This window comes from Pistacia vera, unplaced genomic scaffold, assembly GCF_008641045.1.
Source record: "Pistacia vera cultivar Batoury unplaced genomic scaffold, PisVer_v2 Contig683, whole genome shotgun sequence".
In the NCBI taxonomy this organism is placed as follows: Eukaryota; Viridiplantae; Streptophyta; class Magnoliopsida; order Sapindales; family Anacardiaceae; genus Pistacia; species Pistacia vera.
Window position 1 is genome coordinate 150,412 of NW_022196538.1, and position 72,089 is coordinate 222,500.

The following is a 72,089-nucleotide window of genomic DNA, read 5'->3' on the forward strand; positions in this document are numbered from 1 at the left end:
GATTGGCCCCTAGCAAGGCATCATGACCACCCGATAGATTCGGATTCAACGAAGCCGCTACCTGTCAATGATATGGTTACCATACAATTCAATCCTTTCATCATCCGTTATCTCAACGAGATCGAGGCATAGAAATAGTGTCAACCTCAGTTACTCTCAATATGTATGTATTCAGTTACTGGACCAATGACCGGAATAATAATCTGGATAGAGCAACAACTCAATTCCACTGTAGCCACAGTTTTGGTCTCATTGCCATTTACTTAATTGCGCAATGAGATAACTTCCCCATACCCGGGAGTGATGAATCCTCTGTTGATCCACCATAGTCTTGATACACTCCTTGATGTAGCCAATCACTACCATATTAATAGCTCTGAATAGAACTGCTTTGGGCTAGTGTCAAACTACACCAATCGGTGCACAAGGCACTCCGGTGATCTCAAGTCTAAGGATCACATGCACCACCATTCGTTAGAGGATTTGTTCCATAAACACTGGGGTTACCATCCATATGGAATCCTCTGGTGGGTCAGTCCAGTGAACTTGCCTACAGCAAGCACCCATGTGTTGCACCAGGTTGTCACGGAAAACCTTGACAAGTGAGATCAGTCACTGCCTTTCGACAGGGTCGTTCAACACTATGATAGCCTTACCGTATTATCTGTGCCCTTACTTTAGAATAATACTAGGGCTACGGATGTTTCTAAAATGGCCACCATTTGTGCTCATAAGGTTCTCACTATCAAGATTTGAAGCACTTGACACCCTCGTCAAAGTTCTACCTTTCTAAAAACATATATCAATACATACAATGATGATTTCCGCGATATAGAATAAAATACCTTTTTTATTGATCAATGAACGTTATTACAAAGAGTCAATTCTACAATAATTGATTGGCTCTAGGGTACCCATTTTAACAGTATCAACACACACAATTATGATTTGCATGATATAGAAGAAAATTTCCTTTTATTGATTAATAAACATTATCACAAAGAGTCAGTTTTATAATAATTGATTGGCTCTAAGGCACCTACTCTAACAAAAGCCATGAATTGAAGAGGGTTTTTTTGTTGGTGTTGTTAAGGTTTCTTTTAGGTAAGGACAATGAAAAATGTAGTTGCAAATGCGTTTATGAGACGAATGTTTTGATAAATTTCACAAATAACCCTAAAGTTTCGTGGTGGACGCTATAGGTGAGTGGACAACAACGAAGATGGAAGGGCGTGGTTGTGATGCGAGATGTTGCAGATGAGTGGACGGCGACATAGATGGAAGAGTGCGACTGTGATGCGGGACATTGCAGATGAGTGGATGGCGGCAAAGATGGAAGAGTGCGGCTGTCGTGTGGCTGAGATTGGAGAATAGGGTGGCTAGGGTTTTAAAAATTGAAATTGAATTGGGATGACTTTTACGGTTTGTATTTAGGCCAAAAGGATTTTGGGAGAGAGATTTGATTTAGATAACCCAAAATTTGAAATTTAGAGTTAGAAATTTTTTCTTTTTTTAATTTTTTGAGAAGTGATGTGGCATTTAGGTGATCAGTTGTCGCATCATGTAGAGAAAAGAAAAAAAATTAAAAAAAAATTAACAATTTCAATATCAATTTGATGGTTCAATATCTTAGCCAAGTTTAATAACATATCCTTCTATAACTAAAAGTTTTCATTTTTTATTAATAAGAAAAACAGTGAATTTTAAAAAATCTGCCTTTGATTGGAATGCTTTTAAAATGTAATATTTTAATAGAATTGAAAAATTAGTATAAAATAAGATGTCGACTCTTTATAGGATACTCGTTTGAACAAGAGCTCTCAAACACATTGTAAACTAAATTCGTGCTAACAAATAACCAACTCGCAATGTTTATCATAATTTTTTNCCGGCTGGGGAGGGGTTTTACAGTGCACCGTAAGTTTCTTTGTTTTGACAGAATTAAAAGGCAACAATGGAATGAAACGAGTTGCTGATCGAATTGTCACGCGTATTCGCACTTCACTATTGCAAAAGGGGGTAACTTTTCTTGTTCTCTATTTCCTTTTGTTTACATTTGTACATTGGGGACAATGTTGATTTTAAGGTTGGGGGTAGGAATTCGCACCTTTGTGCAAATTATAGACATATGGATTTAGGGAGCAGATTTTTTTTCTTTTATAGTTTTTGTTTTGTTTTATTGTGTGAGTTTTTTCTTCTCTTGGATTAATTTATATGTCTATGATAGGAATATGATTGCAATAACATGTAACAAGTAGAGGACAGTTATTTTTGCCTTTAATTACGGATTATTGTGAATATTAATGACATTTAGTTTGAGACCCTAGCGGTTTGTGGATTGAAAGTGGTTAAGTTTACTTACTTAGAGACGTTTTATGTGTGAATATGTCATGGACATTTTTACGATCTCAACAAACTCTAGAACTTATTTGACAACCACTCAAGGCGAAATCCTAGAGTTTACATCACTTAGGAATTGATTTAGGCTGTTTTTGGACCGATTGAGCCTTTCAAGCTGACCCTTTTTATCATTATCACTAGTTAACCCTTTGAGCCTTTTTAAACACAATTCAGCCTTATTTTTCTTTCTTTGAACTTAATTTTTACCTTACCCTAATTATGAGCCTAAAACACAATCCTTCCCGTTTTATCTTTAAAAGACTTAATTGTAATTCAAGCTTATTACGAGTGTTAGTGAGGAAGTGTAGTTTTGCCACAACCCAGGTTTATGCGAAGAAATTGGTTAGGGGTTGTGGAATCTTTGTAAAATCAGTGGGACTATGTGTGTATTTTCTACTTTCTTTGTTTAAAAAAAAAGGAAAAAAAAGGGGGAAAAAAACTGAAAAACAAATAAAAAGAGAAAGAAAAGAAAAGTGGGCATTGAAAAGCATTGTGAAGATTTGAAATTATGCAAAAGGGTTTATATTACTGTTGAAAAGAAAGAGCTAAAGGTTGGGAAGCTACTGAGTGAAAAAGGGAAGTGTTTTTGTTCGACAGTAATGAGAATGAATGAAGATTAAGCCTCTCAATTTGATTTTTGTTGAATTCCCTTTCCGTTCTTTTGTGAACCCATACCCTGGCCTAAAGTTACAACCTTTACCAAGACCTATTGATCCAAGGTAGTGTGAATTTCTACATTAGTGGAGAGTGGTTTGAAAAGTGAGCTTATGGAGTTTGATTCCATGATTCACCTATAAGTCATAACCCGAATATTGAGATCAAAATTTTGTTCATGAATGTTGTGCATAAAACCATCTAGGTTTGTAGACTAATGGTTTGTGGTTGTATGGATGTTCTAGGGTTGATAACGAAAATGGAATTGATGTTTATTATCTGTGAGTTTAGGTGATTTTTAATTATTCTATTTGTTTTATGTGTATGCTATTTTTGAGACACCTTTATGAATTGATCCAAGAATTTTTGTTAGTTTTTGTTCTTGTTTGTATTTTTGGAGTTTTGTAATAACTCCTTTTTACTCATATACTCATAAAATATACACAATGAAAATACAAGTAAGATAACATAAATAGTTGGGCCCAAAATTTTCTTTTATTAAATATATACATTCTTTATACAAAGTGAAGTATCTAAGACAAAAGTCATCAAAATGTGGTGGACAGTTTAGCTATTTCTCCTCGCTTGCCGACGTCCATCTGACTGTGTCCTCATCTAGATCCTGCAAAACATAGAAAATAACAGGGTGAGCACAAAAAGGCTCAGTAAGTAAATCCTCTACTCATCTATCCCCGTAACTCTTTCTCTTAATTCTTTCCTTACACTCTTCTCTTCTCATTCATTTTCTCTTTCTCATAGTTCTTTTCTATTAATGGTCTGATATGTGTCACGGCCTCATCTTACCGGAGGCACGGCTGGGTACTCATCCCACTCTTCGTGACTCTATTCATTCTCTCTCTTGGTTCTTTCTCATGTTTTCTCATTCTTTCTCACGTGAATGTCACGACCTCATCTTACTGGAGGCACGGCCGGGTGGAGTTCACAAAGCACCAACCCGCTCTTCGTGATTTCTACTCATTCTCTACCGATCGGATTTGGTTATGTACGGATTTGAAACCCTTGGTCACGTGAGTGTATATTCTCTCTCTCGAGTGTCACGGCCTCATCTTACCGGAGGCACGACTGGGAGATCACAAAGCACCCACTACTCGTGACGATTCTACTCATCACTCACGGGTTTCCCATCGCACAACCTACTCTATTCTCTTGTTTAGCACTACTCTCTCTTTTATTCTCTAGTGCTAAATCTCTCTTTCTCTTCACTCTTAGAGTTTTTCTCATTCTCTTTACTATCAGAGTGTTCTCATTCTTTTTACTCTTAAAGTAACTTATTCTCAAAATTCTCTACTCTTTCTCAAGCTACTTTTCAATGCACAATTAATGCATATGGATGGTTCATACTCATTAATGCACTCATGAAATGCCAATATGTAATGTTGCAAGAATTAAGGTTGACTACTCATGCTTATACTTCTCTTAGGCATTTCATCAAACAACTCATATGCATACACAAACTCTACTTTATCTATAACTCTACTCCTCTTTTTCACCATCCAAAAATGGGAGGAAACTCCCTCACATAGCTATAATTCCTATCATAAAAGAACACTCCCAAAGAAATTACTCAATCTCCTCCAACTTCATCTCGAACTACATCATCATGCAATCTCAACACTTCTCATAATTCAATTATATTCAATAACAACATAGATAAATACTCATAACATCTCAGTCTCTCAACAAGCATAATATATACATGCATAAAGAAATCTCTACTCAAAAGATTTCTTGAATCCCAACTTGGTTGGATTTACTTACCTTGTGAATGAATGACTCCACTAGCACTTCTCTTTCCTTTGGTAGATGGTCCTTTCTCTACAACTTTAAACAACATACTATAAGGCTTCAACACATCTATGGATAAATTTCACCTCTAAAGCAAGAGTCCTTACCTTAGGATGCTGTAGATTAATTCTCTACCAAGATCCAACTAAAAGCCCTAAAGAAAAATTCTTTGAAGATTAAAGGAAAAGTTGAGAGGAAATGGTGAAAGGGTATGGCGGTGGAAGAAGAATGAATGAACGGTTTACTAAGCTTAACCCCTTTTTAGCTCAAAATATCTACATGCATTCCCATTTTGCCCTTGCCCTTTCTTGGAAATTCTATCCTTATCCTTTGATTCATTACAATCACACCCCTACACTGACATATTTTCCATGAAATTTCCTTACATTTCACTCCCCACTTTTTTCTGCTAATTAGGGGTAGAATGGTCATTTTTCCCTTAGGGAAAAATATCTAGAAACTTCAACAAAAATCTCAGCCGGCTCTTCGCCGTGGCGAAGCAAGTTTCTTCACCCCGGCGAAGAAATCCAGGGCATACATCGCTGCGGCGAAGACTCTTCTTCGCCCCGGCGAAGACCATAACCTCAAAATTCGCCAAGTCTCAACCAATTTTAGGGCAAACACTTAACCAAACCAACACATCACTTCAACCAAGGGCCAACCAAACAATATTAACACTATAACAACTCAAATAAGGGCAAAAACAAAGAACATTCAAGCAATACACCATAAATTATCTACGTACCTCAAATGGGGCGTTACAAGTTTAGGTTAAGTTTAGTATGGATGTTTGTGGGTATCATCGCTGGAAACCCTCACGAGACTACAACTCGTCCAACTAGGGCCACCTACGGGTTTAAAGGCTTGTTGCATACGCTAAATGCAATCGTGTCAATCTACGAAAGTGGTTTAGGATAGTTTAGATATAGGTTTTAATTGGTTGTTTTATTTTCAAGCTTAGAGACTTATTTTATTGCTTAGTTTGCTAGGGACTAGCAAGAAGCTAGTTGGGGGTTGTGATAAGAGCTTGAAAATACACATTTAGTTAGTGGTTTTTGGGGGATTAATTGTGGGAAATTAGGCTTAATTTGGTAAAGTTGCTTAATAATTTCATAATTGCCTTTTACGGGATCACAGGCATTTTTGAGTGTTTTTCAGGTCACTAGTGCTTAAATATTATGCTCGGATGAAGAATCATGTTGGAAACGGAATAAGTGACGAGTGGAAACAAACGGATCAAGAATCGGAGTTGAATTGAAGAAGTTATGGAAGTTGAAGTAAAGAGAAGATTCTAGATTACGTTCCAGCTTGCGCATGCCTCGGTGTTTTGAGACTATCTTGAGCTGTAGAACTCGGATTAAGACAATTATTAGACCGTTGGAAAGATAATTCAAAGGGCTACATTTAATATGTTTACAACTTTTCCAAATTCCATAGTTATAGGGTTAAAAAATCAACATATTTTAAGAATAGTGGAATGATGCGAGAAAAGGGCAGCAGCTACTGTGCCGCGGCACACTTTTTCCAGTAGCTACTGTGCTGCAGCACAGTGCTGTGGCACAGTCACGGAAGTCACTAGTTTGTTGTCCATTTTTAGCCAGGAGAATAGGGTTAAGGGTTCCAAATCAAATAGAATTAAGGAAAAACAAACCCTAACCCTTGTGGGATATAAATAGAAGTCTTTTAGTATTATTTAGGGGATCTTTTGGTGAGAAGAAGGGGAGAAAAATCTAGAGAGAAGAGAAGTAACAGAAATTTTGGAGCTTTGATTCACAATATAGAGAAGTTTTCCTTATTCTTTTCTTGTAAACTCATGATGAATGTTTCAATAAATATGATTGTTTCTTTCATGTTTATTATTAACTAATTCTCTTTTCTAGGGCTAAGATGTAGCCCAATTTATGAATATGTATTGACTTAAATTGTTGTTAATTCCTATTGAGCTTTTAATTCTAAGTTTTATTATTGTGCATAATGCTTTCAATTCTTAAGGATCTGAGAATTGAATGATATCATGGGTTGTGTTGAGATCGAGAGATGAAACCTGATTTGTCTAAGGTAATAAAACCATAGATTGAGCGAACACTAGAGATAGGTTACCGCGATCTGTGAGGGTCTGGTAAATTCTATAGAACTTAATGGTCTCTTAACTCCTAAATCTAGCTTAAAGATATTTTGGGTTGTTGCTTAAGGGTTAATTTGCTAATTATTCGAGAGAAAGTTAGTGGAATTTTAGGGAATTTGGCTTTTAGAATATGCTTAATTAGGTTAGCAATAATTGTCAATGCATAGGATTAAATTGGTGTGAAATATGTGCCCTAGGTTTAGTTATATTGATCTTGACTTCAAATTGTTAACAAATTCTACATTTGTTTAGTTTCTAGTTTATTACTTTTTCATTAAAGTCATTCTTAAAATTCTGTTTTATTAAATAGCAATAGAATAGACTAGTTTGGTACTTGGTAGGTAGTTCCCTTGGGATTCGACACTCATTTACTCGAGCTTTATTACTTGCACGATTTCGTATACTTGCGAAAAGCCTGTCATGCGACGACCTCCTCGGAAGCCTCAAGGACTATGCCCCCGAGAACTGTTGAACCCGCCAGAGAATTGAACATGTGATTAATGGTATGACTGCTCGAAGAAGACATGACGATAGCTCTCCACCAGGAACTTGAAACAAAATCGAACATGTGTTAGAGCTCGAAAATTTAGCGACCTATCTACACTTTGCTTTCAGTTCAAGCACCTAGGGTAGCATCAAACAACAGACACACACAACCTACCAGGATTCTGGCGGTCACTGCTACAAACCGTCCTTAAACCCAAGACCACCAGAGACACACTTAAAAACCCTAGCAAAACCCTAAAAATCCCAATGTGGCCACGACAATGGCCACCCTCCACCATAAAAAGTTGTAAAAACAAGTAAAGGAAGGAAAAGAAATCTTACTGATGAGAATGCAAAATGTCATATTTACCCCCCTTAATGTCTAGTCTTTTATACTTATTTGCTGCCTAAATATACTCATTATTATTCTATTTTGATTTAGGTTGCAAATGGAGGCGTTAATTGCAAAACGGAATTAATTAAGTGAATTCGGATAGTTTCAACATCATTTCGTAATCTGGGCATAACTCTCTCATCCAAGCTCCGATTGAGATGATTCAAAATGATGTGGAACGCTAAGAAAGAGATATACAACTTTCATGTTTTGAGTTTGGAGAGATACTTGCTGAATCAAGGTTTTAATCGAGCTTGAAATTGACGCATCTGCACTAGACGTTCTGGAACATTCTGCCTTGTCATGCAATTCAAATAGGCAGATTTTTATTGGAAGATTTGAAGACCTATTGCATGAAAATTACAGCTGGACACACCATTTTCCTATTTTGTTTTAAGACTTTATTTTATTTTCAATTACTCAGATTAGGATGATAAAGGTTATTTTGGGATTTTAGAATATTTTTAGGAGATTTAGATTTAGTAGAATTCAAATTCGAATTGGATATTTGGAGAGAGAGATCAGATTAGGGAGTACAACACATATCACACACGCCTCTCTCTTCTCTCTCTGGTGGATTTTCGTTTTTCCTTGGAATTTTCGTGATGGCCATGAGTGGCTAATTTTTATAACTTGGTCGAAGGAAATGGAGGCCTCGGAATCAATAAACTGTGAGATCTAATCTATTTTTTTTGTGTTCAATTTTTGTGCTTGAGTATTGGATGTTCTTCTATGCCTAATTTTATGATTGTTGCATTTAATTACTAGGAGGCCTACTAGTTTATTAATTGTTGCAATCTACTGCTAAGTTAGATATCAAATCCGTAATTGTTTGATTCCTCTAACTTGTGAAGCAATTAGGGTTAATAATTTGCTGCGTCAGGAATTAGTAATCTTAAGAAGAACACTCGACTAAATTAAATACAACCGCTTGAGTTTGTGTTGTTTAGCTTCATCGATTTCTCTAATTCTTAAGGTTGCCACTAGATTAAATCTTTAGCGCTTGTCTAGGGTTGTTTAGTGGTAAGATTAATTAAGATCGCTTGTTTCCTAATTAATTACAATTAAGGAGAGATAGGAAAATAGTTCCAACGGTGAATATTCAAAGTAAAAATTTATTTACTTTTGCATCAATGATTAGTTGTAAGATTCCGACGGTGGATGTTGACGGAGACCAAGTTTCGTTATTTTGATTAATTTAAATTTGAATTGTTTTTCCTGACATTATTTCTGTTTTACTCAAAACCCCCCAGCCTTATTCACGTAACATTAAACTCGGCTAGACACTCTTCGTGGGAACGATCCATACTCACACTACTACGTGTATTTTTTAGGGATTTAATTCTGGGTGCCTACGACAGCACACCACTTACCGAACTAAAAGATGAGATGAACTCACCGGAAAAGCACCGAGAAGATGAAGGAGCAGCGACAGAATAAGCAAAAAAGCTTGGGAACTTTTGCAAAGTGTGAAGGCTTTCTGATGAGTTCGCCTGCTTTTATAGTGGTTTGCATGGGAGACGAAAAGGCGGGGTTCAATCGTACCCGTCAGTCTATAGTGAATCTCGGCCCTCCATTCGTCGAGCAATCTTGGCTCTTGGACGTGGCCACGTGTCAATCATCCACGATGGGCGATCAACTGTCAAACTGCCACAATTATAACCCTAGCCGCACGTCCGCCTCTACTTCACGTGTGGATAGTTATAGTCGCCCACATGTGACAAAAAGTAATTGCCAAAGGCTGCTGCATTTAATGCGACATGACCGCGTGGAATTTACACAAATACCCTTTTGTTTCAAATTCCAAGTTTGTCAAGAATATCACGGGCAAAGAAAAGCCAAGTGTTGAGAAGGTCGACCGAAAATAAGTCCGACTCATGAAGCTCGACCAAATCTATATTCAGCGCACAACCGATGAAATCCGAGCTTGATGTCAAATCGAGCAATAGTCTTTGAAGCTCGAAACGAGCACCGAACACTAGAGGGCAGATGTTATGTGTGATTTTTCCGTCAAGCTCTGAGAATTGTGAGGTTGTAGCTCGATCCAGAATCTGCTCAATTCAAGTGATTGTCCAACTCAACATAAGCTCGTCGAATTGTAGCTCGTCCTAGCACAAGCTAGTCGTGACCAATCCTTACAGTTGTTCACCAATTCACAAATAACTTCAGATCACGGGTATCTCAAAAAGGATCAGATCGATAGCAATCTTTGCGCAATCACAATGTTCAATTGCGAGAATATTGGAGTTGCATTTCAAACTTAATTGTAATCCTTGTATTTTCGCTCTTTCCTTTGTATAAAAACTGTATATAAACCCCCTCCAACGATGAGAAAGGGGTTAGCACATTATTCTAGGATTGTTATTATAAGCTCGCATAGCAAAGACAAGAATAGTGGACGTAGGCTTAAGAGTATAACTCGCCGAACCACTTTAAAAACTTTCTTGTCATTTACTTTACTACATTTTCTGTTTACATATTGCTGGTTACCCGTAATCACGTACACATCAATTATGATCTCGTCAAGGTCGATCGAATCACTCTAATTGGTGTATTTTTGCATCAATAACAGAGAATAAGGAAAACTTAATTTCCATAATAGAAATTCTCTTCATTAACTTCAAGTTGATCCCCTGATTTACAAAACTCTTGACTATTACAATAGCAATTCAAAGATTCTTAGAATACGTGACCCTTTGACTAGAAACTAATAAAACTCATAAGAATCATAGAGAAACTCAAAAAGACATTGAAAATAACTGGAATGCTTCAAAAGCCAAAGAGCCTTCTTTTGTCAGGAATATGGACAAGTTATAAAGAATGGCTTGTAACTTTCTCTAAAGAACTCCAACGTCAACTTCGTAAAATGCATTAGAAAGCTGACTAGGAGAACTTTCCAATGATGTATAGCTTGCACATTAATTCGTTCTACATCGATACCAGTTTCATTCTAAATTTGCCCTTGATTCTGATTAAACAAGATCTAAAGCTCATTCGAAATAACATTTGTATCCATGCATTGGTACACTCATGTATCACATATTCATATCATATTCATTTATTGAAAATGTTTATCTATTTTGTAATGTTTAAGATGTGAGATTGGACCGTAAATTTTATATTTAATTTATTAACATTTGTGAGGCATTTACTATTCTTTTAATTTAGTGATTTGTAAACTTAGCAGCATTAGACTATCTTTAATTTCGTCTCAAACTCTTCATATCATTTGAATTCAAATAATTCAATCATTAAAAATAGTATTTAATGTTTTAAGTTACAGTATTTTATCACTTAATTAATTTATTTTATAAGTTTTTTTTTTAAATGCATTTATTAATAACTTTCAAGAAAAAATTGGATGAAAATGATTTGAAATTTTGAATGTACTTAAGAAATTAAAATATTAAGATTCTTTCAATTTGTTTTTTTTACACAAAAGCATCTCTACACAATTGACATTTAATTATATTTAAATATTTTTTGCAAATTAATTTTTTTTAAAAGAAAAGTAGTTTGTTATTTTGTTATATAAATTTTGCTTCCCGTAAAAAGTCCATCTGGGCTTATTGATGTAAAGTATTGAAGTATTATTTGTTATCTTGAAATGTGTTTAATTACAAAATTAATACAAAAATAGTTTTGATTAACAATGTAAAAATAACTTTATTAGAAAGATGATGTTGCGTTTAAGGAAGACTGTAATACCAAAAAGAGACAAGTGGAATCTGTTGAAGAAAACAAAATAAAATAACAAAAAGAGCCTTGGAATTAGTAAAATATAATTAAAGTAAAATTTAAACAAAAAAAAAAAAAAAAGTCAAAATGCAAATGTAAACGGCAACCCTGGGCCTTTTGCCTAGTGGCGTTAGGTGAGAGACATGCAACTCTTGTGCCACTAGGCAAAAGAATCTTCTTTTATCTTCTGCCACCGACTTTCTCCAAATGCAGCCGGCCCGCCTCATTTCTATACCAAAGTCTTGTATTTTTTTTATTAATTTTATGGAAAATTATTAATCAACCCTTTTTTAAAACTGCAATTAACAAATACCCATGTATATATGACTATATAATAAAAGACCTTCATCAAGATTTTTAGACAAAAATAACTTCACATCCATTTCAACATTACAGAGATGCTGTAGAACAACTTGTGCGGCATGAGTGACTCTACTCGTTTTTTCTTTTATAATAAAACTCACTCACATGGCCGAGTTTATTCAAATGCGTTTGAGTTTGTTCATCTTTCTTTTCAGCACATATTTGATTTTTTGTTTTCCCCAGATTTTGGCTTTTTTACGGCATCTATTTTGATATTGCAATAGTTACCTATCTTCAATCGACAACGTAGTATCCATGAGAAGCATTTAAACCTAAAAAAACACAAATGAAACCCAATTTTCAAGTGATAAATCTTCTTCGAGCAATAAAGACGTTGGCGTTTCCCCAAATGGTTATATCATCTTTAGATGACTCAGATAACAAAATAAAAACCCTAAATTAATTGTATAAATCAAAATCAGTTTTCCAAGTTTGGTGCTAAGGCAAAATAGCATTTTTGTGAATAGATGAAGCAGATTAGTATAGAAGAGTGAAAAAAATGTGTTAAGGGTCTTATCCAAATGGAATTTTTTTTTTTTTTTTTTTGACCCCCCTAAAAAGAGGTTAATTAAGTCATTATTCCTATTTTTATCGTCAACTACTAGCGGTGAAGTATGTTAAACTTATAATAAAATAATGACTTTAATTAAGAGTGAGCGGGGTCGAGTACCCTGTATTTTTTGAAGGAATCGAAACTGGTCGGTTCCTAAGATTTGGAACTGGAACCGACCAGTTTTGGTTCTTAGAAACCTATAATCGGAACCTGAAACATAGGTTTCGGTTCCGGTTTCGAGTACCCAAGTTAATTTCAATACCCCTTACTTTTAAAAAATAACAAATACTCCAAAAATTACAAATACACCCCTAATAGTTTACAAAAATTACAATTCAGTCTCAGTTCTTGCCTAGGCACTCGAACCTTGTTCCGATTGTGATTCTCGATTCCACATTCTAGGAATCAGAACCGGGCCCAGGAATTTTCTGTTCCAATTTTCAGAACTGAAATCGATGGGTGAGAATCCGCCGGTTCCAATTCTACCCTTTACCCATGCTCACCCTAATTTTAATTATATTATTACGCACACATGCACGTGTGTGTGCACACACACACACACATTTAAGTAATCTTGTCAAGACATTCATTATATCATGATCCGACTTAATTATCGTTGGATTCTCGTTGATAGAATATCATTTCAATCCAATGAATGAATCCAATGACATAATATGATAAAATATCTTATTTTATACAACAACTAATTATAATGAGAAGGTCAAAATGGTCATTTAAAATTGCTTACTTAATGGCATAATATACATACATACATACTGCCATCATTACATAGACAAAAACTGTTTGCCTCAAAATCTAGCTTGAGAGTAATTTTGATATTCTAATTTTAAACATGGATATGACGTTTTCAAATTTTGATTCACATCAATGTAAGGGTATAATTGTCATTTACCCTTAGCACCCTTTTTAGAAAATAAAACCAGGTGGTTCGTTAAAATAGGGCCAAGGATACATTTCGGATATGTGCATCCATTACATCGCAAAACGCATAAGGGTTTTCTGTAATTATTGATTTGGAATATTTCTATTTGAATCCTATTGTAATTATATCTACGTCATTTTATTAATTTTTAAAAATAAAATATACATTGTAAAAAAAGAAACTTTATAAGGGCAGTCCAAGTTTTAGAAGTTATTATCTTCTACTAAAATTTATTTTTTTTTCTTTTCCCCTTTTCCATCCTCTCCCTCACCATTTCATATTTTTCACTCAACACCTTAGAGTCTTAGACCCCAAAAAACAAATTGATGGCATATAAACAACTGGTGGTGGCCAAGTTGCGGGCCAACATTGCTGCATTACAACATTGCTGAAATGGTGTACGACCAGTTGGATTTGACCGGTCGTGTGCTAATCTGACCTTTTCCGGTCAAATACATGGTGAATCTGGTAAAAAAAAAAAGGACCAAATCTATGGCCATAATCTGGCCGTCAACGACAACAAAGATATAACCGTTGTCAATGGCCAATAGATCTGCGCACGATCGGCCAAATCTGACCGATCATGTGTCGTTCTAGCATCGATGGATGACGATGGCAGTGGTGATGATTGGCAGCTGACGGTTGTTGTTGGCGAGCGATTGTTGCTTGAGTGGGTGGAGACGTTTTTGTTAATTTGTAAACTTTTATTAAGAATGATAATTGTTAAATGTTTTGAGTTGAATAAAATAAGTTTGAATTTTAAATTAAATAGTCAGTATTAAAATAAATATATTTTTTACTTTTTAGTATAAGACAGTTGAATATAATAGAATTTGAAAAATTAAACAAAAATAACCGATGCCCTCATGGGCCTCATCTCCATTCCACTGTAAGCTTTATGTAACAGTATATTAGTATGATCATGCGCATGCTTCCACTCTCTCTCTCTTTCACATTTAAACTGCTTGAAAAAGACAACACACATTCCCATACTTATCTTACTTTTACTGCAAACTTTATTTTATATTTGAGTTAATAGCAATAATCCCCTTAAGGTTTCATTAAATAAAATATATCCTTAAAATTTTTAAATAAAAAAAATCCTCTTTATTGTTGTAGATGAAAAAAATCTACGATTACGGAAATAGGGTCTGATCCCGTGATTGATACCACTGACAATCTGCTAGACCTGCACATATGAAAAGACAAGCGTGAAGCTTACGGAAAACACCAGAGTGATATTTATTGTAGGCACTCCGACGCTCAAGTCAGTAAGGTTGAAAGAAATTATTTAATAAGAATTAAGGGAAAGAAGAGTTACCGAGAGTCTTATCGGAGGCCGAGATTACGAAGAAGGTGTAGAATTCTCAGGAGCAAGAATTTAGGAGTAAGGAGGTGATTTTGAGTAGTAGAGATTGAATGAATTATGAGAGGGTAGACCTCTGTTTATATAGTGAACCCAAGGGGTTGGGAATCCTAGTAGAACACTAAGTCATACTTTGGGAGATAATCACTATCAAGAAAGAAATATGATTTCTTGCCTTTATCAGATTAAGTTTACTAATTTGAGTAAGATTTGGTATCTTAATAGAAGAGGAAATAGAATGGGATTCTGATTTCTTATTTATGGACTGTTGCAGGCTAATGGGTTGGAACCCAGTTTAGCGTAACTTGTAGGATAGCCCAACTCATAGACTGAGCAGTTCACAAGGTGACTTTAAGTGTAGGTCCAATTGGAATTGAGCTAAGGTCTTGGGCCGTGACATGTTTATTTTGTTATTGGGTCTCGTCAAGACCAAGATGATTTTTTGCCCATACAGTTAGCTCCATACTCTCTAAGTTAAAGGGTATTTAGCTTAAAGAGTAGATTTAATCGAATGAGTGCAGATTAAGCGGATCAGTGCTAGCAGCTCATTAGGTCAGATGGGCCATTGTTTGAAGAAAGTTCCCTCGACCAACCTGTGTTGGGAGAAGTTTGCTCGACCAACCTGTGTTAGGAGGAGTTATCAACTTGTAATAGAAAACCTAGGTGTTAGGTTATATGGTTGAGTCAGCATGACCGACTTGTAGTTAAACTCCCAAGGTATTGGGCCTTGTGATCGAGTTGGCGTGACCGACTTGTGGTTAAAATTCAAGGCATTCGGCCTTATGTGTCAAGTCGGCGTGCCCGACTTGTAGTTGAAATTCAAGGCATTAGGCCTTGTGGCTAAGTCGGCGTGACCGACTTTGTAATTGGCAATTCAAGGGCATTGTGCCTAAGTCGACATGATTGACTTTGTAGTTGAATGTTCGAGGGCAGTGTGCCCAAGTCGGTGTGACCGACTTTGTGGTTGAAAGTTTGAGGGTAGTGTGCCCAAGTCGGTGTAACCAACTTTGTAGTTGAAAGTTCGAGGGCAGTGTGCCCAAGTCGATGTGACCAATTTTGTATGTAATTCAGGCCTCGCATTCGAGTCGATGTAAACCAATTATAGTTGAAAAAACTATAAATGCTAAGTACCGAGGCCTTGTCGGTGTGACTGATTGTTGATGTAATTTAGGCCTCCCATCCGAGTCGATGTAAACCAATTGTAGTTGAAAAAACTATAGATGCTAAGTATCAAGGCCTTGTTGGTGTGATTGACTATTGATGTAATTCGGGCCTTACGTCCAAGTCAATGTAAACCAATTGTAGTTGAAAAACTATAGATGCTAAGTACCGAGGCCCTGTCAATGTAATCAACTGTCGATGTAATTCAGACCTCGCATCCAAGTTGATGTAAACTAATTGTAGTTGAAAAAGCTATAGATACTAAGTACTGAGGCCCTGTCGGTGTAACCGACTGTCAATGATATTTGGGCTTTGCGTCCAAGTCGATGTAAACCAATTGTAGTTGAAAAAATTATAGATGCTAAGTACCGAGGCCCTATCGGTGTGACCACCAGTCGATGCAATTTGGGCCTCACATCCGAGTCGATGTAAACCAATTGTGGGTGAACATAGTAGACGACTTGAACCAAATTCATATGGTATTTCGCATGGTGTGTAGTTATCACAATAAATTGAATAAGAGAAGTAATGGTGTGCATGTGCAAGACCAAATGAAAGATGAAACTCAAATGGAAAATGTCATGCATGTATCAAGTAACAAGCCGTATGGAGAAGTGATGCAAGACCAATGAAAGAATAATCTTACCTGGAGAAGTGACATGCATGGCATGCATGTTTTGAGCAACAAGCCGAATGGAGAGTCACCAAGCCAAATGTAATAAAAATGCATGCGGTGCATGTATTGAGTAGAGAACCGAATGGCGAAACAAAGGGCTGAATTGGATTTGTAACTTCAATGGATGAGCCAATGGAGGCGCATGATCTGAATGGAAAAACAAGGCCGACTGGAGATGTATAGGCCGACTTCTTCAAGTCGCTGCCATATCAAGTATTAAAGTTTGGCAAGTGTGTCGCCGTGCTTTCCTCTAAAGCAATTTAACTAGTATTCGTTTGAGGAAGACGAAGTCTAACAGTAACTGGTAATTTGGCGGCTTAATCGAGTAGATCCGTAAGGGAAACTGGAGGCTCTGTCAGAAATAGATAGCAGCAATATCTGTGACGACAACTGGATGGCTGCACAAAGTTTCTTTTCTTGTAGTTGTCCAAGAAAACCGTGCTGATTCATTACCCAAAATATTTGAAAATCTAATACATTGCTTGTTGTGCATGTGTTCCTTAGGTACGAGTCAGACTATTTGCATTGTTTGAGGCCAATTTGCTGCATGTGTCCCAGAAGCTGATGAACTCCTATAATATTCCATTTTGGTGATAAAGGCAGGCTGCCCTTGTCTCTCTCCAAATAGAATTCCCTCGCACATTTTGACATACTTGTGTCGAGATGATTGCAAATCACTTGACGTTTGTCGCGACAATCATAATGGTTGCTAAACTGCGTTGACACGCTTCTTAAAGATGAAAATTGAACCACAAACATCATATAAAATCCAGCCTTCGTCTCTTCATCTTTTTTTTTTTCTTTTTTGAAAAAAACATAGCATTAGGATGTCTAGAGTGGTTCAAACTTCTATCCCCAAAGCCTTCTCAAAATGCCAAGTGCTAAAAAGAGTGCTTTAGAGGGAGCATTTTTGGACGAATGAATCTAAGCAAGGTATGGGAAAAGTGGTTGTTTTGCTATTCGAATTCTTTTTCAGTTGGTCAAATGGTACAATGGCTGCTACTGATGGGAGCACTTAGTTGCATAATTGATGTTGAGCGACGGTGTTGCATGGGACAATGGGAGCAAAGTTAATTGACCCTATGATTCTGAGGTATGATCGGTTGAAGGATATGGGGTTAGCTTGAATATTCTCCATGCATGGGGTAGTTTGTAGTCGCAAGATTGGTGTCGACTGGATGAGTGGTGTTGAACGCACCAAATTGATGCCTAATGACGGTGGCCTATGATATTGACATCAACATAGTAAAGAAATAGTCAGCAAGGCATAGTAAACAAAAAACGCTTGACAAGACAAGAATGAGGAATTGATTGTGAGACATTCCCCTTTTCGGTCCTTTTTCTCTCTCATGTAAAGCATTGAACAGGGAAGCTTGAACCAAATTAGTTGGCCACCACGTTTCCCCCGGATATTTCCTACAACCGAGCTGAGTGAGGGATTTGGGGAGAATGGAACCCAGCGCACTCTTGGTTGCTTCTTTAGGACAAGTAGGAAGGTAGTTCTATCTGTTGCAAACAGGAGTTTGAAGAGACTAGGTTGGGTGAAGCTCTTGATTTGCTGGAGTTGAATGGCTTTTAGACCCTTATAACTGGTTTTGGTAGCCTCCCTAATGCGGACTTTGATTCGACTTGTTGAAAGGGGCCAAGCAGAGTGGACACAAGGAGGTTGGCAAGATGGCTCCACTAGGCACCTTCATTCGGTCAAGACGACCAAGTGGTACCAAGAGTATTGAGTGGCAGTGGGGAGTGGAAAGAAGAAAGTTCAGTGGGAAGAGAGAAAGAGAGAGAAGGCGAAGGGAGTTGCGAGGAAGGAAGAAGTAGTAGGGAGAAAAAAGAGTTTGAAGAGGAGAAAACTAAGAGGGGGAGATTGATTGCTAGATTAAGAAGCTCAAGTGGCCAAGAGATGTTTGACCGTGCTGAGTCGAATGGTTTAGTTTGTTTTCATGGGATGCCTTAATGGGCGAAGAGTGGGGTTTTTGTTAAAGAACGACACGTTCCAGGTGTTGAAGTTGGCCGGTGAAGTGAGTTGAATTTGAGTCAGTATGAGTTGACTGGGGTTGGCTCTAGGGCCTGAGTTATCTGGTTTATCTTTCTTTTGGGCGCTAAGAGATTGGGATGACTCGATAATCCTTCTAGATGGGTTTGAGGAAAGAGTGAAGGGAAGAGGATTGGTGTGGACGAGTTAGGCCCCTCAACTTAGAATATTAGCTCATGAATCAATGGGAGTGCTCTTAACTCACTGTGGATTTAGCTCAATTACAGAGTCATTTTATTATGGACACCACTAGTTTTGCTACCTTTCTCCATTGACTAGGGGTTGATTGTTAAGGTTTTTGCTGAGAAGAAGGTAGGGATAGAGATAGCAGGAAATGAGGAAGATGGAGAATACACAAGGAAGTCGGTGGCGGAGGCGTTGAGGTTGGTGGTAGTTGAAGAAGAAGGAAGAATTTTAGAGAGAAAGCGAAAGAATTGAGGGTTTTATTTGTAGATGAAGAACTCCACGATCAATACATTAAAAAAAAATTGTTAAGACTTCGGTGGCTATTTAATCTCTGTCTCTTAGGATTAGGTTCGACAAAGGAGGTGGTGCAATTGGATTAGTTATCGGAGGAAGACTGTTCCATGAAGGCGTAGATTGCTGAGAACACTGCGAACGTGATTTTACTCTAGAAGCGTTGGATGAGTTATGAGAAGCATTGAGATGTGGAAATTGGTTTTAGAACACGAAATACCTTTCCCCAAAAAAAAAAAAAAAAAAAAAAAAAAAAAAAAAAAATTAACATATGCCAAAAAAGTGAGCAATATTCCAACTAATGCATGAAACAAATTATGAACACGAGAATGTGTTTTGATGCTTTAAGTATTATATTACATGCTGAATAGATATAATATGACATTTTATAGATAAAGAAATAAAGAAAAGCAAAGAAAAACTCTCTTATCGTGCTGAATTAGCGATATAAGTTGGATGGGGTTATGTGCCTCCTTTCATGTTGCAAGTCATTGTTGGCAGATGATTGTTAGAGCCCTATGTTAGACGCCAACTGTAGACAAAAAATCTACGGTTACGGAAATAGGGTTTGATCCCATGTTGAGGCCACTGATAATTTGCTGGACCTGCACACATGAAAGACAAGCGTGATCCTTAGGAAAACACTAGGGTGGTGTTTGCGGTAGGCACTCCGACGCTCAAGTCAACAAGACTGAAAGAGATTTTTAATAAGAATTAAGGAAAGAAAAGTTATTGGGAGTCTTGTCGGAGGCCAAGATTATGGAGAAGGTGTAGAATTCTCGGAGGGCAAGAGCTTGGAGTAAAGAGGTGATTTTGAGTACTAGGGATTGAATGAATTATAGAGGATAGACTTCTGTTATATAGTGAACCCAAGGGGTTGGAATCCTAGTAGGACATACTTTAGAAGATAATCGCTATCAAGAAAGAAATAAGATTTCTTGTCTTTATCAGATTAAGTTTACTAATTTGAGTAGATTTAGTATCTTAGTAAAAATGAATAGATGATAGATTTGATTTCCTATTTATGATTGTTGCAGGCTAATGTTCGGAACCCAGTTCAGCTTAACTTGTAGGATAGCCCAACTCATAGAATGAGCAGTTCACAAGGTGACTTTAAGCGTAAGTCCAATCAAAATTGGGCTAAGGCCTTGGACCGTGATATGTTTATTTTGTTATTGGGTCTCGTCAGACCCAAGATAATTTTTTGCCTATACAATCATTAAGTTTTAAGTGTTAAATAAAATAATTAAATAATTATTCACTATTAATGTAAATATGATATTCGATAGTAACGTACATTTCTATTGAGGTACATTAGATAGCGGTGTTAAAAATTTTTCCTATTTAATTTTTTTGTCCACTAAAGTCGATTTGAAATTCACAAAAACTAGCCAAAACACTTAAATCTTGACAAACGTTAGATATGTTGTTTACGAAAGCTTTTGTACAAAGTCATGTGTTTGAATAACTAGTAAAAGATAATTTGGTAAAATTTTATTAACTTGTGAGTCGGGTGAGCGATTCTGGTATCCTCTATTTTCCAGAGAACCGAAACTGGAACCGCACAGTGCAGGTTCTTCAATTCAAGGACCGGAATCTAAAAGTCAGGTTCCGGTTCCTTTCCGGGTATCCTATAAAAAATCATTACCCCCCTTATAGTTTAAAAAATGACCAAATACCTTAAAAGTTTACAAATGCACCCCTAACAAATACACTATTTGGGTTTAGGGTTTAATTATAATGTAATATTATATTAATTAAATTGTTATCATTTATAAGTATGTATATTTATTTATATAGAATGTTATAATTAATTAATTAATCATACCACATTATAATGTAATATTATAATTAATAAATTCTAATCATTATATAAAGTATTGTTTAAATTAGTAAACTAATTACTAATGTTTATAATAATGTCATAATCAATTAGTAATCATTTATTATGTATATTATTAATTATATGATCATTCTATAATAGATATAATGTAATGTTATAATCAATTAAGTAATCATATTATAAATCTATATCAATATTATAATTAATTAATTTCAAATCATTTATTAATATATTAATGGTTATAATAGAATGTTATAATTGATTAGTATTCATATTATAAATAATAAAAAGTAATGTTATAATTAATTAATTTAATCGTTTAATTAAATAATGTAATATATAGTAATTACTAATGTTTATAATGTATTAATAATTTATAACTAATTATGTAATCATTTCTATATAATGCTATAATTAAGTAAGTGATCATAAATAATGTAATATAATATATTATAATTTAATTAAGTAATTATTAATTATAAATATAAAACTTAATTAATGTTTATATGAAATGTTTATAAGATAATGTTATATTAATTAAATTTCTAATTATTTTTAAGTATGTGTTAAGTTTATGTAGTAAATTAGTAATTACTAATGTTTAAAACTACATAACTCATAATCAATTAAGTAATAATTTATATTTATTTAAATTAATTATGTGAATATACTATAATGAATGTTATAATGAATTAAGTAATCAATTATAGATCTTTTGTATATTATAATTAATTAAAATTTTAATTATTTAATTAATAATGTATAAATTACTAATGTTTATAATGTGATTATAATTTATAACTAATTAAGTAATCATTTATTATGTATACTATAATTAATTAATAATCATAATATAAATAATGTAATATGTTATAATTAATGTTTATAATATAATGTCATAACAATTAAATAAATTTAATTATGTATGTTATATTATTATGTAATCAACTTCATACTATAATAAAATAGTGAAATGTTACATTAATTAGTAATCCTCTATAAGTCTTTAATAATATTAATATTAATTTGTTTAAAATAAAATATTATAATTAATTAAGTATCATTTAATTATAATGTAATTCAATTAATTACATAATCGTACTATAAATTTATAATGTAATGTTGTAATTAATTAAATTTTTATCATTTAATTAAGTATTATGCTAATGTTTATGTAGTAAATTAGTAATTAGTAATATTTTAATATAATGTCATAATCAATTGTAATTATCATTAACTTAATGTTTTAAGTATTATAAATATCATACTATAATTAATGTATAGTGTTTAACTATTAAGTAATCATACTATAAATTTTAATGTAATATTATAATTAATTAAATTTTTATCATTTATTAAGTATATTATAATTGACTAAGTATTTATTATAAATCTATAATGTAATATATTAATTAAATTTCTAATTATTTAATTAAGTAATATACTAAAGTTATAACTTATAAGTCAATTAATTAAGTAGTAATCAATTAATGTAATGCATAATTAATTTACTATAAATCAATTAAGTAATATTATAAAATTATAATATTAATTAATCATTTAATTAGAATGTAATGTTATAATGGCTTAAGTAGGATCTTTAATTAGTAATTAAATTTATTAATATTTATCAATTTATCATATATAATTATTAATTACTAATTTATTATGATATACTTGAACTTAATAATTGAAGTAATAACTAAATATATTATTACTCATCAATATACTATTTTATTCAAAATAATTTTTTAATAACATTAAAATGTAAAACACTTTTAATGGATCATAATTCATTATTCACTAATTAACAAACTTTAATATTAATGTATTATATATATTAAGCTTTTAATATGGTGTAATTATATGTAAAGTATAATTGTATTCGTATATTTATTTAATTAGGTTATTCTAAAATTTAACTTTTTCTATTTTAAATTTTTTTATATTAAAATATAGAAACCCTCTTTATTCACATTTATAAATTTCATTGTAGTCCAGGTTCCAAAACAGGTTCTAAAAGTTTCTAAATAGGTTCCAAAACAGGTTCCAAACAGGTTCCAACAGGTTCCAAAATCGTTCCAACTGGGTAACCCTTACAATTCCAAACAGGGTACTCTTTTACAGGTTCCGGTTCCGGCTCTGGTTCCTTCACACACAAGACGAACCGAAACCGTACAGTATCGATTCTAAAAAATTGGAATCGGAACCTACCCGCACAATACCGATTCTGGGTAGTTTTCGGTTTTGGTTCTAACCCCCCTATTTTGGTTTTAACCCGCTATCGTGCTCACCCCTAGCTTGTGACTGTGTATGATCGATATATAGGGAGATTGTTTTTTGCTATTTTGAACTCTGGAGAATTTAATTATATCAGACATCAGGCGGGTCTGCTATTTTTTATGTTTTTTATTTATATAATTATGCACTTCCTCTCTCTCTCATCCAGTCTTATCCATCAAACTCTCAACATTCTTCTGAGAGAGACCAAACCCAAAATCCAAAATCATAACTCTAAAAATAAAAATCAAATCTAAATCCTTCTGATAATCAATACCTGAGAATGGCGTCGTCGAAGGTGATGACGACCACGTCAACCTCAACGACCAATCCGGATCTGCCATGTCAGCAGTCTCTCTTATGTCCATCTCTCTCCTCTTTACTCGCCGATCTTCAAAACCCAAGACAATCCCCCGATCCATCTCTCCCAACGCCATGGACGATCTTCCTCAAAAACATTTACTCCGCTCCCACGGCGATCAGCTCGTTCTCTCTGGCGCGTCCTTCTCACGCGAGGGCAGCTTCAGTATTTCCAAAGACATGGCCAACAAATCCGTCGAGGAGGTCTGGAAGGAGATGGTGGCCGGCGGCGGCACGGAGGAAGAGCGTCGGGTCACGTGACGAGAGATACGCTCGAGGATTTTTTGCCAAGGCTGGTGCTGTCAGAGAGGAGGATCAACTTAATTCTATAATAATAGTAATAATAATATTAAATTATAATACTAATGGTACTTAATAACAATTAACATAATATTTAATAAGTAGTTAAATATAACAATAATAAAAAAACAGATGTTTTGTTGGAAGTGGAAGAGGAAAAAGAAATAGTTGAAGAGGCTCCTTTGGATAAAGCTACACAGCAAAGCAAAGAAGAATGATCAGAATCGTGAATCTGCAGCGAGGTCTAGAGAGCGCAAGCAGGTTTTACTCTTATTAATATTTATTTTAATAATCTCTTTATTTTATTTGTTATTTTATATATATTTTCTGATTTTGTTTTAATGGTTTTTTCTTATATTCAGGCTTATACATTTGAACTGGAGTCTCTGGTGACGCAACTGGAGGAGGAGAATGCTCATTTGTTTGAGAGAGGAGGTATTATTTCAATTTTCTAGAAGATTCTTCTCTTCATAATTTGTATTGCATATTCACTTGGATGTGGTTTGGGATGATTTAAAATAGCCATACTTCTTTTGAATTTTTCCAGAGCATTTAAACGTTCTTCAACTACTGTTGTTTTTGAAATCATAGATCATGTTTGCCCTTTTATTGGTTGAAAAATGGAAATCCTTTGTTTGGCAGCCTTCCACTTTTTGTTTATAAATAACACATGGAGAAATATTGACTCGGGACAAGCCAAGAGATGCCCTCCCTCTCGATTTAGAGGAGATGAGTACTTTGAGGGAGTAAAATAGTTTGATATGAAAATATGCCAATTTGGTGTTTGGAAAGTCTAAGATGAGAGATCAAGAGAACGGAGAGTAATTTTGAGAGGTTTATGAGGCTTAGTTTTTTTCATCATGAAGCAATGGTTCTCTTGATCTGCCACATTGGAGATTTTGAAAGATGGCCTTTGACCTTCATTCTTAACAATAATGTCTTTCTTATTAATTTTACTTTTAGAGATATATATATATATATTTATAATATTATGTGTTTTTTTTCTTCTGTATTCATAGTTTAGAGCCTAGAAAATATTTGAGAGCTTCAAAAGAGAAAATAATTTTAGTTTTGTTGATCTTATATTATATGCTATATGGGTTCTATATGGTCTGGAATTTGATGATTGGATCAATTATTACTCATTGCAAGTTGATTGTTTCTATGTTTAAGTTTTAGTGATTTTTTTTATTCTTCTGTCTTTCATTTTTATTTTTATAAAAGCCTTTTATGAGTGTATTGTAATTGCAGGCTGACCAAACAAGGAGAGTTTAAGCATTGTTATTTTTTATAGATACATGGGGTTTTTAACTACTTTCTACAGAATTGGATATAAACGGACAAATCAAGATCAATCAGTGATAGTCTTTGTAAATTTTATTGTGTGTATAATTGTTAAGAGTTTCTACAGGTTCATGCATTTGTGAACAGGTTTATGTATATTTATAATGTTAGTCTTTTTTATTTACGTTTACTTTTTTTTTTTTTTTGGGTGTATAATCCAGTTTGATGTATGGAAAAAACGAGGGTGTTTATTATTTAGTTTTTTTTCAAGATATTTAGGTTTTCTTAGATGATTGTCTGGAAGATAAATAGCCTTCGTTATATGGACTTCTCTTGGCTATTTGTAGTGTCTTATTCTTGTAGCGAAGGTTAACTTGGCTTGTTGACAAATTACAGTTTTGAACAAGTTATCTAGATAAATTCTTGATCTAATGTAATTATCACCAAACCTAACCCGACTGCATGAGAATTATTGATTAACCCCTCCCCCAAGTTTCTCCTCTAATTCACGGCTTGGTGCATCTATTCCTTGTTGTGTTCATTTCAAATGCAGCTGATGGAGAATCTCATTCCAGTTGTCGAGAAGAAAAACCACCTCGTGTTCTTCGGAGAGTGCATTCGCTACACTGGTAAGAGCTTCATTATTATCATTAATAATTAGATGGTAAAAAATGAAAAAAGATCGGTTCTTTGGGCTGCAATTGAATTTATAGCAAGAAAGTAGAGGGTACAGAAAACGACTTTATATTGGTAAATAGATTAACAAATGTCAGGTTTGATCCTCTTTTGCCAGCCAGCCATCCTTTGACTTACAGAGATGCTGATGCAGCCGAAGACTTAAATAATGTGTTCTAATTGAAGATGGATATGTAAATCCACTGCTATGAACCCTGACAATTTGTAATATTTGCTTAAGTAGAATACTGTAGAAAATTACCCCGAAAGAGAAAGAACTCTATTATAGGAAGCTTTTCTTGCCTGCATATGTTGCTGGGAGAAAAACTAATTGACTATACTCAAATTTACTAATCTTGTGGTATGATATTTTCATATTAGTTAATGTGCCTTCAGATATTTTCTTTTTGAAAAAGTGTTCTTAATGTTTATTACTTTTATGAGAGATATTATCCTGAATCTCTTTGAGGGTTGCCCTAAATAAATTAAAAGGCACTTTACTCGCAAACTCTTTGCCAGTAGTAAAATTTAACGAATTCTACACCTAACAAAGCAAAGTAAATATCTGTGTTTTGTTCTTCTTTTCGTTCGAAAGTCTCTGTTTATATCATATAGACAACCAAAGCCTAGTCACACTCGCATAATAGCATCGTGAAGCCAAACACCACCCAAATTAGCGCCAAATTCCAACACCAAAATCAACCCTAACACTTTAGTAAACACCCCAGCATACACACCAGTTCAAAACCAAATCAAGGCAACAGCTTTGGCCTCAAAAGATGAGGGTGGGGGAAAAATCAACACCAAAAGCAAGGCCACAACCGTAGCCTCAAAAGACGGGGCGAGGCGTGGGTTGCTGGCCTTCAAGGTGGGGGAATGGGTAAGGGATGGCAAATGGGTTGAGTAGGATGCACAAGACAACCCACCTCACTTCATTTATCTAAATTTTATTGGAAATAGATTGTACTCGGGTGTTTATGGTTGCTCTATTAACCCAAACTTTCTTTTAATATAAAATTTATTATATTAATTTTATTTAAAATGTAAATAATAATTACATTTTTTATATAAAATTATTTTATAGATATATTTAAGATCATTTCAATTAATAATTAAATAAAAAAATTAAAAGAATAAAAACTCAACCTCTCCCTATCTACCATCATCAGAATAGAGACGAATACGAAGACTAGAAATGGGCGTTGAAAGAGTTGGGGATCGAGACGGGGTTGGGCACAAAATAATTCCACAGCCACGGGGATGGAGTTTGGCTTCACCCCACCTCGACCCATGGGGATCTGCCCCGACTCGTCCCATATATATAATATCATTTTATTTAAAAAATTTAATATAAGATTTTTTCTATGCAATCTTATCAATATTCAAGAAATCTTGTTAATCTTATATTAATTTGAATAGTTGAAAATTAATCAATGAAGCAAACTAAACAAATTAATTAGAAGAAGGAAGAGGAACTTTATACAAAAAACAAATTAAAATTACCAATTAATTAGAAGAAGGAAGAGGAAATTTATGTGTATTATAAAGATGGAGAGACAAAATACATTGTATCGCACAAGTCTAATATCTAGTTTTAGACATTTATATTTTCTAAATTCTAATATCTAATTTCACTACATATCTAACAAGTTACTAATGTTATATCTAACAAGTCTTACTACGTATTATAATTGATCATGGATTATATCTAACAAATCTTACTACATATTATAATTAATTTGTGACATTTCATTTAAATAATATTTGTAATTAATTTGTCTAGTAATTTTGCTTGAAATTCTCGTATTCATTTTCTTTTCTAAAAAAAATAACATTTGTCAACAAATTACCACTTTAATAATTATTTTCACATTATTAATTGATCAAATGTGATTATACTTGTGGAACATTGAGTGAAATCATATACATATGGGTAATAATAGATGTTTTTGTATTCAAATAAAAACCCTTGTACTTCTAAAAATTAGATACAAATATTAATGTATTTTTAAAAAATAAAAAATAAAAAGCCTAAGGCTCTAAAGCCCATGAAAATTCTAACTCAGGCTACAGTCAATAATCCTAAAGCCCATCAAAACCCTAACCCAGTCTACAGTCAACAATCTTAAAGCCTATCATGAACGTACCTTGTTGACTGAGGGTCATGGAGAGCTCGGAAAATTAGGTATTTTGCAGTCTAATCGGGTCAATGCTAACTTGTCTAGTCTTGTCACTTGAAACCTTTTCGTCTGACTTCAACCTTTTGTATTCAGTGGGATTTCAAGTGTTGTCTAACAATTAGTTTAAAGAGACAGTGACTGATTTTCCATCCCGTACCCCAAAGCATCAGGGGCTGTAGCCGTTTGGGGATATCGAAGCGACAATACATCGCTTCCACTCCTTATAAATGTTGGTGTTCTTACTTTGGATAATCATCCTTTGCTTTCTTGGTATGCTCTGTTCCAAATCCGTAAAACGGTTGTCTTTTTTGCCAACTTCAATCTTTTAGGATTTGCTTTTTGTACCTTTTCTTCCCTGCTCTAAGGATGTCATCCACCTATGATTACTTTAGCAAGAATGCTGATTCTTCGGATAACAAGGTACCCGAGACATCGTCAATGCCTCCATGAGATGTTCGGAATAGCTTTTTGCATTATAGTGCCATCCGTAGTGGTGAAACTGGTCCTTCATTGGCGCATCAGGGGCCAGAAGATTTCGTGTGAGCCCTATCTCCTTATCATATGTCTTTTGTTTGTCTGGATGAAGGAGGTGACGACGCCAGTGGTCAAGGAGGAGGAGTATGGTTACTCGCGTGTCAAGGGATTGTCGGGCACTCGTTGCCAGGTTTTTGAGCCTTTCGGTGGTAGAAATGGGGATTCCTGCTAATATAGAGGTAGTGGTCAAGGAGAAGTGGTCGGAACTCCTTCGTAAGTGATTGTTGGGCTTCTAGAGTATCTTTGTGTCCCATCATGCACCTTCCTTGAGTCTACCACCAAGGCTAATTGGGAGGAGATGAGGGGGCTCGATGTGGCCATCATGCTGCAGAAGGTGGTTACGGACCATACCCAAGTTAGTATTGGCTCTTTTGTTTCTCTCTTGTTTGTTTTCTTGCTTTATGGTGCTTATGTGGGACTTGTCCCTTTCCAGCTCCTCTCCATGATGACGAGGCTCTTCCAGAGGGCTTATCAAAGGTTGCGTTGTCTGGAGGTGCCCGTGGAACATCTTTGGGAGTCTGACAGGCTGAGGGCGACTCTAGCTTCGATTCACGAAGGTCATGCCGAGGTGAAGGTCAAGCTATTTCAGGCTTTGGACATGAGAGATGAGCATATTGAGGCTCTCTTGAAAGAGAATGGAGAGTTTGGCGCGCAGGTGTGGTAAATGGAAAGAGCCATTGGCGTCCTTCAAAACGAGCGGTCAGGTCTTGAGCATCGCCTTACGTCACTTCAGAGTGCTGGTACTAAGGGCTCGTCTTATGAATTTGTTTAATATTGTTGATGCGAAATTTTGTACTGACTAAAACATCGAAACATGAACACGTGTCACCCAAAGGTACTCAGTTGACCTAGGAAGGAACCAAGCAAGATGGGTGCGTGATTCCGAGGAATCAGCAAAGATGTTCACGAGTAATTAGGACAAGGTCAAAGTCGATGGCGATGTTAGCTTATAATGACAATGAAGAGGCGAGCTTCTTAAAGTGGTTCGGTTGAGCAAGAAATCAAGCCTGTGCCCACTGATTCTATTTTCGAGATGACTAATTACAAAGAGTTAAATACTAATAAAGACAAAATGCCCTCTCTCTTTTCTCTTTTCTATTTTTTCATCCCCATTTTCAGGGTTTTAACTTGGTATTTATAGGAGCAAGTAGACCTTTGGGATGCCACTATTTGATATCATATATTTTTTACCAGAGTGTGAAGGATATACAATTATCCAAATTCAGCATATAATATATTAAATTAAAGCCCTATCTATCTAGTTTCCAATGCTTCAATTCGTTCATCAATTGGACATTTATTGGCAAGTTATGGCCAATTGACTATTGACTGTTTAGTGGAAATCGATTGATATCATATCTTTTTTACTAGAATGCGAAGGGTCTATAGTTATCCAAATTCTTGATATAATATATCAAATTAAATCCCAGTCTGTCTGATTTTCAACGCTTCAATCTGTTCACCAATTGAACTTTTATTGAGCAAGTTATGACCAATTTACTACTGACTCTTTAGTGTAATATGTGTCATTGGTACTAAAAAATATCAAACACCAATTACATTAAGCCACATGTAACAAAAAATCCTACTCATCCATGTATCACACATTATCACCAATCACATGCAGTCACATGTTAAACAATCATCCAACATGTCAAAATGAAGCAATTCTAGATCTTAAAAAATCTTACATTTCAATCAAATAGGATATGTGCTAAGATTATATTAAGTTATGGTCAATTTAATATTGACTATTCAGTGGAAATTGAGATTAATATCATATCTTTTCGACCAGAATATGAAGGGTTTACAGTTATCCAAATTTAGCATATAATATATCAAATTAAAGCCTTGTCTGTCTAGTTTCCAATTAGGCATGGCAATGGGGCGGGGTGGGGCATCTCATTCACCGTACCCATCCCCACCTAAAATCACTCCCCACCCCCGCCCCATCCCCATCACGGGGATGAAAAAAATTCCCCTTCCCCACCCCATAGGGAAATGTTGGAGGCCCGTCCCTACCCCATTAATTTTACATAAACCTAAATTAATTTGAGCATTACCAAACACAATAGTTAATTCTCATCCACATGACAAACATTTAAATTAATCATTTAAACATAGTTAATTTTACATAAATATGGGATAGGAATTGTTCTTGTTCAATTGTTTAGGGTGAGGGAAACTGGAAAAATATGGGTTTATATAGGCAAGATAATTGTGTAATTAGGTGAAATATAGGGGTATTAATGAAAACTATATATATATATATAATTTATAATTTTATATATTATATACAGGGTCGCCGGGGCGGGGTAAAGGCATCACCCACACCCGCCCCATCCCCAAGGACGGGGATTAAAACACCCCCACACCCGCCCCTATCCCCGAAAAAACTAGGGCTCCACCGCCCCATATGGGGCGGGGCAGGGCGGGTCCCCAGAATTTCGAGGAACATTGCCATGCTTATTTCCAATTCTTTTATTCGTTCATCAATTGGACTTTTATTGAGAAAGTTATGGCCAATTTAGTACTGACTATTTAGTGGAAACTGAGATTGATATCATATCTTTTCGACCAGAATGTGAAGGATCTACTGTTATCCAAATTTAGCATATAATATATCAAATTAAAGCCTTGTCTGTCTAGTTTCTAATGCTTCAATCCATTCATCAATTGGACTTTTATTAAGCAAGTTATAGTGCGTAATATGTGTCATTAATATTAAAAAAATATCAAACACCAATTACATTAAACCACATGTAACCAAAAATCTTACTCATCCACATATCGACATCATCACCAATCACATGTAGCCTAATGTTCATATCCCATATCATCACCAATCATATGCAACCAAATGTATATATCCTACATCATCACCAATCACATGCAGCCACATGTTGGATAGTCATCCAACATGTCAAAATAAAGCAATTCTAGAGCTTAAAAATCCTACATGTCAATCAAACAGGGTATGTCTCAGGATTATATAGATATATAGATATTAAATAATTAAATAATAAATATTATATATATTTAAAAAAATATATGTTATAATGTTAAAGTTAAAGTTTTGCTTAATTATTTGATTAATTAAGTGTATAATTGGAATTAGGATCCAGGTAAAAGTGTTTTAATTTTACTAAAATAATTATTTTTGAATAAAATAGTAGATTTGATTGAATAACTTTTACTTCAATTATCAAGTTCTAAGTATATCTATAGCAAATAAGTAATTATATATGATAAATTGATAAACATTAGTACATTACTTAATTAAATGATTAAAAATTTAATTAATTATAACATTATAGTATGACAACTCAAGGTATATTAAGAAAGTAATTATATATGATAAACTGATGAAAATTAGTACATTACTTAATTAAATGATTAGATATTTAATTAGTTATAACATTATAGTATGTCAATTTGTAACATCCACTTCGAGGTACATCTTTGATTCATGTTCATTTGCCTTTTAAATGTTGTTTGTTGGCCCTAAGTTTACTTGATATGTGTTATTGTTGTTAGGTTGCCCTTGGTTAAGTTTGTAAGTTGTTAGAATTGTTTGGATGCCCTGAATTTGATGAAGTCTGGGCGGATTTTGGGAAATGCAGACTTCGTTGCGGCGACGTAGGCTCTGTATTTTTTCGCCGGGGCGAAGATCTGGCTGATTTTCTTTGTGAAGTTTCTAGAGAATTTTCCATATGGGTGAAGTGACCATTCTACCCCTATTTAGCAGGAAAAGTGGGGAGTGAAATGTAAGAAAATTTCATGGAGAATATTTTGGAATGGGGGTTAATTTGTAAAGAATTAAAGGACAGTGATGGAATACCAAGAAAGTGTAAGGGCAAAATGGGAAAGAAGGCATAGTTATATGAGATATTAAGGGTTCAAGCACACAAACTCTCTCATTTTCTTTATCCCACACGCCACCTCTACCCCCAATTCTCTCATCTTTCCATCAATTTTCCAAGGTTGATTTGAGGGATTTTGGTTGGATTTCTATAAGGATTTGATCCTAAGCATCAAGAAGTAAGGATTCTTGTTCTATATGAGATTAATTTAAGTTAGTATGGAATTCTTATGAATTTTATGCTTACGATTTGAGAGAAGAAGCAAGTCCAACAAAGATAAAGAGCTTCTAGTGGAGGAACTCAAGCAAAGGTAAGTAAATCCAACCTAAGTTAAGATTTAAGCAACTAAATGATTTGATATGCATGTTTATGCTTATAAGCTTCTAATTGATTGTTGAGAATGTTGATGTTGATGAGTAGATGGCTTTTGATAAGTAGAATTAAGCCATGAGAAGTAGAGTTGAGTTTGTGGTGACCAAGTAGAGTTTGGTTGCATGTAGAAAGAAATTAAGTGGAATATTTGAAGTGTTTTTCTTGGCCATGTTTAGATTTATTGTGGAGAAGTTTTGCTCCATGAATGGATGGTTAAAGAAAGAAGTAGAGATGTATCAAAAATAAAATTAAATTATGCATGCATGATGTTTGATGAAATGCCTAAGAGAAGCTTGTGCATAAGTAGAGAAACTTATTTTGTGCAACATTACATATTTGCATTCCATGCTTGCAGCTAAGAAAGATTACAAACATGAGCCATCCACATGCATGTATTTGCATATGCATAAGAACATTAAAGAAAGAATAAAGAACTTTAAGAATAAAGAGAAAGAAAGAAAAGCACTAAGAATAAAGAAGAGAAAAGTGCTAAAGAAGAGAAAAGAATAGGTTGTTGCGATGGGGAACCCGTGGGTGATAAGAAGAAGAATTCCCACATACACGCTGCCTTAAGTGAGCTGCATAAGAAGTAGAAGAATTTGTACGACCCGTAAGAGTGTATGTGGATGAGGGTTATACCAAGAAGAATTTCCTACATGCACACCACCTTAATTGAGTGGCATAAGAAGAAGAATTTGTACAGTCTGCAAGAGTGCATGTAGATGAGGACTGTACTCACTCACACGGCCAGGGTTCCGAACCTATGCATCAACAGAGTCCGATCGGCAAAGAAAAGAAAGAATAAGAATAAGAAAGAATGAGAAAGCTTGAGCATGCAAGAAAAGAAGAGCTTGAGCATGCAAGAAAAGAAAGAAAAACATAGAAAGAAAAGAAAAGAAATAGAATAAGAAATTGAAAAGAAGAAAGAAAATGCATTTCTAAGCATTACTGCATGTGCATTGCATTCATGCATACTACCATGGTTTCCATCATGGTTAGGAAGAATAGAAAGAAAGAAAGAAAGAACAGAGAAAAAGAAAGAATAGAAAGAATTAGAAAGAAAGAAAAGAACAGTGAGAACAAGAAACAGAGAAAGAAAAGAGAAAGAACAAAGAAAGAATGAAGAAGAGAAAGAATAGAGTAAGGAAAGAACCCAAGAATAAGTGCGGGGATAAAGGAGTAGAGGATTTACTTACGGAGCATTTTTGTGCTCACCCCGTTATTTTTCCATGTTTTGCAGGAAATAGGTGAGAAGCAGTCGGATGGACATCGAAAAGCGAAGAGAAATGGCATCACTGTCCACCATTGCTAAAGTTTTTGTACATGTTATTTTGGTACATGTAAAGAATTATATTTTATAAGTAAAGAAAAATTTGGGCCTAGCTATTTTTCATATGCTAAGTATGTATGTTTTTCATCGTATATTTTATAAAGCATACTAGTAGAAAGAAGTCATTACACAATTCATGGTATATTAAGAAAGGTAAGTGTTTTGTAATCAAAGTTAAAGTAATGACATAAAACAAACTTAGAGTCATACTAATTATTTAATTAAAGATGCATAAATCATATTAATATTATTCTTTTGTCACAATTAAAGTTAATTTAACTTATGGGCAAATTCAAAAACTTCATTTTCGCTCTAAAATATTATATAAATTATTTTTGGTAATTCATAAGTATGATTGTATGGATCGAAGTTCAAAGAGTATCAAAGATAAGTGATTAGTCGTTAATTTATTAAAATACAAAAATTAGAACCACCTACTAATTGTGCATGAACTTTTATCCGAAATAATTTTAGTAATTATATTCTATTTCTCTATTAAAAAAAAAAAAAAGATATTATAATATTAAAGATTGGAGGGCATGTGATTAAGACTTAAAAGAATCAAAATATATTAGATTCATTAATTGTTTGATTAATTAAGTGTATAATTGGAATTAGGATCCAATTAAAAGTGTTTAAATGTTATTAAAAGAATTATTTTTTAATAAAATAGTATATTTGATTGAATAATATTTACTTCAATTATCAAGTTCTAAGCATATCTATAGTAAATTAGTAATTATATATGATAAATTGATGAACATTAGTATATTACCTAATTAAATGATTAGATATTTAATTAACTTATGGGCAAATTCAAAATCTCCATTTTCACTCTAGTAATTATATATATATAATATTTCTAAGGATCTGCGACTATGATTAGACACAAATGAATGAGTAATGAAAATTGAAAACTACTAAATGCTCATTTTCTTAATTTTCAGGGGTGTATTTGTAAATTTTTAAGGTTTATTTGTCATTTTTAAATTAATAGGAAGTAATTAAAGTTTTACAGGGTACCTAGTAAGGAATTGGAACTTCCATTTTAGGTTCCAATTCAAGGAACCTAAGAACCAAAACCAACCGGTTTTGATTTTGGTTCCAATTCAAGGAACCTATGAACCAAAACCAACCGGTTTTGATTTTGGTTCCAAATCTTAGGAACTGGTTGGTTTCAATTCCGATTCCTCTAAAAAGTGCAGGGTACCTAGAATTGCTCACCTCTATCTATTATTATAGTCCTGAAATCTATTAATTGCTTGGAAAATTAAATTGTTTCCTTGAGCCATTTGGCGAAGGTTAACATCTTCATCTTCCCTTGTGTCCCGATTATCTCTTTCAGTCAAGGAATCTAATCTAGTAGGAGCAATATGTAACGACATCTTTATCAAAACATTAAGCAACAAAATTTAGTGAAAAATAAAAAAATAGTAATTTATATGTCAGGTAGCATATATAAGACCCTGATTATCTATCTATCATCATGCTAAATCTAAATATCCCACACCGCTCAATATAAATTTTCCTAGGCTCTAAACCACAAATGTTGATTATTTGACTTCTCAATAAATAATTTTGATAAATTATTTGAATTATTTAAAAAATATTTTATTTAATTGATAAAAATTTAAAAAACTGAACGGATTAGGTTTTCTTTGGTTTTGTTTTCCTCCCTTTGGTTCGCTATTTTTACCCTATCCTATTCCACTATCCTATCCCACTATCCTATCCAATCCTGTTGATACAAGGTTTGCACCAACTAGAGTGATCTGATTAACCTTGATAGAATCAGAACTAATGTATGTATGATTACGGGTAACCAACAATGTTATGAATGAAAAGAAGTAAAATAATGACACAAAGAGTTTTTAAAGTGGTTCGACAAGTCAAACTCTTGAGCCTACGTCCACTGTTTTTGTATTTGTTGTGAGAGCTTACAATAATATTCCTAGAACAATTTGTTAACCCCCTTCTCATCGTTGGTGGGGGTTTATATACAAATTTTGTACAAAGGAAAGAGCGAAAATAAAGGGATTACAATTAAAATTGAAATGTTACTCCAATATTCTCGCGATTGAGCGCTGAGCTGCACCAAAATTGTTGTCAATTTGATCCTTTTTGAGATATCCAGGATCTAAAGTTATCTGTAAGCTGGTTGAATAACTTTAAGGATTGGTCATGACTAGCTTGTGCTAGGTCGAGCTACAACTTGACGAGCTTGTGCTAGGTTGGACAATCGATTGAGTCGAACTGATTCTGGATCGAGATATAACCTTACAATCCTCCGAGCTTGATGGAAAAATCACACACAACATTTGCCCCCTAGTGTTAGGTGCTCGTTTCAAGCTTCGAAGACTATTGCTTGATTTGATATCAAGCTCGGACTTCGTCAGTTGTGTGATGAATGTAGGTATGGTCGAGCTTCATGAGTCGGACCTATCTCTGGTCGATGTATTCAAGACTTGGCTTTTCCTTTGTTGTGATATTCTTGACAAGCTTGGAATTTGAAATGACGGGTATATGTGTAACTTCCAAGTGGTCATGTCACATTATATGCAGCAACTTTTGGCAATTACTTTTCATTGTGCGTGGGTGACTACAACTGTCCAAGCGCAAAATCGAAGCGATGTGCGACGACAGTTATGATTGTGGCAGTCTAACTGTTGATCGACCCTCGTAGATGATTGACACGTGGCCACGTCTAATGGCTAGGATTGCTTGACGAATGGAGGGCTAAAATTTACTATAGATCAACAATTACAGTCAAATCTTGCCTCATCGTCTCCCATGCAAACTACTATTAAAGCAGGCAATCTTGTCCAAACTTTTACACACTTTGCCAAAGTTTTCATATTTCTTTGCTTATTTCGTCATTACTCTTTCGTTTTCATGGCACTTTTCCGATGAGTTTCTTCCTTCTTTACATATCGGTAAAGCTTCTTTCTCTTCCTTTACTTGTTTTTATACCTTTTTACAGTTAAGGGTGGCCCTTGCCATGGCCACATTGCGTTTTTTAGGGCTTTGCTAGGGTTTTTTGAGTATGTTTCTGGTGGTTATGGGTTTAAGAAAGATTTATGGTGGCGGCCACCGGAATCCTAATAGCTCACTTGTGTCTGTTGTCTGACGAGAGCTACCTTAAGTGCCTAAACTGAAAGCAAAGTGTGGATAGATCGTCGAATTTTTAAGCTCTGACACATGTTCGCTTCTGTTTTAGGTACCTAGAGGCGAGCTTTTACCATGTCTTCATCCTATAGCCACAACATTGATTGCATGTTCGACTCTCCAGTAGGCTTAGCAGTTCTTGGGGATGTAATCCTTGAGATTTTTTAGGACGTCATTGCATAGAGCTCATATCCTAATGCGGCAGGCTCTTCTGACCACTCTTCCGTGGAGATTTCTTAGCCAAAGAAATCTCCAGCCTATAGGCCTTGGAAGGAACCACATTCCTTGATTAGGGCTGAGGATATTAGGTGCATAACTGAAGTTTATGCGCCTTAACTTACCCTAAGTGCTCCGGGAGGCTTCTCCCATAAAAATCCTCTCACTGGTTGTGTGGCGATTTCTAATACACTATTGAGGTGTGGGATGTCCATTCCCCGTCATTACTTTGTTGCCAATGTTTTGGAATGATTCGGTATCATTCCTCTTCAGTTGTCAACGAATTCGTACATAATAATAGTAGGCATGTACATAGCATACTAAGTAGCTAACTTGGGTGAGTTTTCTGTAAAAGAGCTCGTCCACTTGTACAGATTGAAAAAGAGTCAGGAACAAACGTACTATCTCTCCAAGGCGAGAAAAGTACATTTTAATGGTTTGGTCTGTTAGTGTAGGTGCCCTAGAGGTAATCAATTATTGTAGAATTGACTCTTTGTAATAATGTTCATTAATCAATAAAAGACATTTTATTCTATATCGTGCAAATCATATATGTATGTATTGACATATGTCCTTAGGATGGTATAACTATGATGAGGGTATCAAGTGTTTCAAATCTTGATAGTGAGAACCCTATGCTCACATATGGTGGCCATTCTAGAAATGTTCGTAGCCCTAGTATTAGTCTGACCAAGGACATAGATAATATGGTAAAGCTATCATAGTGTTGAACGACCCTGTCAAAAGGCAGTGACTGATCTCACTTGTCAAGGTTGTTTGCCGACAACCTGGTGCAACACATTGGTGCTTGCTATAGGCAAGTTCACTAGTCTAACCCACCAGAGGATTCCATATAGATGGTAACCCTAGTGTCTATTGAACAAATCCTTTAACAAATGATGGTGCATGTGATCCTTAGACTTGAGATCACCGAAGCGCCTTGTGCACCGATTGGTGTAGTTTGACACTAGCCTAACATAATTTTATTCAGAGTTATTAATACAGTAGTGATTCACTGCATCAATGAGTGTATCAAGACTATGGTGGATCAATAGAGGATTCATCACTCTCGGGTATGGGAAAAGTTGTCTCCCTACGCAATTCAGTAAATGGCAATGACACTAAATATGTGGCCACAGTGGGATTGAGTTGTTGCTCAATCCAATTTATTATTCCGGTCATTGCTCCAGTAACTAAATACAAAGATATCGAGAGTAACTGAGGTTGACATTATTTCTGTACCTCAGTCTCGATGAGATAACAGATGATGAAAGGATTTGATTGCACAGTAACCATATTGTTGATAGGTAGCTATTTCGCTGAATCCAAATCTATCAAGTGGCCATGATGCCTTGCTAGGGGCCAATCTTGGTCTATGTGTAATGAGATGATTAATTGGTGTTAATCATGATACTACTCACTACCGATATGATGAGGAGCCTACGGGTCACACACTTAGAAGACAATTTAAGAATCATTTTGTTCAAGGAGTATTTTTCGTCTTTTAGGATGAAATGGTATTTTGGTAATCTCATAGTGCAATTAAATTTGCTGAGGTTGTTGCCTGTATTTAATTTAATGTTAAAATTAAATTAGTGAGATTATATGCATATATTTAAATGAATTATTATTATTAATTAAATGTTAATATATTTTATAAATATATTAATTGATTTTAATTATAATAATAATTAATTTAAAATATAATACCATAAGAAGGGTGTTTGGATACAAGGGTGGATTTTAGTTGGAACCCATGTGTATTCCTTATAGGAATCGGGTTTTAACAATTTGCACTATATAAGTGCAAGTTGTGTTAAAGAAATTACATTCATTCCTTTATTAAAGAAAGAAAAGGCAGCCCCCTTTCACCCTTCTCTCTCACGTTCTCCCCTTGGTTTTGAATCAAAGATTTTTCTTTCATTCAATTTGATTCTTGAAGTTAATTAGTAGATCTAGAAAATCCCTCTTTGGTTCTTCGGATTGTCTTCATGTGGATCACCGCTCTTTCGGTTCTACATAGAAAGTAGCAAAGTAAATTCAGAGACATTTGAAGGAGACTCCAAACGTGCGTAAGATCTCTGATCCTTGTTTGGATTGATATTATTTTGTGCAGAATTTTGATTTAACATGTAAACTATATAATCTATACCTGTATCTTGCCATAAAAGGAATCGATTTATCCTTTTGATTTTAGTTTTTCCATGGCGTTGGGTAGATCAATTCCTAACAGTGGTATCAAAGCCTCAGGTACCAGATTATATAGTTTAATGATAACATGTATTTGATTGATAACATGTTATATTCTTAAATTTGTGTAAAGTTTATGTTGATGGCATGTTTTTAGTAATTGATTGACTCATTACACTTTATAATTTTAACTTGTTGATGATCTGAAAAATTGGTATAACATGATATGGATTTTTGTTGAGATCAGATGTTGAGATTGATTGCAAAATCCGTTAGGCGTTCTTTGTTGCTGATTGAACTGATCTGCTACAAATTAGTCTACGCTCACCGCAGCTATATAAACCATTGTGGCGGTGATCACTCTTTAGTGTGCTCGCTGATTGAAAATCAATGCACGCTACTTTTGGACCTAAAAAATCTCCAAATTGTCAGAGGGTAATTAATAATTTCACCCACCCAATTCAAAATGTTTATTTTTTAATGTATGTAATGTACTTGTTTGAATATTGCATGGTGCCCAGTATATGAGCCTTTGACCTGTGGTGTATGGTTTAAAGTATTTTTGGGTATATATAATTGTAAATTTTTAAATAGGGCATGTTTGCCTTGCCTTTCTTCCCTTCTCAATGTACAATCTCTTCTCATCTCATTCCCCTCGAATGTAACTCGAGGTTTCTAAATTTTTTGATGTAAAATTAGTTTAAGATTAATTTCACTGTAAATTTAGTATGATGTATTTTGTAATGTACTTGAAGATGGAGCAAGGACGAAGCGATCATACTTGAAGACTCGGGATCCCTAGGTTACCCACCGATTCCTCTAGGCTCGAGGAAATCGGTTTTAGTTAGGGCCATGTACCAGCACGTTTGTATTTTTTGTTTAGAATACATGCTAAGGTTGAATGTTTAATAACATGCCAAACAATGTCATTCTAATAAAGATAATAAGTTGGTGAGACATAAAATAGAAACCCTCAAATAAAGTATAGTAAGTCACGTAAGCCTTCCATCACCATGGGTTTAATCAAACTACTGTTCGTTGGAACCTTATTCACCAAAACGAAGGGTACACTTCTATCAGTGGGAAGTTAAAGCTCGTTGGAGTTTTCCTTAATGGTGATGGGTCAACCTAAAATGACGTGTTTTGCTTGTTCGCCAAAATGAAGGTTGATAAGCATGTCATAGGCATAGTAGAGAAGTACACATGTTGTGTGAACGTGGCAACATGTAGTGTCCATTCTACTAATACTAAGAGTCACACTTGAGGAAAATGGCTAGGCCATTGGATTGTGTGATTGGCTTGTTGGCTTGCTTTACATTTGAGGTTGGTAGTGGGAGCTATCAATTGGTGTGGATTAAGTTTGTTGGCCTACCTAATCAACCCATTTTGGCTTGTTCGCCAAAGCGAAGGTTTGAAATGGGCTAGATGGGATCTAAGTCCACTAGGAAAGCCAACGGGCTTTCCCGATTTAATAGTGAGGGCTATTGACTTGAAGAAAATAGTTGGAGCATTTTTAATAAAAGACCATATTAAATAATAATGAACATTATAATGACTTTTACTTTTCTACATTTGTAGATTCATCAAAATAAGCATTATGAACCTGCGACCGATAATCGAGAAAGAAAATAGGTTGGATGGATCCAATTTCTCAGAATGGTATCGAAATCCTTGGATTATATTGAAGTCCAAAAAGAAATTGTATATCCTTGATAAGCCATATATGGCTGAGCCTAATCCCGATGCCAATCAAGAAGTAAAGGACACTTATCAAAAGTTCCTTGATGATGCTGATAGCGGTCAATTCCTTATGTTAGCATCGATGACACCTGAGCTACAAAAGCAGCATGAAAATATGGATGTTGCTGCCATTACTCTGTACCTCAAGGAGCTTTCTGAAGGAAATGCTTGACATAAGAGGTATAAGGTGTCGAGAGCACTATTTAGGAGTCGCAAGATTGAGGGAGCCCAAGTTGGTCCTCATGCACTCAAAATGATTATGTACATGGAGAGGCTTGAGACTTTGGGATAAGTTGATGCAGACTTACAAGTGGATTTAATTCTGCAGTCTTTACCTGATTCTTTTTCATTGTTCATAATGAACTTCAATATGAACACAATGGTGAAATCCCTATCAAAGCTTCTGAACATGCTGAGGACTGTAGAGCGGGACATGAAAAAATCCAAGCTTGTTTTACTATTGGCTGCTAGTAAAGGGAAGGGTAAGGGCAAGGGAAAGGCCAAGGCCAAGGCCAGACCTAAGCCTAAACCTAAAGGACAAGATGCTCTCAAGCTTGAGAGTGGCATAGGGAAGGGCGGGAAAGTAATATGTTTCTATTGTGGCAAGTCTGGCCACTAGAGGAAGCACTACAAGGCTTTCCTCACTAGCAAAAAGAAGTCAGAGGCTTCGACTTCAGGTATGTACATGATTGAGATTAACTTCTCTCCTTCAACATCTTGGGCCATTGACATAGGATGTGGTACTCACATTTATACTGATGCGCAGGGACTAAGGCAGAGTAAATCGCTCGCCAAGGGAGAAGTTGACCTACGAGTTGGAAATGGAGCACATGTGGTTGCATTGGCTGTAGGGACTTATTGTTTATCTTTGCCTACGAGCTTATCTTTGGAACTTCATGACTGTTATTTCGTACCTTCTATTTTCAGAAATATTATTTCAGTATCCGCTTTGGATAATATAGGATATCGTTTTGAGATTTCTAATGGATTGTTGTCCTTTAGTTTGAATGGTATTCTATTTGGAATTGCGAGGTTATATAATGGGCTATATGTTCTTGATTTAAACAATAAAGATATTCTCAATGTTGAAACCAAGAGAGCTAAACATAGTGATCAAAACCAAACATACCTCTGGCATTGTAGATTGGGTCATGTTAATCAGACTCGTATTGTAAAACTTCAAAGGGAAGGAGATTTGGACCTTTTTGACTTTCAGTCATTTGAGGTATGTGAGTCATGCCTATTAGGCAAGATGACCAAGTCGCCTTTCATAGGACAAAGTGAAAGGGCTACTAAACTGTTAGGCATCATTCATAATGATGTATATAGTCCATTAACAGTTGAAACCAGAGGTGGATATTCATACTTCATCACATTTATTGATGATTTCAGTAGATATGGTTATGTCTATCCTATCAGACATAAATCTAAACCTTTGATAAATTAAACGAATTCAAGAATGAAGTATAGAATATGTTGGGCAAAAGTATTAAAGCTCTTTGGTCTAATCAAGGGATTGAATACTTAAGCTTAAGGCTTTCTGAATACTTGAAAAAATGTGGGATGGTATCATAATTCACCCCTCCATACACACCCTAACGCGATAGAGTGTCTGAGAGGAGGAATAGGACCTTACTAGATATGGTTAGGACCATGATATGTTTTAGTGATCTACCTGCATCATTCTGGGGTTATGCCCTAAAGACTACGACCCACGTATTAAACCATGTGCTATCAAATTCTGTAGATAAGACTCCATATGAACTATGGAGTGGGCAAAAGCCCAACTTGTCTTATCTAATGATTTGGGGTTGTGAAGCTTATGTCAAAAAATTGACTTCGAACAAGCCGAGCCCGAAATCCTGTAAATGTATATTTGTGGGGTATCCTAAGGAGATCAAAGGATAATATTTCTACCACCCAGAAGAGCGCATAATTTTTGTTACTCATACTAGTGTCTTCTTAGAGAAAGAATTTTTTCTAAGAAGTACTAGCGGGAGAAAAGTAGAACTCGATGAAGTTCTAGTACCACAGGATACATTAGACAAAGGACAGGAATATGCCACAGGAGGTGGTTGAACATCGTGAGGAGGTTACTCCATAATTTATGGATCAAAGTGAACCACCTCAGGTTCCAAAGAAGCTACGCAGGTCTGGAAGAGTACATCGTGAGCCCAAGAGATATGATTATCTCGTGACTCAACATGGTGACGTACTAGTCTACAAAGAATGAACCCAAAACCTACGAAGATGCTATATCAGATCCAGATTCCGTTAAATGGCTTGAAGCCATGAAATTTGAGATGGACTAAATGTACCAGAACTAAGTATGGCCTCTGGTGGATTCACCTGAAGGGGTAAAACCCATAGGGTGTAAATAAGTCTTCAAGAAGAAGACTGACATGGATGGCAAGGTGCATACATATAAGGCACGACTGGTTGCCAAAGGTTTCAAACAAATTCATGGTATTGACTATGAAGAAACCTTTTTGCTAGTTGCCATGATTAAATCCATTCGGATTATGCTTGCGATTGTTGCATATCATGACTATGAGATTTGGCAAATGGATGTCAAAATGACTTTCCTGAATGGAAACCTTGAAGAGGTTGTGTATATGACACAACCCGATGGTTTCGTTCTTGATGGGCAAGCTAATAAAGTATGCAAGTTGCAAAGGTCCATTTATGGACTCAAGCAAGCTTCAAGAAGCTGGAACATTCATTTCGATAAAGCTATAAAAGAATTCAGTTTCATTAAGAACGAAGATGAGCCCTGTGTTTACAAGAAAGTGAGTGGGAGCGTAGTGGAAATCCTAGTGTTGTATGTCGATGACATACTTCTGATCAGGAATGATATACCAAACTTGAAGTTGATAAAGACTTGGTTATCCAAGTGCTTCTCCATCAAGGACTTAGGAGAAACAGCCTACATCCTTGAAATCAAGATATACCGTGATAGATCACATAGGTTGCTTGGCCTAAGTTAGAGTATGTATATAGACAAGGTACTGAAGAGATTCAGTATGGAAGAATCCAAGAAGGGATTTCTTTCGATGTCACATGGTGTCTATCTCTCTAAGGATATGTGTCCTAAAACACATAATGAGAGAGATAGAATGAAGAGGACCCCATATGCGTCAGTAATTGGATCCATCATGTATGCCATGTTGTGTACTTGGATTGATGTCTCATGTGCATTAAGCACTTGTAGTAGATATCAATTAGATCTAGGTGAGCATCACTGGATGGTTGTCAAGAACATTCTTAAGTACCTGAAGAGGACTAAGGATATGTTCTTGGTTTATAGAAGGGAGGATGAGCTCACTGTAAGAGGATACAATGATGCTAGTTTCCAAATGGATAAAGATGATTATCATTCGCAATCTGGGTTTGTATTTTATCTTAATAGAGCTACAGTGAGCTGGAAGAGCTTAAAGCAAAGTACTACAGCAGATTCTACAACTGATGCTAAGTATATCACATTATTTAATGTAGTCGTGTAGGTGGTTTGGATCAAGAAGTTCATTACTGAACTTAATGTGGTTCCAAGTATTGCTGATCCAGTAAAGTTCTACTACGATAACAATGGAGCCATTGTTGTGGCTTAGGAATCACGGTCTCACCAATAATCCAAACACTTACTTAGTTGATTCAATCTTATCTAAGAGATCGATCAAATAGCGAATGTGTAGATTTTCATAATACCTACTAACCCACTGTTGAAGTTTTTGTTTTTGTAGAAGCATGATGGGCACATAGGATCATTCGATGTTAAATACATAAATGATTGGCTATAGTGCAAGTGGGAGATTGTTAGTGTAGGTGCCCTAGAGCCAATCAATTATTGTAGAATTGACTCTTTGTAAAAATGTTCATTAATCAATAAAAGACATTTTATTCTATATCGTGTAAATCATATCTGTATGTATTGATATATGTCCTTATGATGGTGGAACCGTGACGAGGTATCAAGTGTTTCAAATTTTGATAGTGAGACCCTTTGCTCACATATGGTGGCCATTCTAGAAATGTCCGTAGCCCGAGTATTATTTTGACCAAGGACATAGATAATACGGTAGGACTATCATAGTGTTGAACGACCCTATCAAAAGACAGTGACTGATCTCACTAGTCAAGGTTATTTGTCAACAACCTAGTGTAACACATTGGTGCTTGCTATAGGCAAGTTCACTGGACTGACTCACTAGAGGATTCCATATAGATAGTAACCCTACTGTCTATGGAACAAATCCTCTAACAAATGGTGGTGTATGTGATCCTTAGACTTGAGATCACCAAAGCGCCTTGTGCACCGATTGGTGTAGTTTGACACTAGCCTAACGCAATTTTATTCAGAGCTATTAATACGGTAGTTATTGGCTACATTAAGGATTGTATCAAAACTATGGTGGATCGACAGAGGATTCATCACTCTCGGGTATGGGAGAAGTTGTCTCACTGCACAATTCAGTAAATGGTAATGACACTAAATATGTGGCCACAGTGGGATTGAGTTGTTGCTCAATCTAATTTATTATTCCGATCATTGGTCTAGTAACTGAATACAAAGATATCAAGAGTAACTGAGGTTGACATTATTTCTGTATCTCAGTCTCGATGAGATAACTGATGATGAAAGGATTTGATTGCATAGCAACCATATCATTGATAGGTAGCTATTTCGCTTAATCCAAATATATTGGGTGGCCATGATGCCTTACTAGGAGCCAATCTTGGTCTGTGTGTAGTGAGACAATTAATTGGTGTTAATCGCGATACTACTCATTACCGGTATGATGAGGAGCCTACGGGTCACACACTTAGAAGACAATTTAAGAATTGTTTTGTTCAAGGGGTATTTTCATCTTTTAGGACAAAATGGTATTTTGGTAATCTCATAGTGCAATTAAATTGGTTGAGGTTGTTGCCCATACTTAATTTAATGTTAAAATTAAATTAGTGAGATTATATTTAAATATATGTATGCATATATTTAAATGAATTATTATTATTAATTAAATGTTAATATATTTTATAAATATATTAATTGATTTTAATTATAATAATAATTAATTTAAAATAAAATACCATCAGAAGGGTGTTTGGATACAAGGGTGGATTAGAGTTGGAACCCATGTGTATTCCTTATAGGAATAGGGTTTTAACAACTTGCACTATATAAGTGCAAGTTGTGTTAAAGAAATTTCATTCAGTCCTTTATTAGACAAAGAAAAGGCAGCCTCTTTTCACCATTCTCTCTCACGTTCTCCCCTTGGTTTTGAATCAAAGATTTTTCTTTGATTCAATTTGATTCTTGAAGCTAATTAGTGGATCTAGCAAATCTCTCTTTGGTTCTTCGGATTGTCTTCATGTGGATCATTGTTCTTTCGGTTTTACGTTGAATCGGTAGTGAAGTAAATTTAGAGACATTTGAAGAAGCCTCCAAATGTGCATAAGATCTCTGATCCTTGTTTGGATTGATATTATTTTGTGCAAAATTTTGAATTAACATGTAAACTATATAATCTATACTCGGATCTTAGCATAAAAGGAATCGATTCATCCTTTTGATTTTTGTTTTTCCGCTGCGTTGGGTAAATCGATTCCTAACATGGTCGACGTCCCAAAGAAAGTTCCACATTGGGACTCTCAATACTTTTTCTACGAGGCCGAGGAGACTGGCATCTTTGCTTCAGAAGCTAGTAAGATTCTGATTCTTGTGCGTGCAAAGAATGTTTCGAAGCTTGACCATCGAACTAACCAAATTCTTTTGCTTTGTAGTAAACATTGAGCAAAACTTTCTTCTTGGAGCAAGCTTAGCGTGGCTTTAGCGTTTCAGCAATCTTTTCGAGGATGAGCACAACGTTAACGAGCTTATCACGCTTCCTCTATTGAGAGAGTACAACTTCTATACCAATGAAGCCAAATTCAATACCATTTGTCAGAAAGATATGTGCTTACTTGCTTGCTTTTTCTTTTCCACTCCATTAGGTCACTGACTGTTTGAAACCCTTTGCAGATATGTGGGCCGAACAACCTAAAGGTTTAAAGAAGAAAACGACAATGCTTAGGGCTACCAAGAAATCATCGGTTGCTCCAGCAAAGAAACAACCCGCTGGTACCGCTAGGGTGTCAGGGTAGGGTACCTCACGCTTGGTTCTCAAGTGCAATGGTGGCAAGCTTAGGGAAGGCCCAAGTGTGAAGAATAGTCAAGGAGAAGGGTGCCTTCGAGCTCTAAAAAGGGCTGGCGAAAAAACCTCCAAGCCAGCTAGAGGCTCGAGGAAGCAGAAAGTACCCAAGCAACATGATGGCTTGGGCAAGAAGAGGTGCCGGAGCAGTAGGAAGGCTCTGGCAAGAAGAAATTGATCAAGCCGTAGGGGGGCTCGGGAAAGCAAAAGGTCACCGAGAAGTAAGGTGGCTTGAGCAAGGAGGTTGTAAGGCAAGCTGGTGGCCCTAAGAAGCTTGCGGCCAAGGACTTGTCCAAGAAAAAGTCTGTTCCTACGGACGGGGTTGTCATTCCCGTGGGAAGTAAATCAAGCTCGCTTCAACAAGGAGGACAAAAGGCAGACGAGGTAACTCAGGTCGTGCATTGATCAATGAGCTCCCCGAGTACATTAGCGTTAGGACCTCAACGGTCAAGGTTGTTGTTACCTTGCAGACTTTTACGAGCATTAAAGATTTGTCTCCTTCCTAGTTGCTAGCTTGGGCATGTAGCTACATGACTAAGGTATTAATAGTTCACACCCTTTACTCTTTTGCATGCTTTTCCTTCTTCTTCGCCGACTCTCTTTTCTTTTTAGGCTTGGGTGGCGACCAAGCTTCTCTTCGATGAGAGTTACCCCACATTGAAGGGTACTCATCTGGGGTGGTAGGAGGCGAAGAAGCTATAGAAAGACGTCTTGGCTAGGGCCAACCTGGCAGAGAAGGAGAAAGACCTGAACAGGCTGAGCTTGATCAACTTAAAGAAAAGGTCGAAGCCTCTAAGGTCAAGGAAAGAGAGTTCTTTGACAAATCAAGGCGAGCGAGACTGCTCGAGCAAAGGCGGAAGCGAAAGCGGTCGAGGCTGAGAAGAGTTTGGCATAGCAATGAGGTTATAATAACAAACAGAATTTTGAGCTTACCTAGGCTCAGAAGGCTACCTCGGACAGGGAGGCTAAGTTTAAGAAAGCCTTGCTTGGCACACCAAGGAGGTGAAAGGTCACCAAAGGGTCGAGGCTAAGCCTAAACAGCTGAGGCTCCACATTAGGAAGCTGAACTTGGCCATCACGAGTTATGCTTGGTCTCCCTGGTATAGAAACTATAAGAAGCTCATCCTTCACTCGACTTCTCCTTCCTTTCGAGGGCTAATCAGAAAGAGGCTGATAGGATGAAGATTAAGGCCCAAGGCATGGAATACGTTTACTCAGATGACTCCGAGCCTGGTAGTGACGGTGAGGAAGAGGTCAAGAAAGGAGAGGAGGATGCTAGTGTTAAGCAAAAGGTGAAAGATTCGACTTCTCTGGCCACAGTCCTGCCTATTGCTGCCGATCTTCCTCCAGTCAAGACTTTGAAAGATGTCCCAACTCCTGCTCATGAAGAGGCTGCCAAGACTTTTGCTATCAATGATCCTTCTGCCCCCATTGGCAACAATACCCTTACTCCTATTGCCTAGAGAATTTTTTTACATCTTTTTTGTTTTTAGTTTAGTTTGTAACTAAACTGGTACAATCAATGAAAAATATATTTTGCCCATTTCTCTCGAGCAATTTTTATTTCTAAGAAGTTGTTTCGATCGTCCTAATCAGACTTAACATAAAAAATTTGAATTTGCTCCAAGTTATACGTAGCATGCTTTTTAAGGAACTTTTCAAATATATGAGAAAATCTTATGTGTGACAACTCCAAGTTTAGACTAGTTGTCCATCTCGAGTTTTGGTCACTTATTTATAACCGATTTTCTTTCGACATGTTTTACTCGAGTTTAACTTCGTCGATTTGGGGAATTCCTCCCTTCATGAGTTGAATTTGGGTGAGGCTTATGAAGCTAAGCTGCCTTTTTTCAAACTCTTGACTCTGAGTTTTGGATGTGATTGCGTATGTCGCGATTTTGAATCAATAAATAATAAATGACAAACAAAATAACAATAAATAAAAGGTGATGAGCAAAATAGAGTTCATGAATAATACCTGTTTTTTATTGAAAGAAATTTGACCCTAAACGACCTTACATTGAATATGAAGAAAAAACAAAACATGGTTGGAACCCGAGCTATTTATTGGTAATACATTCGCAAATGCTCGGTGTTCCATGCTCGCAATACAGCTTCACCATTGAGGTGTTCTAGATGGAAAGTTCCTAGTGTGAGCTTTTCAAAGATCCTGAAAGGACTTTCCCATTTGGGCCCAAGTGTCCCCAACTTCGAGTTTTGTGTACCTTGGATGACCTTTCTGAGGACTAGGTTGCCCATTCCAAAGTCTTTGTTTTTGACCTTGGAGTTAAAGTATCGTCTAGCTTACTACTAATAGGAGGCGAGCCTTAGCTGAGACTTGGCTCGATGTTCTTCAATAAGATATAGTCTCAAGCAGATAAGATCTTTGTTTATTTCTTCCTTAAAGACCTCCCACCGGAACGAGCTAATCCCCACTTCAACTAGGGCCATTGCTACACACCTGTATGAAAGTGAGAACAGGGTTTCTCCTGTCAAGCTTCTAGTTGTCGTTCTATAAGACCATAAGGCCTCGGGCAATTCCTAAGACCATCTTCCTTTAAGGACATCGAGCTTCTTTTTGATGGTGTGCTTGATTACTTTGTTTACAACTTTTACTTGGTCGTTGGTTTGAGGTCGATAAACAGGGGCAAACTTTTTTTGATACTAGGCCTTTTGCAAAAAGATTTGAAGTCATCACAATCGAACTATTTTCCATTATCGATTATTATGGTATGGGGAATTCCGAATCTACAAATGATGTTTTTGTAGATGAAATCCTTCAGTTTGTTCGATGTAATGGTAGTCGAAGGCTCGGCTTTTGCCCACTTGGTGAAGTAGTCCACTATGACCACTACGAACTTAACACCCCATTTTCCTGAAGGCAAAGGGCCTATCAGATCAAGTCCCCAAATTGTAAATGGCCAAGGGCTTGTTAGAGTAGTTAACTCTTGGGGTGGAGCTCGAGGAACATCTACAAATCTCTGGCATTTGTCGCATCTACATACATAGTCTACTGCATTGTCAAAGACTGTTGACCAATAATAACCTTAGTGGAGTACTTTGTATGCTAGAGACCTGCCCCCTGCATGATTCCGACAAATGCTTTCGTGGATCTCTCTCAAAACATATTCTGCATCCTCGTGATCAACACACTGCAAGAGTGGCGAATTGTACCCACGCTTATATAGTTTGTCATTAATGACGTGTATCGAGCTGACTTAGCTCAGAGTGTCTTAGCTTCAATTCTACCTTTTAGCTTTGTTCCATCCCTTAGGTAAGCAATTATTGTGTCCATCCAACTATATCTCTGCCCTGTTACCAAAACTATTTTTGGGGACGCGAGGATGTTAAGACTTGGCAGAAACTTGACCATAATGGAATCATCACTCCTTTGCTCATCATCGAAGCACGGCGAGTCAGAACATCAGCAACTAAGTTCTTTTCCCTAGAAATCTGTAAAACAGTAAAAGTCTTGAACTGCTCGAGCTTAGTTTGTACCTGTCAGAGATAGGACGCCATTATGTCTTCTTTTGCCTGATGTTCCCTGGAAATCTGGTGGACCATGAGCTGAGAGTCATTGTAGATTTTATGGACTCTGCCTCTATTTCTTTGGTGAGGCGGATTCCTACGAGCATTACTTCGTATTCTGCCTTGTTGTTTGATATGACGAACTCGAATCTGACTGCAGCTTAGATCGGGTTCCCTTTAAGACTTTCGAGTAAGAGCCCAGCTCTTGGCCCCTTCTCATTTGAGGACCCATCCATATATAAAGTCCATTGCCACAGATTGTCGAGCTTTGGTTTCCCTGGTTCATTCGCTTCCGAGGTGCTCGCTTCTAACGGGCTCATTTCCCTCTCGGGCTAATAGGAGAACTTTGAGATAAAGTCTGCCAAAGCTTGCCCCTTTATTGTTGTTTTCAGGATGTACTTGGTATCATGTTGACTCATCTCCATCGTCCACTAAATTCTACCCGATGCCTTGGGCTTCTGTAATTATTTTTCTCAACGGAAAGTTCGTTAGCACATGTATGGAGTGCGCTTGGAAATAGGGCCACAGTTTTTGAGCGGTGATAACAAGTGCATATGCGAGCTTTTCCATCTTAGGATATCCCTCTCTACATCGAGCAACCTCTTGCTCACATAGTACATCGGCCATTGCACTCTTCCCTCTTCGCATAACAAAGCTGCACTGATCACGGACTTAGATATCGATAAATACATAAGCAAAGGTTCACCCTGGATGGGCTTTGACAGCAAAGAAGGCTGCCCCAAATGGTTTTTCAATTCCTAGAATGCTTTCTTGCACTTCCTCTGTCCATTTGAAACCCTTTTTTACCCTTTAGGATTTCGAAGAAAGGTAGGCACCTGTATGTGGCTCAGGACAAACCTGCTAAGTGCGCCCACACACCCTATCAAGCTCTATACCTGTTTTATGCTAGTTGGGCTTTTCATGTTCAGGAGAGCTTGAATCTTGTCTAGGTTGGCTTCGACACCTCGCTGATTAACAAGGAAACCCAGAAACTTTTCCGAACTTACTCCGGAAGCACACTTCAAAGGGTTAAGTCTCATTTTGTATTTTTTGAGGATGTCGAACATTTCCCCTAGGTGCTCAATGTGGCTTTCGACGACCTTTGATTTGACAAGCATGTTGTCAATGTACACCTCCATTGTCTTGCCAATTTGCTCGGTGAACATCTTGTTCACCAAATGCTAGTAGGTCGCTCTAGCATTTTTCAAGTCAAATGGCAGACCCTGTAATAGTAAATACCCTAGTCAGTAATAAATAAGGTGTGCTCTTCATTGGGCTGATACATCGGGATTTGGATATATCTCGAGTATGCATCCATGAAGCTGAGTAGTGTAGTCTCGGCTGTCGCATCTACTAATTGGTTGATCCGGGGCAGCAAAAAGTTGTCTTTGGGACAGGTTTTGTTCAAATCTTTTAAGTCAATGCAAGTTCGCCACTTACCATTCGACTTTTTCACCAAGACTGGGTTGGCAAGCTAGTCCAGGTATTTCACTTCCCTGATGAAATTGATGTTTAGAAGCTTGTCAACTTCATCTTTAAGCGCTTTGGACAGTTTTGTATCCATAGATCTTCTTTTCAGTTATATTGGTCAGGTTGTTGCGTCGACATTTAATCTGTGGCACATTACCTCGGGGCTGATCCATACCATATCTGCATGCACCCATGTGAACACGTCGAGATTTTTCTTTAGGAACCCTACAAAATTGTCGGCCAGTTCGTTGCTCAGACTACTACCAATTTTTAACACACGAGTTAGGTCTTCCTTGCTAACAGATTCTTCTCGCAGCTTTTCTTTTAGCCCTATTGTGGGCTCTTCTTTATGGATTTGAGAATTTATGGTGTCCTCCAAAGGTCCAAGGATTGGCTTGAACTTTACAATTACCATGGTTCTCGGGAGCGGCCATTTTAGTGCAGCATGAATAGCTCGGTTGTAACATTCCCGATATTCTTTTATGTAGCTCCTAATTGTCGCGACCTTGCCTGGAATTGAGAACCTCATTGCTTAGCAACGTATTGAGGTGATTGCACTCAGATAATCTAGGATCAATCTTCCAAGGATGACATTGTACGTGGTCGGGCAGTCCACCACTAAGAATTCTGTCATCACTGTCTTGATCTTGAGTTATGCCCCTAAAGTCATGGGCAAATCGATTGTTCCCTTAGGGACTAGGTTGTCCCCGGTGAATCCATAGAGTAGCAATGGACACGCCTTTAGGTCTCTCTCTGTGAACCTCATTTCTCGAAAAACTCCCAAGAAGATGATGTTCACTGCACTACTATTATCAACCATTACCCTGAGTACTCAGGCGTTGCCGATCCTTGCTGTGATCACAATCGCATCATGGTTATGGCAAGGAGATTTTTCACACTCATCCATAGTGAATCCTATCACCTCGCTCTCTTGTTTGGATCGCTTTGGCGACTTCTGTTCAGAACTCATTACTTGGGGCACCAAGTCTGTTCTAGCCTCTCGTGCATATTGCTTGCGAGAACGCTTTAAGCTTCCCACAATGTCGGGACCCCCATAGATCATACCTACCAAGACCTCATTGTTGGTCGGGGCTTACTAGACTTGATTATTCTACTCGTCTGTATTTTTGCGAGCTAGCACCTCCTTGACAAATTCTTTTAGGTGGCCCCTTCAGATCAAATCTTCGTTGGTGTCTTTTAAAGCCTAACACTCATTGGTGTTGTGCCTGATGTCCCGGGGGTATCAATAATATTTCTACCGATCTTTTCTGCCTGAAGCCCCCTCAACCTTTTTGGAGTGGGCAGTCTCTTAGCCTTATGGGAGACTTTATATATGTGAGCTATGTCTTGAGTGAGGGGGGTGTACTCTGCGTATCACGGAAAAGGTTGCCTTTACCCGCGATTTTTTATTTTTTACCTTTTATGGAATCTGTTCTGGTCCCTATCATTGCAATCTTGACCCCTTCATTTATCCATTTGGTGATCTTGTCACTTGTCTAGGGCTCTTCGTGGCGAGCTTCTAGCTAGGGCCGCTAGTGAGCTTTCCACTTGTTGATGTTTACTAGCCATTTGGTCTAACTTTGTTAAGCTCACATGGTCTTCACTTTGGAGTTCTTTTCATCGCTCTGTCTATGACCTGATACCCGTGATAAGTAAAGTCTGAATTGACTTTTCAGGTTCATCCATGACCTTTGCTTGTTCATTCTGGAACCTCGTTAGATACAAGGTCAATGTTTCATCTCTCTTCTGATGAATATTGCTCAAGTAGCTGAGTGGCATTACTAACTGTCTCCTCGCTTGGAATTGTTATAGGTACAATGAGGAGAACAATTGCCAAGAGCTAATCGAGTTCACCTTGAGCCTTTTGTTCCACCTCTTGGCATCCCTTACCAATGTGACCGCGAAGCAGTGGTACTCTACCAAGTCACAGACCTAGTGTAGTTTCATCAGGTCGTTGAAAGTGTCAAGATGGTCTCTAGGAATTCCTTTCCCATCGAACTTGCTTTTTGGCACCTTGAATCCCTAAAGAAGCGGGGCCTAGCGAACTTCTTCTATGAATGGAGAGCTTACTATCTCTTCTGCCGCATTGTTCTAGTGGGCTCTTAGATCGTCGAGCATTCTCTGCACTCGATCTAAGTCTTCGTTATGGGGATTGACTTAGCTAGCTCTGTTCAACCTCACTTCAAGCAGATGAGTTCGCAAGTCTGTCACTTGTAAGCCCCCTCCATTGTGCGCATTGACGCGCGAAGTCAATTCATGATGGCTTGGCTGGTAGGTGTTATCAAGCTCATCAGTACGTTGCTCAGAACATTGGTTATAACCGGAACGTCGGTCATTGCCAGATTGGCTTGCATTACTCATCTCGCAAACTTGCGATGTTTAAGCATGCCTTTGGCATGGGTTAAAACCGGCACACTGACGTTGGGGATATCGTTGAGCAGGTTAAGTATCCCTCTAGTGACCATTGCCTTCATCTTCCCTCACGGGCTCTTTGTTTGGTCGCCTCCCAAGGATAGTTTGCCCTCTGGATTCTCGTTCATGAGAAACATGTGCTCGGCGATGCTAAGATTGCCGACTGTTCCTCAGTGCTAACAAACCAAATTGGTCACTGTCTGAAATCCGACCTGTTAGGGTAACATCGTCGAAGCACGACCGGTCCAGGTCTTAAGGGGCTGACTGATGGTTTCTCAATTTAGCCACGTTCTGTTGCATCACCTGTGCAACCATCATTTTGATCATCTCCATCAGTTGACCATTTTCGGGATTCGACGTCCCTGCCCCCTGCTAGTTTGCGACCTGCTAACCTAGTGGCAATGGTGGTCAACGCCCAACGACGTCTTGATGCACCTCCTGGTGGGTGGTTTCCACATTTTCATGGTTTCTAGTGGTGGTTTTTGATCTTGTACGAACCATTGTGGGCCTTGAGTATTCGGGTCACTGGGATTGTTTACTGAAAATTTTGAGATTTTGGCGAAGGTCCTTCTAGCGTCAAAATGTTGATACAAGATTTGCACCAACTAAAGCGATCTGATTGACCTTAACGAAATCGGAACTAATGTCTGCATGATTATGGGTAACCAGCAATGTTATGAATGAAAAGCAGTAAAATAATGACATAAAGAGTTTCTAAATTGGTTCGGCGAGTTAAACTCTTGAGTCTATGTCCACTATTTTTGTATTTGCTGTGAGAGCTTACAATAATATTCGTAGAACAATTTGCTAACCTCTTTCTTATCATTGGTGGGGGTTTATATATAGATTTTGTACAAAGGAAATAGCAAAAATAAAGGGATTACAATTAAGATTGAAATGCAACTTAGATGTTCTCGCGATTGAGCACTGAGATTGCGCTATGATTGTTGTCGATCTGATCCTTTCCAAGATATTTTGGATCTGAAGTTATCTGTGAGCTGGTTGAACAACTGTAAGGATTGGTCGCGACTAGCTTGTGCTAGGTTGAGCTACAACTCAACGAGCTTATGCTGGGTCAGACAATCAATTGAGTCGAACTGATTGTAGATCGAGCTATAACCTCACAATCCTCCAAGCTCGATGGAAAAATCACACACAACAAATCCTATCTAAATACACATTTATTTCAAAATTCAAAATTCTCTTCAAAATACAATACTATTCTATTCAACTCAAAATATTTAGATTATTTTTAAACCCCTATGTTTGTTAATTGAACTAAACACCTCAAAGAATAAAAGTTTATAAATTGACAAAAACATCCCCACCCACCCATATTTGCTAGATTCCAGCTACCCCCACTGAAAGGTGGCCGAAATCTGCCATAATGGTGCACTATCGATTGGATATGCCCGGTAGTGCGCCGATTTGGCCTTTTTTGGCCAAATCTATGGTTGCTAGATCTGGCCGTTGATGACGGCCATATCTTGATCGTCGTTTGGCTGTCAACGATGGCCAGATCTGGCCTTTTTCGGCCATGTCCAAGGTGGATTTAGACAGAAAAGGTCATATCGGTGCACTAGTGGCCATATCTAGCTGGTAGTGTGCCATTACGGTAGATTCTAGCCACCCTTTTAGCCGTGGTGGCTAGAATCTCGCAAATGTGGGTGGGTGAGGGTGTTTTTGTCAATTTATAAACTTTTATTGTTGGGAATGTTTAGTTAAATTAACAAACCTATAGGGTTAAAAATAATCTAAATATTTTCAGAAAATGCTATTAAAAAATTTACAAAAAAATTCTCAGAATACTACTCAACTCAACTTTTTCCAAATGACTATTCTATAAACTCCCAAAATAGTGAACCAAACGGAGTTAAGTAAAAAATCGAATTTGTTTCAATTAGCCCAGCCCAACAACCATACTTATAAGGGAACGAAAAAAAGCAATAATTTGTAAGCTATAAGGGTGGGGTAATGTTATACTAAGGGGGCGTTTGATTCAAGGAATGTTGGATTACTAGAAAATTAGATTATCTTAAAGATTATTGGGAATCTTTAGGAAAATGTATTTGGTTAATTGATGGGTATGTTATATTAATATGTTTTGTTGGGAGGAATGAATTGATCGGTATGTTATTTAAATTACTGAATTGTCTTCTAATTAAATATTATTATTATATTATTTTTTAATATTGATTATTATTTGGATTCTTATAACCCCCCTGCATTTAAAAACTTAGCAAAAACAACCCCATAATAAAAGTTTGGAAAATCAACAAAGCACCCCACCAACCCAGCCACTATCGACCGTCGGCAACCACTGCAGGTCGTCGGCAACCTAACAGCACATGGAAGGTAGGAAATGGCCTTCGTGGGCCATATGGCCATTTTCGGCCAGAGATCTGGCAGGAAATGGCTAGACGTGACAGATCTGGCCGTTGACGACCAAATCGATGACAAATTTGGCCATTTCTGGCTAGATATCTGGCTGGAAATGACCATATTGGCACACGACGATCATTTTCGGTCTTCTGTGCGCCGTTTTGGCTGCAGCAGGTTGCGGCGGTGGTTGTCGGCGGCAGGTGGGTGGGGGTGGTGGCTTGGGTGGGCTTCAATTTGTTTTGAATTCAACGGTAATTTTGTCCAAAAAGTTAATTAATTGGGGTAAAATTGTAAAAACTATATTCATGTAAATAAATTTAAAAATAAGGGCATTATTGTCCTAAAATTTTATTAATAAGGGATAGAATTGTAACAAAAAAAAATAACCCTGGTAATATTAGAATACCTAAGAAAATAGAGGTAATCAGATTATCTTCAATATTACCAATAATAATCAATATTGGTATTTGAAAATTACCTGTATTTTGATAACCTAACATGATAATTAAGTAATATAAGATGATTTAACCCCAGTGATCTCACCTAACCCCCCAACCAAACGCCCCTGAAGATTAGGATGTTATAAAATTATCCCATCTTTTACCATTATACATTTATACTTGTCTATGAAAGTGATGAAATTTTAAAACAAAAAAATGGAGCAAGAGAAGGAGAAGAACAAAGGGAGCGAGGAGAGATGGAGAGGAGCCATTGCTAACCTGACGGAGATGTCTTCCAATTTGGAGTCTCTCCAAAAACTGCTTCTCAAAAAAGCTGTTTTTGTCGATGAAGAGACCTTCACCAAAGCCTCTCTCAGCTCTGAACAAGCCAGAACCATCAAAGTCGGTATACTAAATTTCGATTCATTTGTTATTGTTATGATTCATGAATTTTTTGATCTGGGTTTTTATACAATTATGTTTAGAATAGGTCTTTTGGTTTATTTAGTGCAATATTATTATATTTTTATCTATATATTTAATATTTTTAAGTGCTTTTGAATTTGTTTGTTTGATTCATTTAAGTTGATTCTTGGTGTTTTAGCTGAGGTTAAGTGAGGTATCTGCTATTATCAGTTTAATTAAGTTAACTGTTTGAACTTGATCTTACAAATTATATTGGCTGGTCCTTAGTTTGTGTGTGAATTTCATAGATGGTGATTTCTTTTTTCTCGTTTTTCATTTTCTTTTGGTCTTATCTGTTCTTTTGATTAGTTTGATTTGTATGTGGGTAAGTTGGTTTGATTTACTAGATGCTGCAACTCCATTATAGATTATCCTTGATGTCGTGTTTTAGTTTTACTGAATTTATATATATATATATATTTTTTTTCGTGTAATTGGGACGAGAGTGAGATTCTCGTGTACTTCTTTTGATGCAGTTACTCTAATTCTCCATAGATCCATGGATAAGAATATTTGTCCATCATTTATATATTTATTTGATTGTGATTTTCTCATTTTTCATTTTCTTTTTGGCTATGATGATGTGTGATTGTTTTACAGCTTGTGTATGTCTTCTTTTGATTAGTTTGATTTGTGTGTCGGTAAGTTGGTTTGACTGATTAGATGCTGCAAATCCATTATAGATGATTCTTGATGTTGTGTGTTTTAGTTTTATTTAGTTTATATATTTATTTATTTTCATTTCACAGCGACAAGAGTGAGATTCTTGTGTACTTTTGGTGCAGGTAGTCTAATTCTTCATAGATCTGTGGATAAGAATATGTTTCCATTATTTATAGATTTATCGGATACCGATTTTTTTCTTTTCCTACTTTTATTTATTTATTTTTTTCTGCTCTTAACAATTTACAATCTGTGATTTTCATATTTGGTACATCTAGGCGATAGGTTGGTATCTTTCTAGATTCTTCTAGCTATATGGTATTTGTGAAGTGCTATGAGATGCATAATCACTCTGGTGCTTGTCTTCATCCTTCTTTTTGATAGGTTTGATTTGTGGGCTTTGAAGTAAGATTGTCTAGTTCTTTATTTGATTGATCTGCTCGAAGTATGAGTTCATCCTTAAACCATCTTCTTTGTTAACTAGTTGAGTTAATACTTTTATTTCATTGTAGTGTATGAAATACTTTGCTGTTGCTGATCCTGTGATTTACACCTAGTAATGATTAATTGGTTTAATGCAATGGCAAATTGGTGAAAATAAGCATAACATTGCACCCTTTTTTTTTTTTTTTTTTTTTTTGAGGACATAAAAATACATCTTAGGATTGAAACCAGATGTAAACTGTACTTTTGAGGCAGATACTGTATTTCAAATAACTTTTCCTGCTAGCATCCAAAGGTACTGTCCAGAAAGTACAAAGATATTTAATGTTAGCTATCTTTTGCATATAGGTTCTGGAGCAAAGAGTAGAGACTCTGGAAAGAGAGCTAGATGCTGCCATTACAGCTGCTGCTCATGCTCGTTCAGAGAAAAGACACGCTGAGGCAGCACAAAAAGCTGCTGAATTACGTGCACAAGAGATAACAAGAGAGCTTGAGAATACCACAAGTATGTGTAGTCTTGAATTCTTATTTCTTTTGAAAAATAAATCTTGATTAAAGATTAGGGAAGAAATCTAGCACTAATGTTTTAGAATTGTTCCCCCTGTTTGGTACACTTTTCAAATCTTATCCTATCCTATTGTAAAGAGTAAAAACATGTTTGTTTCTCTATTCACTGAATTCAATTCAAAATCCAATCATATTCTATTCAGCTCAAAACATACAATTACTTTTAACAATAAAAATTTATAAATTAACAAAGACACCCCCACCCACCCAAGGCACTGTTGGCTACCAGCAACCACCGCCGGCCACGGGCATCAGAATGACGCACGATCGACTGGATCTAGCTGATCGTGTGCTAATTTAGTTGTTTCTAGCTAAATGCACAGTGGATATGGCTAGAAAAGACCAGATTGACGCACAACCGGCCAGATCCAGTCGGTCGTGAGCCATTCCGGTGATTGTCGGCCACTATCCGGCGGTGGTGGCCGGCTGCTGGCAGTCGGTTGGGTGGGTAAGGGTGTTTTTGTTAATTTATAAACTTTTTTTTGGGGGAGAGGGGGTGTCTAGCTAAATTAACAAATGTAGGGGGTTAAAAAATAATCTAAATAACTTTAGAAAATGTACCAAATACATTCTCAGAATCCTATCTTTTTTTATTTAATCCTATTCAGAATAGTTTTTCAGAATATTATATTTCAAATGATATACCAAACAGGCTTGTTATTATTTGCTGCTTTTTGTTTGGGTTTACAGCTCATAAATTGTTGGGGAATAAGCACATTTAGGCATAGAATCAAATTAAATCTGGTTGAATAAAATCTAATTTTAATTCTGTCATGCAATTTGTATAATGAAAAGCATTGGAGTAATTTGCTTTTAGTATAAATTATTGAACAAGAGGTATGCTCTTGTATGTTAAAAGAACAGGATGACATTTGAATCAAAAAGAATTTATTCATTGTCCAAAAGAACACTGGAGAACGTCCTTGGGAGTGCTTCATCAAGTTATTTTCAACAAGGGAAAATTAATGCCTCATCAATGGCTTGGTTATAGAATAAGTACATTGATGAATACCCTTCTGCCTAGTCTCACTCTAATGCCAACCAAGAACACAAATAACGCAACAATAGACCCATAATGCACATAAACCAGTCACGGCAAGAATGGACTTTTGTTTGGCTTAATGATGCCAGTTACTAACATCTCCTTAACTAGGTGCTCAATCTCATTTTTATGAAAATAGGGATACCAATATAGCCGAATGTTGGGTGGTCTACTGCCAAGTTCCAATTTGATGGTGTGGTCATGGACTGTTTCTAGTGGGAGCCATGAGGTGGTTTCAAATAAGGCTTCATGACGTTGTAACAGTTTTTGGACCCTTAAATCCCCCACTTCCTTCTCTTCTGACTGCGATTGTAGACGATTGAACTCAATCCAATACCTTGGACCTTCCGATTGCAATGTTTTCAACAGCCCTTTAAGTGACACCATGGTCTTGTTTAAGGATGGATCTCCCTTAAGAGTGATCACTTCACCAGCCAAACTGAATTTCATTACCACAATTAGTCATAGTGTTTTCAACCAAGCCACTACCGAAATGACGTCAGCTCCACTCATCTCAAACCGAAAGAGATTTTGAATAATGGTGATACTCTGCAAATTAAGCTCAACGTCTTTACATTCCCCATCACATCTGACGTGATACACATCGCCCACTCTGACCTTGAAAGCCCTAGTACGAATTACCGAAATATTCAACTCCTCTGCCACTTGCCGACGAATGAATTATGGGAGGCTCTTGCTTTCGACTAAAACGATCACCTCCTTTCCCCCACTATTCCTTCTCAACTTCAACATCTTTGGCCCATCAATTCCCACAACTGAGCTAATCGAAAGTTCAGCTTCGTGCGGTTTGAGGTTTTCTTCGTTCACGGCTCCCTCCTTAGATTCCTCCATGTCGTCTCTGTCTTCTTGTTCTTCCACCAACAATACTTGGAATTGCCTCTCCCCACATCTATGGCCTAGTGTAAACTTAACATCACAACGATAACACAAACCCCTTTCTCTCTTCTTCTGAATTTTGGCTTCTGTCAACCTTCTGTAGGGAAAGTCTTGCTGGAAGGTGTTTACACGGGAGCTGTGTTTTGGCGTCAACCCAAAACTTGAAATATTTTCGGTGGAGTTTCGTCTAAAGGAAGTTGGCGAGTTTCTTTGGCTAAGGATAGTGTTGGGTTGGGTCATATGGGTATGGGTTTGGGTTGGGATTTAGTAGTTTCTTCGGGCTTGTAAAAACTTGGGTTTTGGTGCGGCCCACTAAAATTTCCCCCCACTTTTCCCATTCGGCCCAAACCAGATCTGGCCTCTTCCCGTTGGGCCAGGAGAGAAACTTTGGTCAAGGAGTCAATTTGGCCCAAAAGGTTGGGCTATTGCAACTTTATTTCCACGTTAATCTCTGACTTTAACCCATCTAGGAAGGCCGCCATCAAAACATCCTCCCTCTCATCCACCGTCAGCGCTGCCACCTCCTCGAAACGACGGTGATACTCCAACACAGATCCCACTTGCTTCGTCGACATGATCATCTCCAAGGGACTAACTTCTTGGGCACTGCTAAACCTTTGTAGAAGCACCACCTTAAAAGAAGGCCAAGCTACCATCAGTGTCCTGGATTTTGTCCACTAAAACCAGTGCAAGGCTTCATCCTCCATATATAACACCATGGCTGAGACCTTGTTTTCATCTGCTATCTGATTGATGCAAAAATAACACTCAACCTGAAATATCCACCCGTAGGGATCGTTGCCAGAAAATATCGGTTACTCCAGCCTTCATCCTCACCATTCTCTCCTGTTTCCCCCGTCACCATGATGGTATCTTTCATTCTCGTAGGGTGGTGGTGCTGGTGGTGCATGTGCATGTGCATGTGCATGTGCATTTCCCAGATGGTTTCCTCTATCGTGTTGGTTCCCTATTACCGAATGTTCTCCTTCTTCCAACACCACTTGTCTCCGCCGAGCCTTGTCTTATTCGTCCCTACGCCTCATCCAGTTCTGCATTTCAGCCAGGATTTCCCTCATGGACGTAACAGTTTCATTAAGTCTGGTTATGTCTCTCTTGATGTTGTCAACTCTACCCTCCATTCTAGTGCTAACCATACCTTAGAGAGCTTAAGCTCTGATACCAGTGATGAATACCCTTCTGCCCAGTCCCAGTCTCACTCTAACACCAACCAAGAACACAAATAACCCAATAACAGCCCCACAATGCACATAAACCAGTCACAGCAAGAACAACAGCAAACTAATAACACAGTAACGAGAGAAAAAGGCTATTTCATTGAGATTCCAGAATTTACAAGATAACAAAAAGAGATGAAAAGGAGGCAACACCCAGCTGGTCTTCGAGGGCCAACAACCTCCCCAAACCTTTTACCCAAAATCAGAGAATGATCCTATCACCACACCCCTTCATCCTTTATTCTGTCACCCTAGATTCTAACTAACAACCTAGCCACCTGTAACAAACAACCCAGGGCACCTGTAACAAACAACCCAGGCCTCCTGTAACCATATTAATTTCCCTTTTTGCCCCCTTTGCCCTTGCGTGTGGACCTCAAGGTGATATCGGGTCCATCATACATCCTCTTTAGAAGCCAAGATCTAAAACTTTGGTGCATTTAAGACAAAAACATCCATTTAGTTTAGGGATAACTGTCCTTGGTGGTTAGTTTAATCATTTTCTTTGGTTTAATAGTTTATATTGATTGTTACTGCTAGGAACGTTGCGGTAATTTATCGTTTTTTTGGAGTGGAAGTCTTTTGGGTCTTACTTGGGTCTATCATGAGTTATTAGCTCTTTACAAGGCATTTTATTTTAAAATTCATCAGAAACTAACTTCCTCTGCATGGGAGGTTTTTGACTAAAAGAGGGGATGGTTACGAAACTTCAGTGGAGTTTTCTAATGAGTTTTATAAATTCTGGTCGAAGCTTCTATAAGATTTTGAAAGTATAGGATAGGTCTCCAAACCCCTGTTGTGTATATGAAAGTAATGGGGCATCCATTCAGAATCCTTACCAACACACACACACACACACACACACACACACACACAGAGCACTAGAAAAGTAAAATCACTGAAGACATATATGGTAATAGAACTTGAAAAACACAGATATAGGAATGAGTCTGGCAACTATGTTGTTGGAAAACTATTTCTAACAAACTGCAACTATATTTCAAAATTATTGTGCAAATTTGAATTTAAAGTACTTTCTTTATTCTTTCAAAACCTTTAACTTTTTCAGATAACTGATTTTGGATGCTCTTTTCGTTTTTTCGATTGAGTAAGATTTTCCTGATAACCACTGGCTCCCAGCCACAAGGTAACTTAAAATTCTTACATAATCTAAACTAACAAATGCTGAGGCAAAGGGGTAGTGCCCAAGGCCAGAGTATTACTTGAAGCAGGAAGTTGTATGTAATTTAAGACCCAAAAGACTAAAACATTGTAAAATTTTTTAATTTTAGAATAATTTAACAAGGGGATGGTGCCATTTGTTATTTACTTAATTCTCTCCTTTGTCTTGAAAGCTTTGGCTGTAATCCCTTTTACGTTTCAATGCTGATTGAACTGAGGACCAATACTAGTTTTTTCTGATTCAGATTTCAAAATATTCGTCTTAGTTCACCTCTCCCTCTACAAATTCATGCCTTGTAAGTTCTTTCATTATCACTTGGCTTTTCTCTGCACAAACCAGAATCGAAAAACACTACAAAATACAAGCCCGCAAAAATTTCACTTCCATGTAACTCAAATACCTAATCTTGAATATGAGGATAAAAACCAAAATGCAAGAAGATCTTTCTGAATATTTAATTGTACCGATAAATCTCCCTTCAAATCTCCGGTTTACTTGCATAGCAACCTTCTTTTGCTGTGGGAATGATTTTTAGAAGAGCAGTTTTTCTAGTTTCAAGAAGAGATGTCATTCAGAAGGTTTGTTTTTTAAGGAATGCCAACATCTCTTTCTACCATTTGTCCCTTACATGTTTTCTATTTAAATGAAATTTCCCTGGTTCTGATCTTGTTTCTCATATCCATTGTGGAATACCTCGTTAATCTATTTCTGATTTGGAAAATGAAAAAAGCAAGAGAAAATAAAAACAATGGGGCCTACAGGTCTATAGATTTCTCTGGTTTAGAATTATAGAGAGCTTAATTATTAACTTGTAAGTTTGAATATTAACTTAATAGTATTAAGGAGTTTGATATATATATTTGAGTTGCTTTCTTATTTCTAATAATCTGATAGAGCGGAAATGGGAGATAAGTAAACTAACACATTGTTTCTTGAGAAATAAAATTGAAAATTCTATAAGCATTTATATGGTAAGCTCATAAAAATTTGGAATAACAGTCCTACTTATTTAAACTAGTCATAGTCACAAAAGGTAACAAATTGAAGGAAATCTAGCTTTGTTAAACTAAACTCATATTAAAGAGAACAAATACCAAAACATTGAATAAAAGAAATCTTACCTTAGTAATGAAATAAATATATCAACTTTAATTTCCAAAACTAGTTGCACCTAATTTTCCTTCACCATTATCCTTACTTTTTCCATCTCTCGTGCCTTTGGCTTTGTCTAATCTCAATATTGGATAATAATTCTTTTCAGAATTCTAAACTCCCTTGTTCTAAAACTCTTTAACGGTTTCTAAATATGACTACAATCAGGAACATAAAAATCCATAAAATGCTGTTCAAGGGGACTCTGTAGCCCGAATACAACAACTACATACTTGACTATTTCAGTATGTTACTTCTTCAACTTGTATCATTTTGTGAGTTATTCTAAAGTCCCTAAATTCTTCAGAGTTTGGTCACAGGAATAGTCTAAAATGTAAAGTTATTAGACATCATTCTAAGTCCCTAAATTCTTCAACTTGTATCATTTTGTGAGAAGTTGATGTTGCTGAGTTTTCATCAGAGCAAACTGCAAGCGCACTAGCTGTTTTTGATGTCATCTCTGTTTGTGGTTTCTTTATATTTGTTGATTATGCCATGTGAACTGAATTATCATATTTCCAATATTATAATTTATTCTCCACAAAATTCTTGCATTCAAATCCCTTACATATCACGATCAAATTTCAGTCAACTTAAATCTTGTCTCAATCTCTTGTAGAATCCATTAGACCTCTAACTCAAATCCATGTTACACATGAGGAGGCCTGCTAGACTTGATTATAAATGTTCGACTTCTTTACAGGGTATTATAGTCTGGTTAACCAAATGGTCTTTTGCCCAAATCCCTCAATGGTATGAATTAAATTATTTTTAAGTTGTGTTTGTTTTTATAGTTTTATTGTAGTATAATAGTGTTCAATTCATGCGCAAGTGCTCATGAGAGCGTATGTTGAAGCTTAAATATAATTGTATAGTCTTTTTCTATTAGCTTTAGGTCAAGTGTCTTTTAACTGGAAGATTTAAAATTGTGATCGAGTGTTTGATTGCTTGAAAACCCAAGATGTCCAATTCCCATTTTTTCCCCCTATTTTTATGAGTTTCTACAATCGTTCCTATTATTTCCACTAAATAGCCCCAAACATCAAACCTTTCACCTCAAATCATCCCCAATCAGTATGAAACACTTTCATCTAAGTGTACCACCCTAAAGTCCAAGTCGTGTCCGTTTTCTATCTGTCTTGGTGGCTTTTTGACCTGATTCCAGTCGTGTTGAATTGAACATCCTGCAGCACTATGAGTTATACTTGTGCAAAATGCCTTCGATTTAGGATTTCATGGATGGTGCATCTTACTTGCTGACTATGATTTTGAAAAACGCTTTTAGGAACAATTTACCACTGGGTATCTAAACATCATTTTCTGTACTTCTTGGCTATTCTTATTTGTCTATAAACTGTGTAAATCAAAGTTGGAGTCTATCACAAACTTTATCTAACAAATATTATTCTTGGCTGCAGAGGTTTTTGAATTGCACACAGAAGAGTTGCGTGCAAAGCAAGAAGAAATCTCAAAGCGTGATAATGAAATTAAGCTCCTGGAAGCTATAATTCAGACACTTGGTGGAAGAGAGTCGTTCTCAAGTGGGTAAACAATTGTCTTGTACTTTGTTGCTATATATATATATATATATATATATATATTCGTTGTAATATTAAATATAATGGATACATTGGGATACCAGGACTCTTCACTGTAATGAATCACTTAACTGATAATATTATATAGCAAATATGATAAATTAGAGTAGACTAATTGATTCAAAGCTCTCTCAATAAACTGAACACATTCAAAATCCATTTTGATTGGAGTTAACTAATTCAGTGGGAGGTTTTTGACTAAAAGAGGGGATGGTTACGAAACTTCAGTGGAGTTTTCTAATGAGTTTTATAAATTCTGGTCGAAGCTTCTATAAGATTTTGAAAGTATAGGATAGGTCTCCAAACCCCTGTTGTGTATATGAAAGTAATGGGGCATCCATTCAGAATCCTTACCAACACACACACACACACACACACACACACACACACACAGAGCACTAGAAAAGTAAAATCACTGAAGACATATATGGTAATAGAACTTGAAAAACACAGATATAGGAATGAGTCTAGCAAATATGTTGTTGGAAAACTATTTCTAACAAACTGCAACTATATTTCAAAATTATTGTGCAAATTTGAATTTAAAGTACTTTCTTTATTCTTTCAAAACCTTTAACTTTTTCAGATAACTGATTTTGGATGCTCTTTTCGTTTTTTCGATTGAGTAAGATTTTCCTGATAACCACTGGCTCCCAGCCACAAGGTAACTTAAAATTCTTACATAATCTAAACTAACAAATGCTGAGGCAAAGGGGTAGTGCCCAAGGCCAGAGTATTACTTGAAGCAGGAAGTTGTATGTAATTTAAGACCCAAAAGACTAAAACATTGTAAAATTTTTTAATTTTAGAATAATTTAACAAGGGGATGGTGCCATTTGTTATTTACTTAATTCTCTCCTTTGTCTTGAAAGCTTTGGCTGTAATCCCTTTTACGTTTCAATGCTGATTGAACTGAGGACCAATACTAGTTTTTTCTGATTCAGATTTCAAAATATTCGTCTTAGTTCACCTCTCCCTCTACAAATTCATGCCTTGTAAGTTCTTTCATTATCACTTGGCTTTTCTCTGCACAAACCAGAATCGAAAAACACTACAAAATACAAGCCCGCAAAAATTTCACTTCCATGTAACTCAAATACCTAATCTTGAATATGAGGATAAAAACCAAAATGCAAGAAGATCTTTCTGAATATTTAATTGTACCGATAAATCTCCCTTCAAATCTCCGGTTTACTTGCATAGCAACCTTCTTTTGCTGTGGGAATGATTTTTAGAAGAGCAGTTTTTCTAGTTTCAAGAAGAGATGTCATTCAGAAGGTTTGTTTTTTAAGGAATGCCAACATCTCTTTCTACCATTTGTCCCTTACATGTTTTCTATTTAAATGAAATTTCCCTGGTTCTGATCTTGTTTCTCATATCCATTGTGGAATACCTCGTTAATCTATTTCTGATTTGGAAAATGAAAAAAGCAAGAGAAAATAAAAACAATGGGGCCTACAGGTCTATAGATTTCTCTGGTTTAGAATTATAGAGAGCTTAATTATTAACTTGTAAGTTTGAATATTAACTTAATAGTATTAAGGAGTTTGATATATATATTTGAGTTGCTTTCTTATTTCTAATAATCTGATAGAGCGGAAATGGGAGATAAGTAAACTAACACATTGTTTCTTGAGAAATAAAATTGAAAATTCTATAAGCATTTATATGGTAAGCTCATAAAAATTTGGAATAACAGTCCTACTTATTTAAACTAGTCATAGTCACAAAAGGTAACAAATTGAAGGAAATCTAGCTTTGTTAAACTAAACTCATATTAAAGAGAACAAATACCAAAACATTGAATAAAAGAAATCTTACCTTAGTAATGAAATAAATATATCAACTTTAATTTCCAAAACTAGTTGCTCCTAATTTTCCTTCACCATTATCCTTACTTTTGCCATCTCTCGTGCCTTTGGCTTTGTCTAATCTCAATATTGGATAATAATTCTTTTCAGAATTCTAAACTCCCTTGTTCTAAAACTCTTTAACGGTTTCTAAATATGACTACAATCAGGAACATAAAAATCCATAAAATGCTGTTCAAGGGGACTCTGTAGCCCGAATACAACAACTACATACTTGACTATTTCAGTATGTTACTTCTTCAACTTGTATCATTTTGTGAGTTATTCTAAAGTCCCTAAATTCTTCAGAGTTTGGTCACAGGAATAGTCTAAAATGTAAAGTTATTAGACATCATTCTAAGTCCCTAAATTCTTCAACTTGTATCATTTTGTGAGAAGTTGATGTTGCTGAGTTTTCATCAGAGCAAACTGCAAGCGCACTAGCTGTTTTTGATGTCATCTCTGTTTGTGGTTTCTTTATATTTGTTGATTATGCCATGGGAACTGAATTATCATTTTTCCAATATTATAATTTATTCTCCACAAAATTCTTGCATTCAAATCCCTTACATATCACTATCAAATCTCAGTCAACTTAAATCTTGTCTCAATCTATTGTAGAATCCATTAGACCTCTAACTCAAATCCATGTTACACATGAGGAGGCCTGCTAGACTTGATTATAAATGTTCGACTTCTTTACAGGGTATTATAGTCTGGTTAACCAAATGGTCTTTTGCCCAAATCCCTCAATGGTATGAATTAAATTATTTTTAAGTTGTGTTTGTTTTTATAGTTTTATTGTAGTATAATAGTGTTCAATTCATGCGCAAGTGCTCATGAGAGCGTATGTTGAAGCTTAAATATAATTGTATAGTCTTTTTCTATTAGCTTTAGGTCAAGTGTCTTTTAACTGGAAGATTTAAAATTGTGATCGAGTGTTTGATTGCTTGAAAACCCAAGATGTCCAATTCCCATTTTTTCCCCCTATTTTTATGAGTTTCTACAATCGTTCCTATTATTTCCACTAAATAGCCCCAAACATCAAACCTTTCACCTCAAATCATCCCCAATCAGTATGAAACACTTTCATCTAAGTGTACCACCCTAAAGTCCAAGTCGTGTCCGTTTTCTATCTGTCTTGGTGGCTTTTTGACCTGATTCCAGTCGTGTTGAATTGAACATCCTGCAGCACTATGAGTTATACTTGTGCAAAATGCCTTCGATTTAGGATTTCATGAATGGTGCATCTTACTTGCTGACTATGATTTTGAAAAATGCTTTTAGGAACAATTTACCGCTGGGTATCTAAACATCATTTTCTGTACTTCTTGGCTATTCTTATTTGTCTATAAACTGTGTAAATCAAAGTTGGAGTCTATCACAAACTTTATCTAACAAATATTATTCTTGGCTGCAGAGGTTTTTGAATTGCACACAGAAGAGTTGCGTGCAAAGCAAGAAGAAATCTCAAAGCGTGATAATGAAATTAAGCTCCTGGAAGCTATAATTCAGACACTTGGTGGAAGAGAGTCGTTCTCAAGTGGGTAAACAATTGTCTTGTACTTTGTTGCTATATATATATATATATATATATATATTCGTTGTAATATTAAATATAATGGATACATTGGGATACCAGGACTCTTCACTGTAATGAATCACTTAACTGATAATATTATATAGCAAATATGATAAATTAGAGTAGACTAATTGATTCAAAGCTCTCTCAATAAACTGAACACATTCAAAATCCATTTTGATTGGAGTTAACTAATTCAATCAAAGTTATTTATCAAAATCTAGCCAATGGGGAGCTCAAGCTGACCCTAACTCAACATCATCTGTTTCTTCTTCTCTGTCCTGATCCTGCTGAATAAACAAAGAAGCAATAACCGATCGAAGACCTAATTGCCTTTATGATAAAGGCAAAGGGAACCATAGATGAGGGAAACACCATTGCAGCCAATAGTGCTACGAATATTGAGAATGAGAAGTGGTTGGACTTTTAAATTTTGGTAGTTGAACCGAAAAACTGATAGGTAGATAAATGGGAATAAAAGAAAGGATGATGGTAAAAATGAAATAACCCATGACTGCGGTGGGCAACATCGAGAAATGTTGAAAAAGGTAGATAAGTAGAGGTGCAAGGAGAAGATTTAAATTTAGCTCACACCTCATTTTTCCAAGACTGAATATTGGCTCTTCTCGTCTTATAGAAAAAGAAAATTAACTTTGCATTCTCTTTGCGGTGAAAAATATGTACTAAAGTATTATAATGAAGGTGGGCAGGGTTCTCTTTGCATTCTCTTAATATTGAAGGATATTATGCAAGATTTTGAAATAAAAAAAATAACATAAATGTTGAAAAACAAACATAAAAGCAAAATCAAGACTTTCTGTAGATGTTAAAACTTTTTAGATTGACAATTTGTGATTAAAAGATTTTTTTATATTTTTAATTTATCACAATCCAATTATTTAGTATCTTAGTTTGTGTTGTTTAATAGTTGAGAAAATGTTACACAACATAATCAAGTGATGTTTTTTTTTTTGCCTGAAAGTTGAACACATCTGTTATGTGAATATGTCTTAGTATACAAGTCTAATTAATATATAAAGTCATGATTTGTTAAAAATAAAATTAATCTAATAATAAATTGGGGATTTAAATCTTTTATATGATGAGAAGCAGAAAATAATTTATCAGTTGATGAAATAAATTTATCAAAACTTTTAATAAATAGGAGAAGGAATTTTATTGAAATGCTCTTAAGGGCTTTTATGCAAAATTGAATCAAAATGGTTCCATTGGAGGGGAGTTTTTTAGTAGATTGGAAGGCTCTGGTCGTGCCCAACAAAGAACTGAATTTGAAATCATGAAGAACGTAAAAACGTCAAAAAGAGTGGAAATATTAGAAAAAATTTGTACACTTATTAAACCAAAATGTCCAATTAGGTACACCCCAAACGAACCTAATTCAAAGAAACATTTCGGCCTCTTTGGATACCCACATGATTGCTCCATTGAAAAAGAGGAAGAGGACTTACTCTTGTTTACCTT

General features: G+C 36.1%; 1 protein-coding gene and 1 pseudogene across 1 annotated transcript; both read left to right on the forward strand.

The window, feature by feature from the left end:
- The first annotated feature begins 23,552 nt into the window (after positions 1 to 23,552).
- LOC116113556 lies at positions 23,553 to 25,877 on the forward strand (annotated as a pseudogene).
- A 32,243-nt stretch (positions 25,878 to 58,120) lies between these two features.
- On the forward strand, positions 58,121 to 67,156 carry LOC116113553. Its single transcript, XM_031399700.1, has 3 exons — positions 58,121 to 58,331; positions 59,850 to 60,006; positions 66,996 to 67,156. The coding sequence occupies exons 1-3, from the start codon at positions 58,146 to 58,148 to the stop codon at positions 67,124 to 67,126; spliced, it is 474 nt and encodes a 157-aa protein (XP_031255560.1). The 5' UTR covers positions 58,121 to 58,145; the 3' UTR covers positions 67,127 to 67,156.
- Positions 67,157 to 72,089: the final 4,933 nt, after the last annotated feature.

What these genes read in the sequence shown, in the direction of transcription:
- LOC116113553 (XM_031399700.1), top strand. Translation starts at nt 58,146, where the DNA reads ATGGAGCAAGAGAAGGAGAAGAACAAAGGGAGCGAGGAGAGATGGAGA. An exon ending in AACAAGCCAGAACCATCAAA is followed by an intron (nt 58,332 to 59,849) that starts GTCGGTATACTA and finishes TTTTGCATATAG; the next exon opens with GTTCTGGAGCAAAGAGTAGA. An exon ending in AGAGCTTGAGAATACCACAA is followed by an intron (nt 60,007 to 66,995) that starts GTATGTGTAGTC and finishes TCTTGGCTGCAG; the next exon opens with AGGTTTTTGAATTGCACACA.